General features: G+C 50.8%; 1 protein-coding gene across 2 annotated transcripts; it reads left to right on the top strand.

Annotated features, from left to right (window-relative positions):
- Positions 1-10141: 10141 nt before the first annotated feature.
- Positions 10142-35152, top strand: Trim29 (tripartite motif containing 29). 2 transcript variants are annotated; one of them, XM_075967816.1, is made up of 10 exons: positions 10142-10945; positions 18289-18384; positions 19292-19525; positions 20974-21172; positions 23609-23710; positions 24263-24265; positions 25876-25965; positions 28732-28827; positions 31709-31785; positions 34266-35152. In XM_075967816.1, the coding sequence occupies exons 1-10, from the start codon at positions 10142-10144 to the stop codon at positions 34326-34328; spliced, it is 1764 nt and encodes a 587-aa protein (XP_075823931.1). In that variant the 3' UTR covers positions 34329-35152. The 2 variants fall into 2 exon arrangements, with proteins under 2 accessions (XP_075823931.1, XP_075823930.1); XM_075967815.1 differs by lacking the exon at positions 24263-24265.
- Positions 35153-66891: the final 31739 nt, after the last annotated feature.

Raw genomic sequence — 66891 nt, 5'->3', positions numbered from 1 at the left:
AAAAAGAAGGAAAAGCCTAAATTAAGAAGCTGGCGAGGCTACAAAGCTGAATGTGTCCACACCACTGGTGGGAACGTCACACGGCATAGCCACTTCTGAGAAAGATTTGACTCCTCCTTCCTTGTCTACTTGTCATGTGTCGTGCATGCACACACACACAAACATTCACGAATGAGCAAGAACGGCTGTAGGAGCACCCACAAGTGCTACGGTGTTCATCTGGAGGGGAGAGGACAGCTTGCAGAAGTCCGTTTTCTTTTATCATGTAAGTCTCGGGGACCAAACTCAGGTTCTCGGGTTTAGCAGCAAGTGCCCCTTCCTGCTGAACCATCCGGCCAGTTTCTGATTGTTTCTTTTCAAGTTAAACATGCACCGTTTGATGCGGTGACTCCACTCCTGGGTGTTTACCCCGGAGAAATGAAAGCATGCCCACAAAGACAAATGTTCACAGGAGTCCTATACACAATAGTCATGCCCTGGAAACAACCCAAATGCTCCCCAGCAGACCTTGCAGATGAATCCCAATGTCCTCATTCGGAGGAAGACACTGTGGACACAAGATGGGTGAGTCACTAAGACGTGGTGCTCGGAAACAAAGCAAGCCTGTGAGAAAGCTTGCTGCGTAAGTCTACCTACTCCAGGATCTAGGGGAGGCAAAGCAAATCCATAGTTGTTGGAGATGGTATTAGCTTAGAGTAGAGATAGGCAGTGCGGTTGCTTGGGAAAGAACCAGAATTTTCCAGTAAGGTGGTGCCGTGCCGTGCTATGATGGAGATGTGGGGACTTGGATATAAACACTTAGCAGCACCACGCAGCTAATATTTGTATATTTTATGTATGTAAATTTCCCTCGAAAAGCGATGTCAAAAAAGAATAAGAATTGAGTGGGTGAAATTATAGCAACTTGAGAATGGCACAATGTGATGGCTGTTGAAGCCGGGTGATGGGCACACGGGGATTTCAATTAGACTATTATGTTTACTTTGTGTGTTTTTCAAGTTTTCAGTAATAAAAAGTGAAATAAAATAAAGGAGAAGAAAAGGATAATTGTACCGCGAGGGGCTGTTTGGAGTTCCTGCGAAGGTTGGGAAAGGTTCTGAAGTCTACACGCTCTGTTTGACTTGCCTTCCTCTCCTCCCCTTCTCGGGCTCTCGCTTTCTCCGTTGCCTTCTTCTTTATTCTTCCGGCTGAGTTCTTTTGTTTTCCCCATTTCTCTTTTTGTCCCTCCCATTTCTGTTTGTTTGTTTGTTTTGAGACAGGGTCTGACCATCTAGCTCAGACTGTCTTATACTCCAGATGTCCTCCTGCCTCAGCCACTGAGTGTTGAGATTACAGGTGTGACCACAATGCCTGACACTCTTTTCAGTACTTTCTAGAGGCCCAGCTCCTGCATTGAACCTTCACTGCCTTTTCCCTAGGGTCCTTTGTCCCCTAGGGTGACACTGTGGCAAAGGTGCTTATTTTTTAGGGGAAAAGGTGAGGGGTGGGGCTTGGGACCCCTCTGAGGCTCTTGCCTTCCTCCCTTTGCTCTCCACTCTGACCTAGTCGTTTGGCCTCTAGAAGAGACTGGCGCCGTTCCTACCTCATTGTCGGAAAGTCAAGCGCAGCTGTAACAGGATGGACAGGCTGTGTGGCTCACACTTGTCGTCTCTATCTGGCTTCCCCGAAAACTGTCAGATTAGGGGAAATTTGATTCTGGTTCCCAGCCCTAAAACCTGGCTCACCTCCCAGCCAAAGCCTTCCACCTCAACTTGGCTCCTGTTCAGACAGACTTGTACGACAGCCTCCCTTCTCTGCCAGCATCCCAGCCCTGGCACCCTGATTTTTCACGCCAGGCCTCAACATCTCATGAGATGCTGCATTCACTCCCTTTGTCTGTTAATCAGCCGTGAGCTCAGTGATCTTTAAAGAGCACCTGTTGATTGCTAGGCACTGCTACACCCTGTGGCCATAGAGCTAGTGAGGGAAGTGGGATAAAGCAGAGGGCTATGGTACAGTGCTGTCAGGCAGCTCCTGGGGTATTTGGAGAAGCTGTGGGGCACACAGAGAGGTCTCATATACAGCATGGATTGGGGTAGGCAGGTCATGCCATTCTAGACAAAACACCAATGACGCCAAGACTCAAAGTAGGCAAACAGGCCTGGACACAGCCTTGAGACAGCGGGGTGAGCTCTCCCGGGCTGGGCTCCCTGGGAGCCGTAGGTAGTGCAGGTGGCTCAGGCTGAGATGAAGCCTGGGGTACCCACAGCCTCCCTGCTAGCACTGAGCACGATCGTCCTTTCCCAGCTCAGCACCCAGTGCATGTGCTCACCCAGATCTGGCCTTTCCGGAAGTGGGTGAAGTAGACTTGGTGCCTAGCCCTCATCCATCTCCCATCTGGGTGCCCCTATCGTGCCACCCCCAACCCCCGCTCCTTATCTTCCCATCCCCCCCACTCCCTACCCTCCCACCCTCCAGCCCCTCCCACCGCACCCTATTCCACCAAACCTTGGGCTGGGCAATGCATGACTCAGGAGGCTCTGGCCTCAGTGTCTGACGTGTGACTCCCACCTCTGCCTCTGTGGCTCACCTGCTTGCTCGTCTGTTCTCTTTGTCTTCTGAAAAGTTCTGGGGCTCTGTCTCTGGATCTGGGTCATGCTTTTGGTTGTGGCTCTGATTCTGGCCCTGACCCTGGGTGCAGCAGTGTCCCCAGGTGAGCGCATACCCAGGGAGTCAGGCCTGGTTGAGGGTAGATGCTGCCCTCACAGACAACAGAGGAGGAGGAGGACAGTACATTCTTGAGCTGAGACAGAGGGGCACTGAGCAGCCGTGGGGTGGGTGGGGCACAGAGGCCTCCCACATTAAGGGGTTGGAGGAATGAAGAGGCATAGGAAGACTTGCTAGGCACTCCAGAGAGTAGCTCCTGGCATGGCCAAGGTGGAAGGAGAAATCACTAGCAGAGCTTAAGGGATTAAAGAGAAAGTTCTGGGGCTGAATTAGGTGCAGCTCAAACCCAGTTCTGCTAGATGTTAACCTAGTGACCTTGAGTCTGTTGCCTAACCTCTCTATTTCCTCGTATTTAAAATGAGGAAAACGAAAAAGCATCCACTTCTTATTAGGAGAGGATGGGTTGAAATGGGCACAGCTGAGGCTTAGCGTGGCACCTGGTATCTGGTAAACACTGCACATATAATGGTAATGCCATTTGTCGTGAGATTTCTAGTGATTCCTGTCACCTGCTGGAGGCCCTGCAGGGATTTTCCCTTCCACCTGTGGGAGAAATGTAAAAGCTTGGAGCCGGGCATCCTCGTCACCGAGTGAGGGCAATAGCTCAGCTTCTCACTCTTGACTTCCTCTTTGTAAGAGGGAGATACTGGTCACTCATGGTCAAGAGTAGAGTTCAGATGCCCTGGGTGAATGGCTCAAGACTGAGTCCTGGCTGCTGTGTGACTTTGGGAGGGTTTTTTTTTCTTTAATCTCTGGGCCCCTGATTCCTTACCCGTATTTTGTAGCAGGCAGTTATGCAATCATTGCTAGGTTGATATGAAGTTCTTGCCAGAGAGTACGCTCCAAACCCAAAGCAGCGTCTGGTTCTGTTTCTTCAAGAGCTCCAGTGATGAGGATGGAGGAGCTGAGTGGGGGTGGGGAGTGGAGGTGGGAACTGGGGGTAGGATGGGAATGGCTGAATGGCATGATCACAACAAAAATGTCCCCCTCCTCGGCCTTCCTTGGAAGTTTAACTTCTTGCACCTGGGCGGTTATTCCAGGAAGGAAGGACTAGAAGGTGCCTTGTGCACTCTGAGGAACCAGCAGGGACTCCATGCTCCTTTTTGCGGCCCCTGTGATCTCTAGGCCTCTCTGGGGCCATCCCATGGTTCCCTGGCTGCTGTTTCAACCTCTCCCCACCCCCTAATATCTGTTTAGTTTGTTCTTTCAAAAACTTTTATTCTCGTCTCTGTTATCATGCCTTTCTCACCTCCATGAACTCTCTCCCTTTCTTCCCGAAGGTTCTTCTCTTTCCTCCTCCTCCTCCTCTTCTTCCTCCTCCTCTCTCTCTCTCACAATCCTACAAAAACAAGGATTTAGAGTCCAGACGTTGAGGAGGAAATGCTGTCTCACCCATTACTGTCTGCCCCCGCCGGCACTCCTCTGGTGTGACCTCTCCGTGGCCAGGCCTTCACCTAGCTGTCTGCCTTCAGTCCCTCTAGTCTAGAGGGGGAGAGGGAAGCAGGCCCGGCCTTGGTTCAGAAGGGTATTATTATACCACTCCAACTCCAGGCTAAACAATCCCAGTACCTTTAACCCTTTCCTCTCAGGTCCTGTTTTCCAAGTCTCTAATTATTTTTGTTGCCCGTCTTTAAATTTCAGAACACAACCCTATAATCATAGAACTTTAGGGCTCCAAGCTACCTGGACGTACGCCGGGGGAGGGCCAGTAGCAGAGGTGACAAGCCTTGCCCTCCCCGGCCACTCCACAGCGGCAGGGAACGGGTCACTTGCTCTTTTCAGACCTTCCCCATGGCTTCTTCAGCAGAGGAGAACCTTGCCTGCTTCCCTTTGTAAGGAAATAGCAACCCGCTGTATGCAGGCCCCTGTCTATCTGTAGCCAGAGCTATCCTTAACCCTCAGCAGCCTTTCTAGGCAGCAAGGCTCAACCTCATTTTGTAGATAAGAAAGTTGCCTCAGAAGGGTTAAATCATTTGCCAAAACCTATCCACTGAAAAGTCTATCCCATGTCGGGCTTGGTGGAACAAGGCTGCAACCCAGAACTCAGGAGACCAAGGCAGGAGGATTGTCACAAGTTCAGGGTCAGCATAGGTTATATCATAAAATCAAGGGCAACCCGGGGTAAGAGACTCTGATTCAATAAAATAAAACAAAACAAATAAAATACAACAAAATTAAATGAGGCAAAATGTTAAGTCCCAGGTTCCTCCACCCAAACTCCCTCCCCACCCACTCCTATCACCTAGCCCCACCCCCAGTTCCTTGCTCTCACTTGGGCTCTGAGCACAGCCCTGGTCTCTGCAGAAAACAGCTCAGACCCAGGGAGAGGAGTCACGAACCCAAACCAACTCAGAACCAACAGCATAAACGTGAATTCATGGAGGGCCTCATCCGTACCAGTTGCCCAGTGGCTGTGGGGCCTGGCACTGTGGACACCTGGAAGGCAGGGTGATAAGGCAAGAGCTGTGCCTCAGCCTTGGGCTGGACCGCAGCCGTGGGCTGGACCGCATCTTCTTGGGAAGCTCCTGTCTTTAACACCTCCGGCCTTTCGACTCGTTAGAGGAGACATGTTACATCATCTAGGGTATGCTTTATTCAAAGTCAGCTGATTTCTGGGTCTGGTGACTCACACCTGGGATTCCAGCACTCAGGATGCTAAAGTGGGAGGACCCTGAGTTCTTAGACAGCCTGGGCTACAGACCGAGACCACCGTGTCTCAAAAACCAAAATAAAATAAAATAAAACATAAATGAAGATGAAACAGGACAAAAGGAAGCAGCGACAGCACAGACGCATTAAGACTGACCCAGACCCTTCTCTCACAGCCTTGACGGCCACTTAGCTCACAGTCAGGAGGACCAGAACTTGGGTCCTGCGTAGTAAGTACACCGTCCCTCGAGTGTATTGAAGCTAGACTCAGAGAAGAACTGCCTGAAGAAAGGTAGCCCCAGAGCTCGGAAAGAGCGGCCGGGGAAGGCTGCAAAGTGTTTTCCTCCCCTGTGTCTAAGGCTCTATCATCCTCCAAGAGACGCATATATCAAAGACTTCCTAGACAGTCTTGTCCAGAGGCAAGAGATTGGGCCCGCGGGCCACTCCCCTCCCATCCTGGGTTCCCAGAAAGGGAGAAGAGAAATTCCTTTTAAGGGGTTTCCTTCTTTCATGACGGAAGGATTAGTGGCCAAGTCAGATGCAGTCAGGTCACCAAAAGCGGGTGGAGGAGACTACTCCACCCACTGAATCAAGGCTTGCAGGAGGGAGACCACTTCAAGCTTCAGATTGAAAGGACTCTGGGAGGAGACCGGGGTCAGCTGCAGGTGGGCGTGGGAGTAGGCAGCTCTGTGGGGGCTGGCAGACAGGGCGGACTGGCTTTTGTCCTCAGGCAGCCAAGGGGAAGACAGGAATTGCCCCTGCTCCATGAGGAATCTGTGGACCCACAACGAGGCGATTAGCCCTGGCTTCTACTCTACTCCAGGCTTTGAGCTAGACCAGAAGGAGGACGGGCTAGGATGGGCTATACACAACTGAGGAGCAACCTCCTCTCACACACTCCCTCCTGCCACCCACCCCAGTGGTCCCTTTCCTTTCTTTCAAGACATTTTGAAACACCAAGGTTCATTTGCTTTGGTCCTTTGGGAACCTTTCACAGCTTGTGTGTGACACATTGGCTCCGAAGGCCACCAAGAAATGACTTATTCTAGGCTGCAGGAGGAAGATAGGTGCTTGGGTGTGGGCAAGCCCTCGGGTGGGTACAAATCTAGAACCAGAGTGAGAAGCCTGGGAGCCCCTCCTTCACCTCAGTGCTGGAGCTTCGCATAGCCCAGGCTAGCCTTGAACTCCCCAAGTAGCTGAGAAAGACCTTGAACTTCTGACCCTTCCTCTCCCACCTCCTGAGTGCTGGGATTGCAGGTATACAGCACCATGCCCACTTGATGCTGAGGATGGAAGCTGGGGTGTCATGTGTGCTAGGGAAGTAGCCTCCCTACTGAGTTACAGCTCCAGCTTTTCCTCCTTGGCTCATCTCTACTGATGTCTGCTAGGGAAACTGCTGAAGATTGCCTGGTGGGCAGGGAGCACGCTTTGAGCAGGACCCAGAACCTGCTCGACCTAGTAGGTCATTTTCGGGATAGCCTGGGCTCTCCTTCCTCTGGGCATCCCTAGCCCCCTTGTACTTTTTCTCTTATGAGCCATTCACCCCAAATTTAAATGGATTACTTATTCTTCTCCCATGATACTACATGCTTCCCAGTGTAGATCAAGAACTCATTCCTGTCTGAAGGAATCCCTGCAAAGGGTCCCTGCTCAATGCCAGGTACACAGTACGGCCCAGGAGCAGGTGGGGAATGAGTCAACACTAACCAACTTAGGCACATCTGTCTAGACGGCTCCTGCAGGAGAAGCAGGTGCTGGAGGCCTCAGTTGAGAGAGAACAGCATCTCTTCATCCCACGTCCTTTGACGCTCTTGAACCTGCTTCCCTCCCTTAAGACAACAGAGAATGGCTGACTCCAGGAGTTGCCATCTACCCACCTTCCTCCAGTCCATCTGTGTACCTCCATCATCCACGCACCAGCGCAAGGCCTGGGATGTGTTGGAGCAGGCCCCTGCTGGCCCAGGAGAGCACCAGGTGCTGCCGTCAGCACCTTGAGGGATGAGCTGGAGATTGACAGTTTAAGATAGAGGCAGCAGAGTGGGAGGAAGCAGCGAGCTCCACAGGCCAGGGCTTCCTCATGCAGGAACAATCAGGTGCTAAGCCCCCACTGGCAAACCTTTGCAAGTCATTCAATCACCTATAAACTGTCCGTATCTGCTCCTGCCTCCCTCCCTCCCTCCCTCTCTCCCTCCCTCCCTCCCTCCCCCTCTCTCCCTCCCCCCATCTCCCTTCATCTCCCCTACCCTCCTCTTTCCTCCTTTTCCAATTATTTTCTCAATTATTTATCTGTTGAGCAATCCATCTATCCTTCCATCCACCCATCCACCTATCCCTATTCATCTTTTGATGGCTTTTGTCCTTACCTACCCGCAGATGTTTTGTTTTGTTTGAATGGTGGGTTTGTTTTTTTTCTTTGTTTCTGTTTTCATGTTTTTGTTTTTTTCTCTTTGGTTTGGGCTTCTGTGTACCTGCTAATTTCTGAGGCTCGGAGTACTTCCTGGATCATGGGGAAGCAGGTGTATGAACTCTAAGGACCAGAAGCAGCCCTTGAGTTGTAGGGAACTCCTCCCCCTCATCTGGTCCCTTGGGATGGGGGAGACTCTCAGTGGGTGAGGAAGCCCAGGACAGCCTCAGCCTCTTCCTTCTCCCTGTCTGCTTCTCCTAGACCTTAGGTGGGAGTGCAGTGCAGTGACACTGGCCTGGTCTTCCCTCCTGTCCCATTCCCTTCCTCCCTGCCTCCCTTTTACTCCTCTTTGCCTCTCCATTTTTTCTCTTTTTATTTTCATTTTTATTTTGTTTTGTTGTGTGGGGGGCTGGAACTTGATATGTAGACTCAAACTTGTGGCAATCTTTCTGCCTCTCCCAAATGACTGAGATTACAACCCTGAGCCCTTACATAGACTCAGGTCTGGCTTTTTGAGAGTAGGTCCCCCAACCCAGGAATCCTCGTGATCTCTTAGGTAAGCCATCAGTGTGTTCAAATAAGAGGGGTTTCCATGAGGCCTCATGACAGGAACAAGCCAGTCCTACCACCTCCAACACACACACACACACACACACACACACACACACACACACACACACACTCCTCTTCTTAACTTCAGCTTCTTTGTGAGCCAAGTGTGTCTGCCCTGTTCCCAGGGCTATGATAACAAAGGATTAGCTGTCAGCCTCTTGATTCAAGGGGTGGGGCTCCCAAGGTTTAACCTGCATTAGAGGGGAAGGAAAGGAGACCCTTCCCCTGAACACACCCCAGAACCTTGTATCCCGGTTACACCCACAGTCTACCCAGTCCATACATCACTAAGGGGAATGGGGACTTTCCTGTACTCTGGGGCAGCTGTTTCCAGAGTCCTGTAAGAACTGAAGGCTCTGGTGCTTGACTAGGGATGGGGGGGGGAGTTGGCAGTTCTCACGTCTCTAGAGTTATCTGAGTCCCACACTGCACTGCCTCGTTTTGGAGGTTATTGCATATGGCCTGGTCTGGAGAAGGTGTGCAGGTTTTTCTGAGTCACACTGCAAACCTCCTTTAGTGTAGAAAAGGGGAAGTGTGAAGTATTTGGGCTCTGAGGACCCTCCGCCAGCTACCTGGCTGCTCAGATTTTTTTTATTGCCATATCGCTGGCCCAGGGGCCCCAAGCAGCTTCTGACCTGCTCTGAGGAGCTACCTAAGGCCAGTGTGAGTACTCTCTCAGGGCCATGGGCACAAGAAAACCCCCAGAAGCTATGTTCTAGTGAGATATGGAGGTGCCTCCAAGAAGCAGGGATAGAAGAGGAGACTGGACAATCTCAAAAGCCCCAGACTCCCTGTGATGGCCTGAAGCCAGTGTGTCCCTCTTAGTGACTACATTTCCTCTCTGTCAGAAGGCATGGCTGAGGGCTGGAAGCTGGCTCAGAGGGTAAAGTGTTTGCCTACAGGCAGGAGGATCCAGATTCAAGCCCTAGTACCAGGTAAAAGTTGGATGTCGTGTCGGTGTCTGTTGTCCTATTGCGAGGAAGGAAGCAGGCAGATCCAATGGCCAGGTCTGGGTTCAGGGAGAGCCTCTGCCTCAAAGAATGAGGTGATGGGCAATTGAGGAAGATGTTGGAAGAGCACGCACACACACACAGACACACAGACACACAGACACACACACACACACACCATGACTGTGGATTGTAGGAAGGCTTAAATAAACTCAGACATGTAAAGTACCTAAGACATAGGGCAAGTTGGTAAGAATCAGTCATGATCAAGTCCTAACGACCCATCCCTCAGCTTCCCTTAGGATGTGCTGTCCCAGGGTGGAGGCTTTCCTTTGGTTTCCAGCCTGCAAATTACAAGGCGATTTGGCTTGTGTGACCCAATTAAGAGCCTTCTGTCCCATGGACCTCTGTGGACACCTCACCTTCTGCCCCCAGGGACACTGGCCTTCTCAAAGTCCACCCACCTATGAGAACAGAGGCTCCACCTCTCTGCTAGAAGTACAACAGATGGAAGCAGCCTAACTGGTTGTCAGTGGTGGGAAGTAATAAAACTGGGAGAAAAAACACTTCTTTAAAATCCCAGGCTGGGCGTGAATGTGCAGGCATGGCCCAGGTAATTAGCCACTGTGCCCCGCCAGTCTCTGTGGGCCCGTTGTGTTAGGTTGCTCCTCCTATGGCTCCTCCTCCTGCTCCACCTTCTCCTCCCCACAGGTGTGTCCCTGGGCTCTGGTTGCCAGCCCCACTCCCTGCCTGAGACACCCGCTGAAGTCACCTACCACGAGACCCCAACCAGTAGCAACAGGCCAACAAGTGACCTGCCATGGAAGGTGCCGATGCCGCCAGGAGCAATGGGGCCAGCCCGGAAGCCAGGGACGCCCGCAGTCCACCGGGTACCAACGGCAGCCTGGAGAATGGCACTAAAGCAGACAGCAAGGATACCAAGACAACCAACGGGCACAGTGGGGAGGTGACAGAGGGCAAAACCCTGGGCAGTGCCCTGAAGTCAGGGGAGGGGAAGAGTGCCTTGTTTTCCAGCAATGAGTGGCGCAGGCCTATCATCCAGTTCGTGGAGTCGGTGGACGACAAAGGCTCCAACTACTTCAGCATGGACTCTGCGGAAGGCAGGAGGTCTCCTTATGCGGGGCTCCAGCTGGGGGCTTCCAAGAAGCCGCCCGTGTCCTTTACTGAGAAGGGGGAGCTGCGAAAGTCCATATTCTCTGAGCCCCGCAAACCCACGGTGACCATCGTGGAGCCAGGGGAAGTTCGCAGGAACAGCTATCCCAGGGCTGACTCCAGCCTTCTGCTGAGGTCTAAATCCGGCTCCGAGGAGGTGCTGTGTGACTCCTGCATCGGCAACAAACAGAAGGCCGTCAAGTCCTGCCTGGTATGCCAGGCTTCCTTCTGTGAGCTGCATCTGAAGCCCCACCTGGAGGGTGCCGCCTTCCGTGACCACCAGCTGCTCGAGCCCATCCGGGACTTCGAAGCCCGAAAGTGCCCCCTGCACGGCAAGACCATGGAGCTCTTCTGTCAGACCGACCAGACCTGCATCTGCTACCTCTGCATGTTCCAGGAGCATAAGAACCACAGCACTGTGACCGTGGAGGAGGCCAAGGCTGAGAAGGAGGTGACTTGCCAGGCCTCTCGCTGCTCCCCCCACCCCTCCCACCTTGACCCTTACTGGGGACTTAAGTCTTCTCTGCTGTGCTCTTCTCTTTTAGAAAACAAGTCTCTCTCCCTGCTGCACCTCCAGCCTGGGGGTCAGAGGTCTCTCTAACCGCCAAAGGTCTTGGGAGAGGGGCATCCCATAAGTGAGCGGATAGAAACTCCACAAAGATTAGAGCTGGACCAAGTTCACGAGATAATTCTAAGTCGGGTCAGAGTGTATTGAACTCTCTCCTGGGCTCTGCTCTCTCTCTCTCTCTCTCTCTCTCTCTCTCTCTCTCTCTCTCTCTCTCTCTCTCTCTCTCTCTCTCTCTCTCTCTCTCCATGGATAGAAAGCTCTTCCTTACCGAGCAGGACTGAACCTTAGGCAATGGGTCAAGAGTGAAGGAGATACAGAGGGGACTCCAGGGCTCCTGAAATACCCTTTCTGCTGCCTCCAGCCGGCTCCTTGCTCTGCCCTAACCTGGAAGCCACTCCCTTCTCACCCCCCACTTTGGTTCCCTTACTCTGCTCTCAGTTGGGCCCTGTGTGCTTTGTTTGTGTGACTTCAGCCGACAGGTCTGTGCCTGTGGGTGGACAGCATCGGAGCGAGAGCAGGCGTGGGTGGGTGGATGTAAATGTGTGTTTTATACGCATGCGGGTGTCTGCCCGTATCTGCGTGTGGGCTACGTAAGTGTGTTTGTGTGAATTCCCTGTGTGTGATTAGGCGGTACGTCCGTGGGGAGGAGCGGAGGCAAGTGCAGGCTTGCGGATGTGCCTGGGGAAGGTATGCTGGGCTGGGGCCACCGGCTTGTCCCTTGTTGAGCTCACTCACCCAGCTGCATGTGACCTCCCCAGAGACAAACCTTCCTGGTGGCCAGTGCAGGGGCTTTGCTTTCTCACTAGCTTTGGTACCCCAAGTTGTAGAGGGTCTCTCCTTACCCAGCTCTCTGGTCAGGCGCTTGCTGCTGGTCATTCCCACTCTGTGTCTCTGTCCCTACCCCTAGGCAGCAGGTACAGGAGTCACAGGTGGGAACTGACTCAGACACCTTCCCTTAGATGCTTCATTTGGTTTCCAAAGGTGTCTTCCGCTTCCCCTGACCACAGCATCCCCTGGCAGCCTGGCTCTTAGCTTCTTGATGGGAGGCAGAGGGCAGGAGCAGGAAGCCCATCCTTGGGGACTGTGCTTAGAATTCCCAACAGAATGATGGGCACTGGGAATGCAGCTGCGAGTCTCAGGTTGGCTGTTAGGAGGCTGTCAGTCACTCTGTGTGAAACTGAGGGGTGAACTAGACTGTTTGCACATTTCTCTGTGACACCCCAGAGTCCTTAGAAACATCTCTGAGGACTCTGGGATGGGAAGGGGACAAAGTGAACACAGGAAGCCAACACTGCAGGTCTTGCTTCCACTGAGAGCCAGGTGAACACACTGGCCTCTTTCCTATGTTAGCTTTGGCTCCAATGTGAGTGACTGCAGAGGAGCTGGGCAGCCTGGCCTGGAGACACCAAGAGCTCCAAGTTTGCTGTTCTCAGTCAGGGGCTGTAGGGCTCAGAGTCCTCGACTTTGAAGACTTGTGAGGTAGACAAGGAAGGAGAGGCTCAGAAAGACAAACAAGAAGAGACGCCCTCCCAGGTATACAGAAGTGTTTACGGAACTGCAGAAGGAGAATTCTAGGCCTAATGGAGCATTCACAGACTTCACAGATTGGGGGGACACACCCAAGGGAAGGAAGGAACCTGGCTAATATTCTGGAGAAAGATGTGTCTAGGTCTTCTTGCAGTATCTGAGGTCACCTTGGAAGGGAATGGGATCCTGGAGTGACTGCCACAGTGGGAACTTGGGTAGCTTGTGTGTGTGTGTGTGTATGTGTGTGCCATGCACTTGTTCTTGTGACACAAGGAAAGGTGAGAGGAGCGGAACAGAGCAGCCAGAAGACAGCGCCGGAGCAGTCTGTCTAAGGCCAGCTATTATGGGACTTGGAGACTTGATGGACTTTGACCCAGCACAGGGGGTGGGAGGGGCGGTTTGATGGACTGGTGTGAAGCAGAGTGTCAATTCTGGCATCCTCTGAAGGCACCTGAAACACTCAAACACCGGCTCCCACATGGCTTCGTGCAAGGAAGCAGGCAGAACCAGCTCCACAGGCCTGCAGGGGGGCTGGTGAGGTCACTGAGCAGTGTCTGGGATGGTTGCACAAAGCTGAAGGCGACACCCACGGCCACAGGCACTCATCCCTTAGACCTCAGTCTGTGTACAGACTTGGAGCACAGATAGTGCTGGGGAAAGGTCATGTGGTGTGTCATAGGGTGACCCCTTCCTCTAGTGGACCTCAGTGTTCCCCTCTCTACTCTCAATGTCCCAAGTGGTCCCAGAGGTGCACACTGGTCTAGCTTATCCCTCTGGATTTTCTCAGGTTATGTTAGGAGAAGAAACGAAGAGGGACACGAACATCCTATTTATTCATTTACTTCACCACTTATTCCAAGTCCCTCCTGCTACAGCTGCCTTTCTAGGTGGCCCCGTCTTAGGGCACATTTGACATGGTCTCTGGGTGGACAGGTGTGTGCTGATGACACTCAGACTGGAGTGCCGCCCTAAAGGGGCTCATGTTCAGCGATTTGTCCCCATTTTAGATGTCATCTTCTGGCTCAGTTCTCCTACTGTGCCACCATGGCTTGATTGCTCATCTTCTTGCCCAGTTCTTTGCACAAGGCTGAGCTGCTTGGTTACTAGGCCAATGCAGCCACTGGTCCTTAGGTTTCTTACTGTGCCGGTTTAGGGAGGAAAGCTCTTTGGGCTGATGATGGGGACTAGAATACAGAAAGAGGAGCCGGACTAAAAGCCAGGGTGCCTAGAATCTCTCTGGGCATTTTCAGGGAGAATGTCTGGTTAAGGTACGAGATAGAGGCATGATCAAGGAAGCTGAGGGGACTCAATCAAATGAGAGCTTTAGAGACAGGAAACAGGGAGGAAAGTGAGAACCAGGCAGGTGGGTGGTGATCCCGTCTCTGTGGAGCTCATGCGTGGGCCAGGGTTGGGCTTGGCATTTGCATAGTTGCAAATGCAGCAGCCCAGTGGGGTGGGTACCACACCAGGCTCAGGGATGCAGAGATTCACACAAAGGCCAGGGCAGAAGAGCAGAGAGGCTGGGATTTTTCTCTACCACTTCAAACCTCTTTTCCCAGCAGGATTGGAAGAGTCTTCTAGTGATCATCAAATCCAACAGCCTCCCAAACAACAGGTTACAGGCTGGGTTCACTCCATGATCCCCAGCCTTGCTCCAGGAGGTTCTGGTTCACATGGATTCTCATATATAGCTGGGCAGGGGAAGGTAGCCTATGAGGCTAAGAGATGGGAGGTGACATCTGCAGAGCTCATTGCTGGTCTGCAGATGCCAGGATGAAGCGTCTCATCCCTGTCATCACTTTCGTCCGACCTGAGGGCTGTGAGGAAGCAGAGGGAGTGAGAAGGTGACCTCAGTGACGTTGACGGACAGATACAGGGCTGTTTGACATGGGAGCATAGAAATAAGAAATCTATTCAGCATTTCAGATTCTTATCCAAGTAATTACCATGTGTCTGGGAGTACAAATTTGGCAATTAACTGGCTCATTTGGCAAATGTCACAGCCCAGGGCCCATGCAGTTAGTCCAGGCTGACGGAAGATCTTAGCGGGTCAGAGTCCTCTCCCGGGGGCCTTGCTGGTCCCCCTGTCTAGTTCTTGGTTATGTCTGCACTTGATGGCCAATCTAGGCTGAAGCAGCATGGCTTTGCCACCCCTCCCTCTATTCTCAGGGGACTTCTACTCACTCAAGGCCACAAGAATTTCAAGGCTGGGTGACCCACGCAAGGGCCATCCCCACCATCAGAGAGGAGAGGCCCCAGACAGTGTGGGAGAAAGGAACAAAGGAAGCATTTAGGGACAGGCCTGGGCAGGGTGAAGAGAAAGAAGCGAAGAGTGGGAGGAAGCCAGGAGGGAGGGGTGGGGAGGGGTGGAACACTGTTGAGCTGAAGCCTGTCAAACACCTGGGGCTGCCTCTACCTTCTGTGGGAGCAGAGAGAGTGGCAGGGAGGAAGCCGGAGCCCTTGTGGGTGGGGGAGGCAAAAGGAGGGGAGAATTGCTGAACTCTATCAGCTTCAAAAAGGTGGGGAAGCGGGTGAAGGACAAGGTCTCTATCTAGAGTGCTGCCCGAGCAGTGCCTCTGAGGGCCATGGAGAAAGAAATGGGCCCTGTGATGGCATCTTGGTTTTACACCTGTCTTTCTCACAGTGCACACTCAGGTCAGCTATATGGTCTCTCTAGGCCTCGGTGACCGCAACTTTGAAGGATGACTAGAACCACTGAACTTCACAGCGTCCTCGGCTTGTAGGAGATGCTCAGTGGCCCCAGTGACTTTCCTCCTGCGGCCGTGGTTTTCCGTACAGAAAAAAAAACCCAACAAGCACTAAGATTTGAGATTTGAGGCACACTCCTAGAGTTCTGACTCTAACTCCGCTCCTCAGTGGGGCAGGACCCCTCCTGGAGGGGAGAAGAGACCATTACTGTGGCACTACTCCCAGCCCCAGAACCTTCTGTGGCCTGCAGGTCTGGTCTTGCTGACTGTGGTGTGGGTCCTCCCCAGCCTGTGTCCAGCTTCCTTTGAGTCCTAGAGAAAAGGAGAGCCAGTCCCTCGTCCATCCTGACCCATTCCACCGCCCACTGCTGCAGACAACCTGTCTCCGCTTCTGATCCTGACTGCCCTTGCACGTGTCCGGGCTGGTCCCCTCCTCTTCACATAGGTGGCTGGCCAACACCTCCGCTCTTCTCTCCAGACCTCAGGTGACCCCTGACCTCCTCCTCCCTCCCTTTCATAGAGTCGACTCCCAGGAACTGATCTCTCTTCATCCTTGACTCAGATGCTTCATGACTTAAGCCGCATTGGACTCTATCCCTTGGACTCAGTACCTCTCTCTTTCCCTTGGCTGGCCAATCCCTTCTCTTAGGACGGACACTTTCCTCAGCTGTGGGCTAACCATACAGCCCCTGATAGGTGTCTCTTGGCGCTACTGCTCACCCCTAACTCTTATTTCTGGTTTTCACCTTCTCCCACTTCCCTCAGTGTCCCCCGCTTTCGAGTTTTCATGATCTCTTACATCTTAAGTCCGATGTCTCAGCCACTGTCCACCCCTCAGCCGGCCCTCCCTATCCTGACTGTGTCCCTACCACCTCTGGACCCCATCGGACCCCATGCACCAGACTCACCATCCAACACAGCGCAGCCACCTGGACATGGCTGTCACTGCCCTACTTGTTATGCCTACTGCTTTGCCCCTCCTGGGAGGTGCCATATAGACGTGGCCATGGGGACATTATTCAGTCAGCGCCTGCTCTGTGCCAGGTGCTTTCTGGGAGCTTTGCTTACAGATTCCCATCTCTCTTACACCCTCTGTTGTGGGTGTGGGAGCTTAGGTAACCTCCACAGCACAGAGGAGCTACTGAGGCCTAGAGAAGTTAAGGATCTTGTCAAACCCTACAGCCTGCCTGTGGGTGATGGTTAGGGGTCTCCATCTTGGATTCCTATCCATGAGCTCTGGGTGAGCCAATTCAAAGGCTCAGCTGCAGAAGATGGGAGGCCTCCTTCTGTACTTTGACCCTGGTCTCCCCCAGGAATCCTTTAGGGATGGGAAAGTTGCTGGGACAGACCCATTATCTTCCTTTTTCTATTCCTTAGGATGTAGATCCACATTAGGACCTGCATTAGGGTCCTCAGATCGTTAGCCTGGCTGGCCTTTGTTTCCTGGCCTCCCCGACTCTTCACACTCAAAGACCAGAGTTGGAGGGTGGGGGCTTATTCTCATTGTTCTCCTCCTTCCCACTACTGTGTCTTGTCCCAAGCCTGTTCCAGAGACCCCAAGGCCAAGTCCCAACCCTCATCCCTTCCTACGAGCTGGTCTTCCTCTCTGGTGATGACATTTTTTATGCTGTGGGGCTGTCAGATTGTGGAGGAGGAGTAGATGCTTACTGAGAACATCCAAGACTCTTCTTGCCGGGAGAGCCTGGGAGCATGGCAATGGTGGGCAGGCCATGGCAGCAGGACTTCCTATCGGGGGTCTTTGTGACCTCCGTGTCCCTATCTTTTCGACCTCTGGGCACCATTTCTCAAAGGCCAGTGGGAGCCCATCAGTAGATGCCTGCTCTGGGGTTTGCAGCAAGCATCCCAGGGCATCCCCTCAACTTTTGCTGCAGACACCCTACAGACACCCCTTAGTTTTGTGAGATGCTCAAAGGTCACTGGTGATGCTCACAGCTCCTTGCCAGGAGAGCTCATCATCCTAATGGTTTGTAATTTTTCTGCCTCAGCTGTTCTTGTGGGTTCCTCAGGGAGAAGGCTAGGAAAAGGAGAGTCTGTTTTTAAATGGCAGTGGTTGTGGGGAGCTCTGAGTCATGCAAGACCTCCTTGAATGATCACCCTCTTATCTTCCAAGCTTTAGACAGGGCTTTGGGAACTCCAGTAGGGCCCAGCAGAAAAGAAAAGGAGACATTCTTAACTCATTGAATAGCTTTGGCTTTAGCTTCATGCCCTCCAGGCTGCCTCAGTTACAGCTGGTTTTCAGAGAGGGACCTTCCCCCACATGGAAGCCAAGCATAGATGGAAGGCTGATGTCTCAGTGCCCTCCTGATAGAGCCTCTTCCCTGCTGTCCCAGGATCCAACAGTCAGAGTGCCTCTGAACATGGGTCTCTGGTCCTCTCCTCCCCTCCTAGCCTCACTCTGTATTCTTTCCTTCAGAGAGCCTGGGGAAGAGTCCGCATCTTGCCTACACTGCAGATACGTTCCCTTTCTTATAAACAGGTTTACAGCTGTGCCTGCCTGGACCGAGTCTGTGCCGGCGGCAACCCCAGCTCTTGCTTGCAAAACAAGGCCTGCGTCATGCCACAGAAACGTTGCATGGGGTTACTGCTACAAGCCACTCCCTGGGCAGGGCTGTGCGGAATTGGGTTGAGTCCAGATCCTCTCTTTCACCAATGGCCCCAGGCCCACTGGAAGGAACATTAGGTGGGAAGGATTTGGGAGGCTTAACCCCTGTAAAGACATGGCCAAGCTGTTTAGCTCTAGTGGTCTGAGAGTACGGAGGTACGGTACTTGATGTGTGGCTGGATCCTTGGCCACTAGCTCAGAGCCCAGCAGTTCTGGGGTGCTGATAACAATTGCTAAGTGAAAGGTTGCATGGATGAGTGTCGCATCTACCTGAGTTTGCTCGTGTGGTGAGTCACCAGCCTGGGTCTCTGGTTCTGTTCCTCTCTCTCCCTGCTCACGACAGCTTCAATCTCCACATTTCCCCACAGACCGAGCTGTCACTGCAGAAGGAGCAGCTGCAGCTGAAAATCATTGAGATTGAAGATGAGGCTGAGAAGTGGCAGAAGGAGAAGGACCGGATCAAGGTGAGTGGCCTCAGGCTCCCTTGCTATGGTGCCTTCACTTGCCTCTATTGCTTGGGAGAAGGCAGACCTCAGTGCTGCTCCAGGCTTTGGCCCACAGTGATACCCATAATTTCATATTTGGGATCCTCCCAGCCGCTTTGCCATTCCCACACACTTCCTTTCTCAGCCTACCTAGGTCAGGCATTTTGGTAGGATTTTGAAAAGATCCTAGACCCGTTCTTCAGTGAGCTTTCCAATGTCCTCTGATGTCTGATTTGCTCACCAGACTACCTAAACTACTAAGTACACCCCATTTCTTTTCTACTTGGGCCAGCATGGTAAGCAGTATGTCTGCTGTGGTTTGGATAATGGCAAATGAGTATAAAGTTATTGACTGTGGAGTCTGGCCTCAGGAACAGCCAACTGATTTACTCCCCAAATAAGGTTGGCTCGAGTCGAGGCAACTCAACTCAACTGAAGCGAGCATACCCCGACTTGAAGGAGATTGTCTGAGCCTCTGGAGAGTCATTTGAGCATGGAATAGTGGCTCATGTTGACACACCCAGGGGAAAGAGCCACAGTAGATAAGGAAGATTAGACAATAAGAAACACCTGCAGACAGATGTGGTGACACACACCTGTAATCCCAGCACTCAGTGTGTAGAGGGACCAGAAATTCTAAGCCTGGACTACATAGTAAGTCTAGGGCTTGCCTGTTTTACTTGAGATCCAGTCTCAAACAACTCAAATCAACAACCTGCACACTGGCGCGGTTATCAACTGGCCTCTCTCAGTGATGCCTTTGAAAGAGATTTGTGGTCAAGGAGGCTTGCAAAGTTAGGGCCCTGGGGGTTCTTTGAGTCTTTTGGAAAGCTAGGGTTTTTCCCTTAATGCAACTCTTCTTCATCCCCCTCCATTCTGGACCTAGAGCTTTACCACCAATGAGAAGGCCATCTTGGAGCAGAGCTTCAGGGACCTGGTGAGGGACCTGGAGAAGCAAAAGGAAGAAGTAAGAGCTGCGCTGGAGCAGCGGGAACAGGATGCTGTGGACCAAGTGAAAGTGATCGTAGATGCCCTGGATGAGAGGGCCAAGGTGCTGCATGAGGACAAGCAGACCCGAGAGCAGCTGCATAGCATCAGTGACTCGGTGCTGTTTCTGCAGGTACGGATGCCACCATTCAGAGCCTCAGTCCCTCACTCAAGTCATCCATCTCGCAGGCTCTCATTCCCTATCCATCCATGCCTGCCTTACCCATTTATCCACACATCTGTCCCCTGCTTACCCATTCACTACCTGTCTGCTACCCATCCGCCCACTATCAATCCATCCATGTATCTGCCCATTCACTACCCACCCACTCGCTTCTCATCTACTCATCATCCACCCATCAATCCACCCACCCATTACCTATATGCTCACTATCCATTCAGTCGTTCATCCCTCCATCCACACATCCAATACCCATAAGCTCACTATTCATCCACCTAGTATCCATCCATCCATCCATCCACCCACCCATCCATCCATCCATCCATTCATCCACCCATACAAACATACATACATCACCCCTTCAATCAGTACTAATCCACCCACCCATCTACTCATTGCCCACCTACCCACCCACCATCCATCCGTTCATTACCAACACTCACCTACTCCATACCCATCAATCCACCATTTACCCACCCACTCACTACTAATCCTTCCATCTATTTAATTTCCTTTCCAGTCTACTCTCTACTACTCTAAGGATGGCACACAAATGTCACCTTGTACCAAGTTCAATTGCTATGTACCAGTAGTGCTCTAGGCTTGATAAGAAAGGGTTCTGTGATTAATTAGTAATGCCTGCTTTGGGTAAGGGGGGAGTGGCATAAGAGTGTTGTGTATTTGTTATCTTTGATCTAGTCTGCTTGTGTATTCATGCATCCATCTTTCTGTCTGCTAGAATGTTTTGCTACTCCTGGGCGTGCAGGACTCTATCAGGTGCCGAGGCAAATAGAGAAGTCTAAGGCACAGTTTTTGCCCCCAAGCAGCTGCAATCCAGCTGGGAAGATAAGACATGTACAATTAGAGAACAATATGGAAAAGTGTGTAATTAAATGATAAAGCATGTGGCTCAGGAGATAAGTGCCTATGGAAATTCAGAGAAGGGCCGGCAGGCTAGAGCAATCTGAGGACAACTTTGTGGGGGAGGTGGAGTTTGAATAGGGTCTTGCCCGCTGCTTAGGACTGGAGAAGGAGGAGGGGTGTGCCAGAGACGGAAAAAGGGAGGTGTGGAGGCAGGAGGGAGTGAGACTGTGAAGATGGAAATACCCACACTGCTCTAGTATTCTCACGTACCCTTTCCCCCAAAGACCACAACTTCTGCGTGTACACATCAGTGGTGGGAGCTGTGGAGTCACTCATCTGAATGCTAGTTCAATCAAGACCGACTTTAGCTGACTCATATGTCCAACGAAGAAAAGCAAGGCTAGCTATCCTGCCCGTCCTAGAACTCTGGCTCTCAGCACAGAGTCCCCAGCTAACCAGAGAGCTCCCATGCAGACCAAGGTCCACATAGCTCCCAAAGAATGGCAAAGTTAATGGCTGCTTTTCTTTCTTGGTAGGAATTTGGTGCATTGATGAGCAATTACTCCCTCCCCCCACCTCTGCCCACCTACCATGTCCTGCTGGAAGGAGAGGGCCTGGGACAGTCACTTGGCAACTTCAAGGATGACTTGCTCAATGTGTGCATGCGCCATGTTGAAAAGATGTGCAAGGCCGACCTGAGCCGCAACTTCATTGAGAGGAACCATATGGAGAATGGTAGGTACTCCCTTGTTATCGGGGTTGAGGCTGGGGGTGTTTCTCAGTAAATTCCTGTTGTCTGATGTCGGCAGGAACCTGAGTGGTTGACTCCTCATGGTCTCCATTCCCTCATCCATGGGAGCGTGTTTAGACTAGGCTTCAGGGATTCTAGCATTCCTGTTGGACTGGCAGTTATTACAAGGGACCTAGGGAAGGGAGATTCTGGGAACTGCCGCGTAGGTGCCTCCTCTGCGGGCCATTCATTAGTGTCGAGGAGTGGTTTCATTCAGATCTCCATCCGACTGCCAGGTCTAATCCAGCAGTTGCATCCCTACTGCTGCTTGAACGGGCCACTTGCAGGCTTCAGAAGGAACCGAGAGTTACATCTGGACTTGGAGAGAGGCCCGTCACCATGGTTGTTCTGATTCGTGTTGAGCCCACAGGCTGAAACTGGCCTGGTTGGGGTTGGAGATGATGGGGCATTGGCGTGTCTCCCTGACTCACCTGCCCTGAAATCAGCTCCTTCTCTGAGTCACGCTCTCCCTGCAGAGGTCAACTGAATTATCTCCCAGAAAGCCTGCTAACCTGAGGAACTGCTCTGTTAAGCCCCATTCTACCCAATCCCAATCCCTTTAGGGCCCAAAGCCCGGGTACTTTCTCCAAGGCTACGCCCCAATGGCTCAGACCCAGGGCAAGGTGTTCAAAAACAGCCTGATTAAGGCCTCATAGCCATCAACACCCAACGGAAATGATTCTGTCTGGTCTCCAGGTCTCACATCACTCTTCCCCGAGGAGAGGGGCCTAGGAGAGTGGAGGGGACCACCCGTGTATGATACCATGCCGTGTCCCTGTGAAACACGGGGGACGTTCAATCATACCTAAGGACAGATAAAGCCATTTTAGCGAGACAATCATTTGACTTAAATTGGCACTCAGATCCTGACAGCCTTTTCCTAATGACGATCGCCGTGATCCTAATGGGGACTGCGACAGCTGAGGTGATTGAGGGCTCCCAGGATGTGGGCGTTATGCTGAGTTCCTTTCTTCCTTAGCCTTTCCCTGCTCCCTTGTGGGGAGTTAGCCCTTGCAGATGTCCAGGTACTCAGAGAAGCAGCCTTTCAAAGGGCCCCCAGCTGACCGGGAGAGCTTACTTTTGGGCTTCACACTCTGCTCGTACGGCTGCTAGGCTTTCTCTTCTTAAGCAAACCACTACCACTGCTAAGAGCAGCGGCAGTGGCTTGAAGAAGGATCATCTTCATCTCTGCGGTACAAACCTTGCAGGGGAGTCCTTGGGTATGGTTTGGGCAGATGCGAGAGGATGGTCCTAACTGGGGTGGGGAGACTGTGAACCTTGTAGGAATCACCCCAGCTTCCTGGTGGTTGTTCATTGCCCCGTTTCTAGGTCATGATGGTTCCTGCCACAGTCTCTGTGCGGGTGTGGCCCGGCGTCCTATGTAAGGTGTGTAGTGAGATGGCAGCCAGGAGCAAGGCTGGGTGTGCTGATTCAGCTGCCCTGCACTTGTGCTGCAAGCCCAGGGGAAGCCTTCTTTGCCTTTGTTTCTGTCGCTGTTGCCTAGTGGTTAGATGCTATCTGTTGTAGGAGATGGAGGATGGGTAGCTGATGAGCCAGGCCTTGGAGTGACCACCAACTGCTCCCTAACGATGGCTTGCCTCCCAGACCAGGGTTGCATCTCCAGCCCCACAGGCCCAGGGCACAGAGGCACCAGGTCACGTCCAGAGATTTTTTTTTTTGTTTAGTGGGACCAAGGCTGGACAAACGCCTTTAGTCTACTGTGTGCCAGGATCCTGTTGGTGATGGAGATGAGGATGAAGGATAGATCTGAGCCATTCACTCCTTACCTGAGAGAGAGCAAGAAAGATGGAGGCACTAGAAGTCAGGAAGCAGTAAGGGACAGGAGATGGTGGGCACAGCCTCTGCAGGGTCAGAGGCAGAGGTGGCTACTGAGAGATAGGTTAGTTGGGGCTTGCTGGCCTGCAGCTGTGTGCAGCTCACCCTACACAGCTGGCCACATCTCTGGACCACAGAGGCCAAGACAAGACCTCAGTCAACCACCCGATGCTGCTAGCAGTGGCTGGGGCTGAGGTATGAAGTCAGGGCCAGGAATCAAATCCCAACTCCTCCTTGACTGTCCTGTTAGCAGGGGCATCTCACTGCCCTCACCTCCCGAGCCTTGATTTCCCCTTCTGTCACATGGAGATGGTCATACCTGCCCAAGAGCTGATGTACAGATCAAATAAGAAATGGGTGCCCCAAATGGGTTTGTCCTTGTCATGCACACAGTTGCCCTCTCACGGAGGAGACTGTGTGCCTGGGCAGTGGCTCACTGGAGGAGCAGGGGCAATGTGGACCGTGTCGCCACATTCTCCGAGGCTGTGATAGTTTTCCTCTCCCTGTGAGCCTCCTGTTCCTCTGCTGACCTACCTCTCTTGCAGGTGGTGACCATCGTTACATGAACAGCTACACGAGCAGCTTCGGGAGCGAGTGGAACACGCCCGACACCATGAAGAGATATTCCATGTACCTCACACCCAAGGGTGAGGGAGAGCACGCTACCAACGGCCGAGGCCAAAGTCACTCTCAGATAGGCTCTTCCTGGGTAGAGTGGCCATAACTCAGTGTGTCTGGCCCCCGCTTCCTGCCCCTGCATGGTGGCGTCCAGTGCCTCCTTTCACTCTGCGGTGACACGTGTCCTGGTTTGGAGACAGGTTATCCAGCACTTGGCTCCTTAGATGCATTGGTCCCCCCTGCAGCCCGCCACTCCCGCCCTTCCTGTGGCCTCTGTCCTTCAGAGCATCTCACAGACTCTCCTCCGGCAGTCCAGAGCTGTGTGGTGGCACTTCTGCCAAAGCTGCTGCATGGACTGAGCCCTGGGTAGGGCTGCCACCTTCAAAGCCAGTCTGCTCCTCTGTGTGTTTCCCTCAAGTCACCTGCCTCCTTAGCCTACCCTATAGGGGGACAGCCTGGGCTCTCTAGGCCAGGCCCTGCCTGTCCCTGGATTAGAATAGTCTGAACATTCTTAGGCATTAGTGACGAACCACCACAGTGCTTGGTACATAAGGGTGGGGGTACCAGGTCACAGGGTAGAGGGGGTGTGCAGGTGCATGTGAGAGTTAAGGGGCCTGGAGAGGAGTGAGGGTGCTGGAGGGTGGGGTGGGAGGGGAAGGTCTGAGAAGGCGCTTAGCGGGAGGGAGGAGCCAGAGGTCCTGAGCAGTTACTGACAGATCACCGCTGCAGTGGGCAGGCCGAGGGACTGGGAGAAGTGAGCTCATCAGATAGGAAGCTCTGTACCCTGCCTTTCAAAACACCACTCAGACTTTTGGGAGGTTCTAGGCAGCAGAGGGGTACTGAGATTTCACCTCTGACATTTCAGACCCAGTCTCTGACATCAGTCCTGTTCCCTCTCTGCCCTGAGCTCTGCTCTTAGCCAGTTCCATGAAAGGACAAACTATGCTGGCTCGGTCCCCAGCAGCTCTCTGTTTTAAAGCCCGTGTCTGCCTAGCCTGGTCTCTCTGGCTCTCCCCCTGGTCCAGAACTAGCCAGATGGGGTGGTCCAAACCCCACTGTTCCGGCTTGATTCTCCCTGCATAAGGGAGAACCAGGGAGAGAGTGGCCCCGATGTAGGCCACCAGGTGTGGGAAGTGCTACCTGCCACAAGGGCTCCCTGAGAGTACCAGGGCTGAGTCAGCCTGAGGCTGGTCATTGTCCCCCCTGGCTTGGTCCCCGTGAGTCAGCTGTGACATCTGTAGGTAGAAGAAACAGGTTCCTCTGGTGTCCCTGCCCTGCAGGGATAGGGTGGGCAGGACACCTGCAGATCCCAGGCTCAGGGTAGAGGAGGGGCCTGGGAGGGGCTGCAGAGACATCGAGAGGATCAGGGAAACAAGGCCACTAAAGGCTACCAGGCCAAGCCTGGAGGTTTAGAGTCAGTGGGATTAGGCAGTGACAATGACTCCCTCCCTTGGAGAAGTAAGTTCCCAGGCTCGGGAAGGAGGGGCTCTCTGGCCAGTACAAGAGTGTGTGTGTGTGTGTGTGTGTGTGTGTGTGTGTGTGTGTGTGTGTGTGTGTGGCGGGGGGGGGGGGGTGTCGGGCAGGACTGTGAGGGAAAGGGGAAGGGCAGGCAGGTGCTGGGTTGGGCGAGCCAGCAGTGGGTGGGGTGTGTGGTGTCTGGACAAGAGAACTAGAGATACAGGACTGTGTGGGAACACAAGGCAGGAGGGCGGTGAGCAGTCACAGGCTATGCTGATACCTGGGACAAGTTTTCAGCAGGCTCATTAGTCTTCTGCAGGAGGCTAAGTCTGTGGGGTGAGGACCCAAAGCCTCTGCTCCCCCTGCCCCCACCACTGTGATGGCCTCCCCTTTCTCCTATTCCCCCAGATCCCAGGCTCTGCAGAACAGTTCAGACAGGCCCTGGCTCAGGAGCGGACTTGTCAGCCGCCTGCTCTCAAGGCTCCCAAGTAGAATGACCAAGCATCTTAGCATACTCAGAGCCATCCAGAATTCTAGTGCTCTGGGAACATCAGCCAATAGTGTCCCCTCTGCTCCCCAAAGGGTTCTCATTTGGGTGGTGAAAGCCCAGTTGGAGGGTCCAGTGGGCTCTCAGGGAGATGTACAGGGTTCTGTCTAGGATTCCCCTTAAGTCAGAGGCCACAGGCCTTCTATTGAGTCAAGCCCACCTTTTTGAAATGATGTTTCTGCCTCACAGGGGGCCGGACATCTTACCAGCCGTCATCGCCCAGCCGCCTCTCCAAGGAGACCAATCAGAAGAATTTCAACAATCTGTATGGCACAAAAGGTAGGAGGGGGTTCAGCTTAGGGTAGGCAGGAGGGAACATGGGGTGATGGTCCCAGGACTGGCTGAGCCATGGATTGAATTTGAATGTCTTGATTACCCAGTGTGAGATGAATATAGGGAACTGGGCAGGAGTAGGGGAAACAGGGTTAGTGTCTGGCTGTGGGGGCCTCTCCCAGCAAGCATGAGGACAGAAGGCCGACAGGCCCCAGTTGACTTTTGCCCTAAGTCATACAATGATTTATCTAAGGTGCAAATTTAAAGGAAGGCATGACTTGACACCGGTGTGCCTGGAAATCCCAGAGGCACCAGGACGACTCCTTATGACAAAAGTGTGGTGGGGGCTGGGATGGACCTGTCCCAAATACGGCTGTCAAATACAGGGTCTCCTGCTCTGTGTGCTAAGGGGACCATTGTGCTCCAGGTCAGGGCTGTGTGCTCCTGAAGCCTCTGTTTGGGGGGAGGGCCTCTGTTTGGGGGACCATGATTTTGTGCTGGACTTCTTGGGTAATGGGCCAGTTCGGCCAGGCACCCCCCACCTAGATCCAGCACTGGGGAGACTCTTCAATAGAGAATAGACACCTGGAAAGAGGAAGGTCACTGCCATCCGGAGGAGATGACAATGCCTGCACCTCTCTGCTGGTCATTAATATTCATAGCTGCAGAGGCCCGCGAAGCTAGCTCGATTGGTTAAGTATTTACCATGCAAACACAAGGACCTGAGTTTGATTCCCACCGCTCATGTGCAAAAACTGGGCATAGCTCCACGTCCCTGTAATCTCAGCGCTTGGAGCCAGGAAAATCCCGGAGTCATGCTGACTGGTCTGTCTAGCCAAATCAGCAAGTGCCAGGTTCAAAAGAGACCCTGTCCCCAAAACAATGTGGACAAGTGACTACAGGCACCTGATGTTGACCTTTGACCTCCACATATGTGTACATACATGCATGAACACCTGCCCACCTATCCTTCATTTCCCATACAAAACATTTACAGGTCTGACCAACCCAGAAAGTACCTATAGGAGAGAACAGCAGCAAGACAATTTATTTTAACCACTTCGTGGCTAGTTCATGACTCAGTGGAGGTATGCCTTGTATCCTGACTCTTACTTGGGGAGGACCCCAAATCCAGCTTCAGGGTGGCTGCCTGCCTCATTTCACCCGATTCATCCATTAGGACGAGAGGAGCACACGGGCTTGTGGGCACGGCTGCAGAGGGAGCTGCACCCAAGGCTTCCTGCTGCCAAGGAAGAGCTGGTGCCTTGTCAACGGGGACTCCAATATCACCTTGATGCCCTTGATGTTTCTCCCTTCTTCCTCTTTCTCCACATCACAGAAGCCTCCTTGCACAGAGCTGTCTGTTAGCTCGTTCATCCCCATGAACAGGATACCAGGCATTCTGTCAACTGTCTCTGTCCCCAAGCGATAGGATGTGTTTGTATTTATTTGTTCATTAGTTAGTACGTGCATCCATCAAACATGCAGTGAGTACCTTCTAGGAATAAGGCTCTGGCAGGCATCGGTTTGATGCTGGGCCAAACAAGCATGTCCCCAGCACCACAAGAGATGGACAATTAAACAGCCAACTGCAACCCAGGGCATGGGATGTGCAGGATAATAAGGGGCAGCGGGAAGAGGTACACAGGGTTCTGGGAGAGGTGACATGGAAACATGCTGTATGAATTTGCTGGGGATGGGGAGGAAGGGCGGATCCTAAGCAAAGGACCATTCTGGATCCAACACCAGAGACAAGAAAGAAGCTATTGTTGGAGGAAGAGAGGTCACAAGTTGGCTGGAATTCCAGGAAGTGGGGTGGGAATGAGCAGCTCACACAAGACCTGTACGTTGTGTCCAGGGATGCCCTTTAATCTGAGGAGTGGAGCTGACAAGATGGCTCAACGGGCAAAGGTGCTTGCTGTACAAGCTTGGGGACCCGAGTTTGACTCCTGGAACCCCATGTAAAGGGGATTAGAAAGAAACAGCACAAAGGTGTCTTCTTGATCTTTCATGTGGGCTGTAGCAACGGGCCACTCCGCACCCCATCATACACACTGCACAGCTCCTCTTGATCTTTCATGTGGGCTGTAGCAATGGGCCACTCCGCACCCCATCATACACACTGCACAGCCCAAACCCACGTCTTATTGCGAGGACAGTGGGCTGCAGGAACACACCTATCCTTTACACACCTTCCATAGCAGGGAAGGCTGAGGACATGTGATTCAGGCATAGTGGCGTCCTGACTTCAGAGGCAGCAAATGGACGAAGAGTCAAGGACTTGATCTTGTCCTGGTCCTTCCTTCCTTCTTCAGGCCAGTCTACCTGGGTCTGATATGCCTTTTTATTTTATTTTTTATTTATCTTTTTTTTTTTTTTTTTTTTTTTTTTTTTTTTTTTTTTTTTTTAGTTTTTGGTTTTTTGACACAGGGTTTCTCTGTTGCTTTGAAGCCTGTCCTGGAACTAGCTCTTGTAGACTAGGCTGGGCTCAAACTCAGAGATCCTCCTGCCTCTGTCTCCCAAGTGCTGGGATTAAAAGTGTGCGCCACCACTGCTAGGCTAAACTATGTTTTGATTTGAAAGGTACTCCCCCCCCCATACTTCTTCAAGACAGGGTTTTTCTGTTGCTTTGGAGCCTATCCTGGAACTAGCTCTTGTAGACCAGGCTGGCCTTGAACTCACAGAGGTCTTCCTGCCCCTGTCTCCTGAGTGCTGTGATTAAAGGTGTGCCCCACTACCGCCCAGCTTGATATGCCTTCTTTGTCCTGCCAGGTAACTATACCTCCAGGGTCTGGGAGTACTCGTCCACTGTTCAGAACTCTGAGGACATGCCCATTGTGCAGGGCAACTCCTCCTTCTCCTTGAAAGGTGAGCTCACCCCTACCCCTTGCTTTGCCTTGAGGCTGCCCTGCTTGAGTCTCTGTTCCCTATCTGGCTAGTTCTCCCCTCACCTTCTGGAAGTGAGGGCTCTGATCTAGATGGAAGCTGAGCCCGGGCCTTGGGTGCATCCCAAAGAAGGGAAAGGGGCCAGGCTATGGCAGTGTTTCTTGGGTGTGATATACATAATACATACTGACTCCTAAAGATGGGCTGGGATGACAGGCCTTGGTGACTGGAGAGGCATCGTTATCTGTGTGGCCTAAATGCTCCCTTGGGTTACTTTCCCAGCCTCTCTGCTATGGAGTTGATTGAACTCCTCAGTGCCTCCCAGCAGCTGGCTGGATCCCACTCTTCGTACAGCAGCTCCTCTGGGCAGGTGGGATCAGGCCTTTTGGGTCTGACATTCTTTTCCTATACTTGACCCCCACCTACTACTGTCTTCCTGTAGGTCTTGAGCTGGTTGAATGATCTGCACCTCCTACCCCGTGGGGTTGGGGTCATCCTGAGGATATAGGCTTGAAGCGGGGTGTCGTAGTGTACAGTGCAGCAGTGTGTGCTATTCCCTGTGTGTAGCAGGCTCAGGGCCTTAGAGGCAGCTCTGATGGGGATTTCACCTCTCCCTACACCCAAATGCCTGACCCAGGAGGATCAGCGGCTGGGATCCTTGGGACGAGAGAGAAAGGAACTGTCTGGAGCACCCCCCCCCCCACCAAACGCCCACAGCAAACAGAGTCCTCTGAAGTGGCTTTAGCACTTAGTGGTTCAAGTCCAGGCTAAGGCACAGTCTGTATGAAGGACAAGATTCCTGGACTACTACTAGCAAGATGAAGAAGGGAAGGAATAAGGGATTCTAGTCTTCAGGACCCAGGAGAAGTCCCGTCCCTGGGCCAGGCCTGGGACGCTCTGGGACTCGCCTTGGCATGCTGGCTCCCAGAAGATGCTTATCTGTTCCTTGATCAGGCCTAGCCTGAAGGTCACCTGGCACAGAGGGCAACAGCTCTTAGCCCTCAGACATTGCCCAGCAGACTGCAGAGACTCTCTGGCTAAGGCCTGCCCTGAAAGGACGTCCTGTCAGATACAGGGAATTCACCTCACCCTCACACAGAGTAACTCACCACGATGACTAGGAATGGCCTAGACAGGTTGCCCTGTATGTCAGAAGGATATCCTGGAGTCCTGAGACCCCCTGCTCCCCATACCGTCTACCAGATCCACAGGCAGACAGGGAACACCGGGGCTACCAAGTCGGCTCCAGTTCCCAGGTCTGAGCTAGGCTGTGGAGCACGGAGGAGCATCATGCCCCAGTGAGGTGTTAGAGTCTCAGCCTCCTGGATAGTAGGCGCATGCTGCTAACACCTCTCTCTCTCCCAGCAGGCACTGGGAAAGCCCCCTATCAATTCACAACCTTGGGACAGGCCACTGCAGAGTTTTCCAAGCCACTGGACCGCAGTGGGCTCTTTAAAAACAATCCCGGTACCCAACTTCTTCCCACCCCTTCCCTTCTTCTGCCATAGCAGGGCAGGTGGGCATCCTGGGGGAGATTTCTGCCACTTCTAGGGTGTCCTGGTCCCTATTCCTCAGAGCTCCCTAGAGAGACATGCATGTCCCGCACCCCTGCCATCCTAGCTCACTCTCTCTGGATTTCTGCCTGTTGCCGAGACTGTTCTCCTGGGCCACTCCTGTCCCCCCCTCCCCCTTAGCTCTTATGGCTGGTATGGGTTTTTCTTTCTGAAAACCAAGAGGTGAGGTCTCCATTCCCAGTCTTCATCGTCACTCAGGACCCATAGAATCTTCTCTTTCTCAGGCAGTTCCTGCCCTAGGTGCAGGGACAGACCCAGGGGTTCTTGCTCGTGCAGCAGGAATTCTGCAGGTGGTACGGCCCACCCCAAGCAGCCTCCCTTGACAGTGGCTGCCAAGGACAGACACTGTTAATCTCCCCAGCTTCTCATTCTTCAAGTCACAGGCCAGGTTCTTCCCAGCCGCTGCTGTTTGCCCTGCAGGCAGAGTGGTGTTTCCATCGAGCTGTGCAGTTATGTTCTTTATAGAAGTCCTAGGCTGAGAAGGAGAGCCAAGGAGGTGGCAGGCAGTTTCACCCCGGGCTAACACCTTCTCACCAAGTGCAGAGAGCCACCTGCTAGGACCTTGGACTTACTGTCCTAACCTTGAGTGACAATCACACTGGCAAATGGCTGCCCTTCTTTGGGTTCCTGGTCTGCTGCTGTGATACAACCAGAGCCAGGCAGCAGGAATAGGATTATGGATTTCGGAGTCTGGCAAGCCATGGTTTCCAATCCTGATAGCTGCTTGCTGCCATGTGACTCGGGTAAACTGCTGAGCTATAAGAAATGGGAGGACCGAGCAAGGGGAAGGCACTCACATGGTGCTTGGCACAAGTGGGGCTGGATAAATGAGAAACATCACCTCGACCCCTAGCACAGCATAGCAGGGCCTGGAGTCTTTTTTTCTGGGCAGTGTTGGCTGGGGCTGCTGACTGAAGAACTGTCCTGGACTCTGGGAAAGGGACAGGTCTTTGGTGGTAAGACCTTAGGGCGAGGGGTGGTGATCTTAGCAGCGTAGTGTAGACCTGGATGGGGAGCAACACTCTCCTGCTGCCCGTCCCCATCTACCTGGCTGGCTTCTTTTCCTTCCCTCTCTCTTGCTGCTTCCTTCCTTTGGCTAGCCTCCCAGGACTGCCAGCTGGTAACTGTGCCATCCCAGCTGCTGCACACCTCTGCAGGTGGCTGAACTTGCTCTTGGGCTGAATGATGCTTGGGCGTCACTCTGGGGCAGGCAGCTGAGCTGCTCCATCTGGGGGGAGTCCCTGAGCACCAGCCTGGGTCCTCTTGACTGGAGCAACTTGTCTTTCCAGGCTATCCCTCCCTTCTCCGGAGCCAGGCTCCCAAGGCCCAGCCTCAGACTTGGAAATCTGGCAAGCAGACTTTGCTGGTGAGTAAGGTGTACTGGGAGGGCTGCTGGGCACAGTCGTGTCCAGGGACTTGGCAGCTGGGCATGCTTTCAGGGTCTGTGGGAAGAGAAAACTTCTCTGGGTCATACTGTGAACATGGGAGATAGCAATAGCCCAAGCAAATAACCACATGTAGTAAATAGGGAGGGGAGGGGGAAGAGGGGTTAATATGCAGGAACCTGGGTAAAGACACACTGCCTTTGACCTCAGTTTAGAATCTGTAGCATGGACAGCCAGGGTAGGTATTTGCAAGTGATCACTGGGTGTCTATGGTGGCTTGGTCTCCAAGAGTTGTAAAATACTTAGTCCATTGGTTGCACAGACATCCTGGAGATGGGGCCCTCTCTTGGGACTACTTTCCAGCTTTGGTAGCATAGAGGCCATTAGGAGTGATGGTGTGTGTTTGGGGGAGCTGGAACATTAGAAAGGTATATTCAGGATTTACTCTTTAATAACTATAAGCTGAGCTTATTAAAGAGAAAGCAGCAATGGTGGTGGTGTGTGGCCAAGAATCCAGACCACCTGCTGGCACCTCTGCAATGATGAGATGAAGTGTCCCCCAATTCCCTGAAGTCCAGATGCATCGTATCCTTGCCTGGGAATGGCAGTAATCAGAGGCTGTCACTTTGAAGCCTTCATCTCCCTCCATGTTTTCCTCCTAGGGTTTGTGCTAGGTCCCGAGAGGGCTAACCAGGTGCCATGCAGGTAGCGTCAGGGTTTTGTTGAGATGGGACCAGAGCTCTTGGCTTCCACTGCTTTTGCATTTTGAGGTCAGAGCACAAGGTTCGCCCTCTTCTACAGAGATCAGCTGGGGCTAGTTTAATTGGAAAAAACTCTTTAATTTGTGGACGAGAGGAGCTAAGTGATTGTGTGTGTAATGTGGAGCTGGGCCCAGGGGCATCGAAGCAGCAGGACTGTGGGAAGCAGACAATGAAAGAGTCATTCTCTTCCTATCATATACATTCCTGTCCCCCAGACCCGAGTCCCCACAGAGGAGGCCACAGAGGGCTCCAGCAGGACAAGGCTGTGCTGTCCGACCAGCACCTAGACTGGGACGATGGAAACCAGTGTAGTGTGCAGAGAGGCCAGCCTAAGACGCAGGCTGGGACCCAGCCATCTATCGCCAGCTTGCTTTGTGGTCATGTATGAGTTGCTCTTCCATTTCTTACTTGAATTCCTCAGCCTGGGGATCTCACAGCCCTCCTAACTCTCACCTACTGCGATCTTAATTGGGAGGGCGGTGGGAATCAGCCTCCTGCTCACCTTCTGCCCCAGCCTCTCAGACTGCGGCCATGTTCATTGGTCTGCAATCCATATGCTATCCACCCAGCTGTTCTGAAAGAAGAATCCCTTCTACCCTGTGCCCCTCTTTGAGATCCCGGAATGGACCCGAGGGCCAGAGAACCTGGATTCAGGTCTTGCTTCGCTAGAGCAGCCTCATGACTTTGTCTATGCTTAATTTTCCTCCTTGGGCTTTCATTTCTTCCTTTGGGAATGGATCATTTGGTCCAGGTCTGGGCTGCAAACCCTCCTGCTCTGGCACTGCCTAGGTTGGACTCCTGCTCTGTAGGAGTCACAGACCAGGAGTGTCCGGGAGGCACAGAGCAGCTCCATATCTGACCCGAGACCCAGGGACAGCTCCACTTTGCTCTTCCATCCCAGCCTGGGGGATCTGACTCCTCAGAGCCCGGAGGGAGGGATTAGGAGGGCGAAAGGAATAGGTAGGGCTTGATTTCCCTGAAATTGTCATGTGACATGACCCAGCGAGGAGGCTGGGAGAGTTGTTCATGTCTCTGACCAGAGAGGCTTGTGCTCCACGATTATGGAGGGTGGGTGGGAAGCACAGTGGTCTGGGGCCATGGTCCATTCATCCTGTCTGGTAGGGAGAATCATGTGGAGAACCTAAGCCGACACGCAAAATGCTTAAGATAGAAGAATGATAGCAAGAATTGGGGTGAGGCTTGGGATGATCGGATTTGGAGTCCAACCTCTCATCCTGTTCCTCCTGTTCATTACCTGGGTGGCTTGGGCAAGTTGCCTAGCCTCTCTGTGCATTGGTCTGCTTGCTTATAAAGCGGCCATGGTCACAGCAGCCCGTTTAATTGGATGGTTGTAAAACCTAATTGAGTCTGTCGACGGAAAGCCCTTGGCACGGTGATGCGTAGTTTCAGAGAATACACAGCGCTATGCACGTAGCTGCGGCGGCACTAGGAAGACACTGTGGGCTGCGGATGCAATCCAAGCTCGTAGATTAAGTGGCGGGAATGGACTCTAGTTAGAATTTGGACCTAGAAGTTCTGATGCTGTCAGGGGCCACCTCCTGAAAGCAAGATGGGTAGGTAGCTCTTGCAGGTCAGGCCACAGGGCACAGAAGGTTGTAGGTTCCAGGAGGTCTAGGTTGGGCTGGCTGTGGGGTTCTGCTACCACCTGGCTACCCTAATCATTCCTGTTTCCCCCACAGTCTCACTACCGGCCATTCTACGTCAACAAAGGCAATGGGATGGGGTCCAATGAGGCCCCCTGAGTCCAACGAGGAGCTCCACAACCCTGTTCTCCCGTCGCCCCTGCTTTCCAAGATGCTGCGTTCTTGGGGGGCAGGAGTCTGACCCCACTCTGCCCTCTTACAGCCTCTGACAGCCTCCCTCCCCAGGTTATGCTGGCTTCCTCTGCTCCCCTATGGGTTTCTTTTCTGCTTGGTGACATACGGCCACTGTGATTTCTGTGTGTGAGGCCAAGTTACCAATCACAGGGTGAGAGACAGTTGGGTTCATTTCTTGTAACTCTCTCCTGAAGCTGGCCACCAGGCCCACACGGTGCCAGTCTCTTTCCAATGCCCAGGCTCTGCCTTGTCCAGGCTTGGTGACCATTTCCCTCCACTGTGGACAGTAGGTGCCCAGTTAAGGCAACCTCTCTGTGTCTATCCCTTGGGCTTATGTTTTATCAGCAGCACGAGTCTGTCAGGAGGAAACAGGCCCTGTGTGTCCTCTCGGATCCTGCTTACTAAAGCCTGGCTGGCCTGGCCACACCTTAGAGGATGCTCTCAGCATCTTGGCTTTGTCCTGGTCCAGTTGTGAGGCTCTGCCATGTCCACTCTGAGGCTGCAAAGCCGGAGAATGGGCTCTCCTGCCTGGCAAGAGGATCGTAGCCTGGATATTTCTCCACCATGGCTAGAGGAGCTGTTCCCCTGATGTGCCACAATGCACTCATGAAAATTTGCTCGTAGACTTTCACTCATATGGAATTTGGGTCTCTTCACAGCAGTAGATGGCAGGTGAGCTGCTAAGAATGTGTTGTTTGTGAGGTACCACATGTCTTAGGGGTGTCAGGCTCCATCCATGTCTCATGTCACTAGGCTTTGAGAGGGCAAAATTAGCAGCAGCATTGGGTGTTTGGGGACTTGTCCCCAACTCTGGGCCTATGGGGCTGCACAGGTCAGCTTGCAGGCGTGGGGAGGGGTACTTTTGGCTTGGGCTTCCCCCTCCCTGAATAAACCATTTGTCTCTTTACTTCTCTGGTCTGAATGGGTGGTGGTCCCTCAGGGTCACAGGGAGCTGGTGTCCAGTCATCCTCCCTCCTACTTCTTTTATTTGGAGACAGAGTTTCCCTACGTAGTCCTGGCTGGCCTCGAACTCACAGAGATTCGCCTGCCTCTGCCTCCCAAGTGCTGGGATTAAAGATGTGCGCCACCACTGCCGGGCTTCCTCTTATATCTTGAAGACATGGTTTCTGAGAGACAGAAACCTGGAACTTTCTGAGGCACACTTTCATTAACCCTGAACACAAAAGGCAGAGACCAAGGAGTCCTTGAGTAGCCCGAGAGCCACTGAGAGTGGTCAGATCCTCTAGCCACCATGCCCTAGAGTCTTCTGTAGGTCCTTTGAGCTTGTGACTTGAGCTTTGTGGTAAAGATGGAGCAGAGACATGGCCCAAGGACATTCTCCGTGGAGGGGCCCTGGGTGGTGAAAGTCACAACAGAGACTGCATTCCAAGGATGGCACCATCTTGGACTTGGGGTGCAGAGGAAGGAAATGACACCCCCCAAATCCCTGGACCCCAGAGAGGCCTAAGGGACAGTCATGGAGGGCTTCCTGGAAGAGATGATCAAACCAGCCAGAAGCATGATGTAACAGAGAGATTACAAACTTGACCCGCTTTCTCCTGGTGGGGCCAGAGCATCATGTGTCTCTGCTCTAATGGTCCTTACTCTCACCCCAGGCTGTCAAAATGGTGATGGAGAGGGGAGGGGCAGCTACTACACCACACATGCCACGCTGTGAAAGGTACCTAAATCAGATCCAGCTGGGCTGTCGGGACAGCAATATTCCTTGTCCTTCCCTGGCCCTCTGCCTATGGGGTCGGTAGCTTTCGGACCTCAACAGTCAGGCTTCCCATGAGGGGCCCCTGGGAAGCAGAAGAAAGGGGAGCTAGAAAGGAGAAAGGGGAAGGGGGAGGGGTAGAGGGCTCAGGCCTCTGGGGAGAGTCCTCGACATTGCTAAGGGACCTGCTATCATGCTCTGACCACCTTGGCAGTCAGTCTCCCATGAGAGCAGAGAAGAGAATTTTCCCACACTTGGCTGATGCTCCCTAAGCCCCAATCTTGCAGCGGGGTTTCCTAAGTAACTGTCCCCAAGGAGTGAGTGCCAGCAGGTCACCTGTGTGCTTACTGCTATGAAGTCCATTGGCCTTCTCCAGGACCTATGCTTTGGGACTGAGATACAGTGTAGGTTCCAGAGTTGCCCAGGTTCTGAGAACAGAGCTGGCCCAAGTGGTTCCCAGTCCTGGGGCCTGTCCCCACTGCCCATTGCAGAGGATGGAATGAGAGCCAGAGTCCTCCAGGAAAAAGTCACGGAGGGTGGCCGAGCCACTGCCTGGCCTTAGGAGATCTGCCACCTACAGAGTAGCACCGAGGCAAGGAAAGGTAGGAAGATAGCAGGGTCTGGAGGCCCTGGGCCCTCTATCCGGACCTGGGTGGTAACATCACTGAGTGTACCCCCTCTCATCAATCCACCACTGTCTCTAGAGCTGTGATTATAAAGCAACCAGGAACCCTCACCTCTCAGTCCCCAGACCACCTCCCTCTGAGAGAAAATGACAGACTGGTCCCAGGTCCCAGGGCAAACGGGAAGTGTCTCTCCCAGAAGCAGGGCATTTGTCACCCAGGGTTCATGTCACACCCTCCGGGTTGTGGCAGTTCTGGGTACACGGGGTGCCCATGAGACAGGGAAGATGGGGTTGCACTGGGGTATGGTAGGAAGCTCTGCCTGGGCACAGCTTCTCACAGCTTGTCTTGGTACCTGGGAAGCCGGTTACCCTCTCTGGATCCAGCCTTTCCCAGTGGTTTCACTGGGTCATTGTTGGGGTCCATTCTTTGCTGTCTCAGTGAAGAGGATTGGGAAGGACTGGGGAATGTGCTTGGTCACAGGCAGGAACTGGGATGGAGGCTGGGCTGGAACCCGGGCAGCTGATTTCCATCCCCAGGGCTCTCTTTCCCAGCCCAATTGACTGTCCCAGACTCAGACCTCAAGTCCTTGGCCCAGGAGAAACCTTTCCATTTAGAAGAAAAGGCTGTGTGCTCTGTTCTGGGCCTCCAGGACTTAGGATCCGGAGGGGCAGTGCCATTATGTCCTGGAACAGTGGGGCTCAGAAATAGTCCCCTGAGTGAGGCAGTGAGATCCTGGACTGGGATCCTGGCTCCTCCATATAGCAATTGCTTGACCTTGGGCAAATTGTCCCACTTCTATGGAAGAAGAACGTCTAACAGATGTCCAAACCTCGCTTGCAAACCTTGGGGAGAGATTAATAATAGAAAGACTTTAACTTCGTTATAATCATCAAAGCAACAACAGTGAACAATGACAGCATCCCAGCCTGGCAGGAAGTGCGAGTCTACCATCACGGTTGTTGTTATTATTTTATATTCTTTCATAATTTCATATATTCTTGTCTCTCATATCACTTTTTATTTTTGGAGACTCTCTGGAAGCCCAATCTAACCTCAAACTCACTGTGTATCCAAGAACGATATTCCTGTCACATGTTGGAATTACAGGTCTGTGCTGCCTCACTTGGCTCTTTTTTTTTTTTTTTTTTGCTTTTGCATTTGGTGATGAGGAACCCGTCTCTTAGCTCCAGCTCTCCCAGACATTGGCTCCTGGAGTTCTAGAACTGACCAGCAGGTGTCAGCATTTCACCATGGTTAATAGGCACAGAGCCGCGTGCGCTCCTCTGCCTAGGCTGGCCGGGTCTGGGTTGCTCAGCCAGCTCTTCCACAAAGGGAGCCAGCCGGCTTCTCCCACTCCCTCACCATTAGCTAATCAGACCTCTTCCTGGACTATGGGATGCATACTGTCGGAAGGCAAACCCCCAGCCCGAGCAGGAGGGAAGGACTTGCCCCGTGTCCCACTAGGGCACGTCATAGCTGGCTCATAGAAAGCAGGTTGGTCAGAGGATGCCCCATCTCTGGGGGCTCTGCCATGGGGCCTGAGCAGGGGCTGTGGACTCACCAGGCTCCTCTCTGCAGCCCTCCGCCCATCCTTGTTTTCCCATCATGTCTTCATGCCATTTTCCAAGAGTGACCAAGGCGGTTTTGTCTTTCTGAGCATTGACTATCACGTTGAAAATGAGCCGTTGTTCAGCCACATAAACACAGGAGTTAAACAATCATTATCTGGTGGATGGTGCCAACTTCTAGTTCAGAATCCTTCACTTTGCCAAAGCTGGGGCCCAGAGGAGGCTAAGGGAGAGAAGAGGGGAGTGTGAGCTGGCCCCTTTGGGCTGGGGAGATGAGGATTCTACAGGGGTAGAGGAGCTCAACTCTTCCCCAGGTGATGAGAATACTTCCAGGGTCCCTGAGATTCACTAGGATGGACAGGGCTCTCGGGGACGGAGGGAGGCAGAGAGGGAGGAGAGAAGAACATTTGCTGTGCTCGAGGTTGTCAATAAATTAATATCAATCAGACATATCCCATTATTGACAGTGACTTCGCTGCAGGGGGCTGATCCAGAAATGGGAGGCCTGGTTAGGGGTGCCTTTGCTCACAAGAACTCTGATGGCTTTGGGGGTGGGGTCGTGTCACCAACTACTAAGAGGTGTGGGCTGATGGGTTTATTTCCTAGGCCCAAGTGAGACACATAGACAGGGGTCTCACTGAGCGGACAGGATTGGGGACAGACATGAGACCCATGAATAAAACTCCATTCATTCATAGTCAGAGCCTGCCCCTCCATGCTGTCTGTAGCTGAGATTCTGGATCGGCAGATTAAAAATGTTATGGGGGGTGGGAATTGCACCTGTATAGAACACTGAGCCTTTTTCCCCTTGTCATTATTCTCTAAACAATACACTTATTTACATAGCATTTACATCATATCAGATATAGGGAATTGGGAAGATTTGAATGTGCAGGAGGATGTGCGTGGGTTAGATTCAAATTCCACAGCACTCTGCACAAGAAGCTGTGCATCTGTGGATCCTGGGGGCTGGTACTGTCATCAGCCCTTGTCAGACACCAAGGGGTGACTTTATTGGAGCCATGGCAAGAGGTAGGCACAGGCCTTGCAGGGGGACTGCAGGGTGGTGGGGACCTGAATCTAGCTTTCCCTCGCGGGGGGGGGTGGGGTGAGATGAAAGAGTGTGCCCATCAGAAAGTTCAATCCAGGGTGTGGAAGGTGAGCTCTCTGAAGAGGGCACAGTCCTGCGGAGACTCATGGCAGGAAGCTTTGGAGGGACCAGTCAGGCCTGGCATGCAGCTGAGTTCCCTGTGTGAGGAGGGCAGTGACCAGCCCATCAGGAATCAAGGTTCCATTACAACCCCACACAGAGCTGGGCTCAGAGCAAGTGCCGTGGCTGTCTCCACAGGAGGAGCTTCAAGGGGAGGATTCAGCACACACAGCGAGCGAGCAGAGGGCCTCAGGAGCCGCACAGTTGTAGAGACATCATCCAGGAGCCCCACTGTGGAGGTGGACAGAGAAGCTGACCCACGCTGAGCAGGAAGCAGCTGGAGGCAGGGGACTGAGTAGCAAGTGGGGGAGCAGGTCCCAGCTGCAGAGGAGCTGGTGAGGGGTGCTGTGCCTGGACTGCCAGGGGCTAAGGAGGATAAAATTCCAGAGATCACCCCTCACTTGTGCCTGCATGGAAAGAAGCATGTTGGGTCAATAGAACAAGATACTTTTTTTCTTTCTGATCTTCAGTTTTCTTGTCTGCAGAATGGGGCTAATACTAGTTAGGCTAATGTGCCTAAGCATGAGGATTAAATCAAAGCAAGCACTGGTCCACCAAGTGCCTTAGTCTTTGTTGTCAGGGCTAGACAGGTGCTCATGAACGAATGAATGAGACAAGGGTGGCCCTGTCTCTCCTTTTCCTTGCCTGTGGTTTCTGCCCACTGCTTTTATGGTGATGGCTTCATGTTGCTTGGCTGCACATGCTGTGGCTGGGCTGAGCCTGGCCCTTCCTTTCCCCATGGGCATGTAGCCACAGGTCCCCTGAGCCTCATCTGACAGGGGAACAACCGTGGGAAGGACAGAGGCCAGGCTTCTTCCAGAGTGTAGGGCCAGCCACTACATGCACGGGTGGCCGGGGTAATTAATTTACACATTTTTATCCTGCTTAGACTAATAAGCTGCTTCATCCACCTTCCCTGAGCCTGAACCTTCTAGCTGAGCATGTGTGACGTCATCTCCATTCTAGAGGAGGCCCACGCTTCCTGCTGGTGCCCTTGTCTCAGTCCAAGACTTGGGGCCCTGGGTCTGCATTTTCAAGACTGTTTATTTTTGCTGCCCAAAGCCTGCTGGTCCAGGAATACCACAGAGGCTATCAAAAGATGCCAATCAACCTTGGTGCAGCCGGCTGGCTGGATCTGCAGAATCTGTACCAGTGCATCTAAGCAACTGGGGAAGAAAATTACTTGAAAAAAATGGCATCTATATTAAACATGTATAAGCACTTTTATCTTGTCATTAGTCCCCAGACAATACCATCTGACACCTATTTTTATAGCATTGGCATCATCTGAGGTGTTGTAAGTCATCTAGGTGCTGTGTACAGTGGATAGGAGGCTCTGCATAGGTGGCGTGAAAGGACATGCTCTTTTAGACACAGGACAAGTTTATCCATGGAATTTGGTATCCGCTACATCCTGGTGCCAGACCGTCTTGAGTTCTGGGGAACCCCTGTGCACCAACTCTAGGAAAAGTAAGGCCCTGGAGAGTCCATCCTTGCAGGTCTTGGCTACTGCTCACATCCCCTCTGAGCAGAACCCGTCTTAGAAATAAGCAGAAACACGAGGCTGTCCTATGCGTAGTGACAAGGTCCCGCCTCTGCACAAGGTTCCAAAGTGAAGACAGTGGGGATGAACAGTGTGGGCTGGATCCTGCTGTTCTGCCAAGGAAGCGGAAAAGCAGAGATACAATGGCTCGGCTGAGGAGAGTGACCCTGGACAGGCACGCAGGATCACAGTTGTCACGGGCAGCAGTGGGACTTCCTCCTGGGGTCCTTTGCTGCAAATGTATCATGTATTAAAGGTGCACTGGCTGATGGAAGGGAACTTCACATCAGCTGGAGATGCCATTTGTGCCATGTGTGGACGTCGGGCACCGCTTTGCACCTGGGGAAGGGGTGTGGGAGAGTAACCTTTCCTGAGGGTGGGGGAGGGAGAAGTAAGGTCTAGGAGAACTGGTGGGGAATGCAATGTCAGGGGGATCCTGGGATCCTCCAGCTCACATAGGAATCCAAGGAGGCGCTTGAGGTGTTTTGAAGGTAGCATAAGAGTTGGCTGAAGGGAGGGGTGGGCAGTGGAGAAATTTCCAGAGGCCTCAGTTCCATCAGTTTTCCACTCAAGCCCGCTCAGGGAGCACATGAGAAAAGTCCCTCTAACCCTGGCATTTGTGTGATGACCGCATCCTCCAGACCTGTCTGTATGAGTGGACGCTTTGGGACTTAGTTCTACGCCAGCTGCTCTGCCACAGCAAGAAGGCTCCTCATTAGCCGAGGACAGCAGGGCCAGCTCCTTCCGGCTGCTTCCTTCTACTTATGGATTCCATTTGTATGCTCCGAATCCAAATCCTGCAGGATTTAATATCCACTCTGTAATCTACTGGCACCAATAGGCATTATCTAACTAAACCTTAAATTGGAAATGCTAGGCTTCCATTTTCCCCACGCCGTCGGGAGGAGCCGGGGCTCTGTTCGTCCGATGTAATTTACTCTTGCACTAATTAAAGTGCATCGCTCGGCCGTCCTCATCCTTGCAGGCACACACACACACACACACACACACACACACACACACACACACACACCCCACTCCCAGTGCTGGATGCGGGAGGCAAGGCGAGAACCTGGCCTGGCTCATCCAGGCGGGAGAGCGCTGCTGGCTGAGTTCCAGACTCCTTTTACTTTAGACCCACTTCATTCCCTCGGAGATCAACAGGTCACTCATTCATTCATTCATTCATTCATTCCCTTCCACATTTATTACGCACTCATAGTAGGCACAGAAGTAGAAGGTATTAAACCTATGGTCAGGCTCTTCCTACCTGGCCTCTCTCCTCATTTGCCAGGATGGTTTTATTGGACACAAATTCCCAGGACACTTTATCTTGTCAAGGAGTCCTTGGGGAATAGGTAGTGTTGTCATAGATTGGTGTTCTCTACTTGACATGTTTCAGCAACTCTATTTTTTTTAGCATTAAACATTGTATTTTGAGATAACTTACAGCTGTCAAACCACAGGTCTGCATCGGAAACCGTGGAGATCCAGGGTGCCCTTCATGTCTGTTCCCCAATATTAACATCTTGCAAAGCATCACAAGATCACGTTCAGGGTGTGGATGTTGATACAACCGAAACACAGGGCAACTTTCTCACCAAAGGTTCTTGCCAAAAAAGGATGACTTTTTCACTGGCCCATTGGGTTAGTCAGCTTTTCATTGCTGTGGCAAAACCCCCAGAGAAACCAAATGAAAAGGGAAAGGGGTATTTTGGCCCATTAGTCCCTGGTTGCTTGGAGAGGGATGGAGGTGTGGGTGTGGCAGCACACTGTTTATATGTGGGGGTGGGGGATGAGCTGTTCATCTCATAACAGCTAGAAGGAAGGGGCAGGGTCAAATGACCTTCTTCCTCCAACAGGGCACCGCCTCCTAAAGATCCCACCCCTTCCCAACTGTGTTACTCTGTCAATCCCAAAATGGATTAACACACCTTTGGGGGCAACCCTCAGAATCCAGTCACCTCCCCAAGGTCCTACTCTGACACCGCTGCTTGGGTACCAGCCCCCAGTGCCTAAAATTTAGGGGATGTTCATGATCCAAACCAGGGGTTGCAGAGATGACGCAGAATGCTTTTGTTCTTCTGCAGACACCCTGAGTGTGGTTCTCAGCACCCATGTCAGATGGCTTACAACAGCCTGCAGCTCCAGTTCTGGGGGACCTGGCGCCCTCTTCTGTCCACCAAGAGCACATGCACTCATGTGCATGTACCCTCCCTGCCAACCCATATATGCATGTAATTAAAAATTGGAATAAAAATGAGTATTTTAAAAAAATCCACGCCACAATGCCCCCTCTCCCCCTCCTTCTCTGGCCATTCATCATCTATTGTCTGTCTCTGCAATTTTGGGTTTTTCATGGATAGACTCAATAGTCTGTAAACTTTGGTTGGAGACCAACTTGAAAAACCCGTAGATCCTTATGCCTTGGGGAGCAAGGCACGGGTCTCTAACCCATTTCACAGCAATGCAGGTAGAAGCCCAGTGATAAAGTTCCTTGAAAGAGGCTGGATCCCAGTGAGGGCCATCCTGACTGTCTTCCAAGCCCAGGCTCGCAGACGTGACGTGGACTTGGTTTTTCCCAAAGCAAAGGGAACTCAGGCCTGGTCTGCCCTGCCCTGCTGCCCATTTAATCCTGGGAGTGTCAGTGTCTGCGTGCTCTTTGAGCCTGAATTCTCAAGGACTGGAGAGGAGCCCCCATGCAGGAGTGATCTTGCAGAGATGAAAATGAGGCTGCTGGTGTCTAAAGGGTGGGTCTAGGGCTTGGGGGGGTCTCCCTTGCTTTGGGTATGTGTGGGAGGGAACTTAGGCATTGAGCAACTCCTCACTGTTTGCTCTAAGACCAACCTGACCTCATAGACTGGGATGAGGGGTTGTATGTTCTTCAAAGCCACAATGGGTTGGCCCCAAAGTGGTGTAACTCAAAAAACTAAGCAAGCATAGGACCACTATGTGATCAACATGAGCAAGTCCCAGTGAGTGACCTCCCCTGCCCACCGCCTACCTCCTGCCACCTTGTCCCCTGCCCTCCCCAACTCCCTGCATCAGCCATGAGCTCTACTACTTCAGGCTTCGGCCCTGTTCCTGGTAATTGTACTGGCAGCTGCCAGGTTTACAGAGCTACATCATCACTAACCAGAGTCTCATCTCCTGTTGAAGGCCGCATTCGTGTCTCTCGCTCTCTCTGCACACAGAGGGCGTCCTAGGGAGGTTATGGGAAGTAGCACTCCCCAGACTCAGCCTGGTTTCACAAGCTACTGCCTTGTGAGTGAGTAGGAGGAGAGAAGAATCAGCCATGCTCAACCTCCCAGCTACCTGGTATCCTCTAGAAGGCTGACCAGGGCCAACGGGAGGAGGCGATGATAAGGTACAGACGGTCTCTGCTCAACAGCCAAAAATTTCATGGTGACTGGAGGGGTCCTACAGGAGAGCAGACAAATTGTGAGTAGTGGGGGTTCCATCGGGGAAGGGGCTCACTTCCTCATTCACCGTTCAACCATCCCGAGCAAGTTCTCCGTGCCTCGGGGTTCTTACCTGCAAAGCAGGAGTAATGGGGTTCCTCATCTACCTCAGTGGAAGAGAGGTGCCAGGACTGGCGCACAAATAAACTCACAGAGACTGTGACAGCACACAGGACCTTCACCGGTTCAAACCAGACCAAGTTACAGTGCCGAGGAGGAGGATCCAGTGCCACCACTGAAAAGGGGGCCCTTTGCAGTTGAAGCCTCCTAGGAAAGGGAAAACCAGTTTGCTTCAATGCAGTGATACTGGGCATATTAACGGCCCTCCAGGACAGGCTCTATGCCCAGGCATTCTTGGCTAACACAAAATGGATTCCGTGGTGTTTTTGTATGTGAACTTTTTGCTTCATTTTGATATTTTTTTGTCTTAATGGGTTTTTTTTTTGGTCTTTTTTTTTTGATTTTCATTTTGTTTTTGTTTTGTTTTGAGAGAGCAGAAAGAACATGAAACTGGGTGGGTATGGAGAATCTGGGAGGAGCTGAGGGAGGTGAAAATAAATTGTATAAAAAAATAAAAAGAAAAGAAAGAAATGGCCCAGCACCAAGTATGCACAGGAGCCTTGTATATGCTGCTTGCTATGTGTGATTCCTTCTACTCCGTAGATGGGTCCATCATAAACACCCCAGTGTTCAGCTTCTCAAGGAAAATTTGAGCCCAAGTCATTCTAAGCAAGAACTGTGATTGTCCTCCTGAACCACAGGACTGGGCTCGGCTAGACATTCGAATCTGCACCAAGGGGCTTGCAATCCAAAAATGGGAGGAACACAGCTCGCTAGCAAATGGCAAATGCCCAATTATAATACTGACAAAAGCTCTGGATGTCTATCTTGCTAAGGAAGATACAAACAGCCAAAACACAACCAGAAAACAAGTCTCGGGGATCTGCTACCTCAGTGCTGGCATTATAGGCATGAGCCACCATTCCTGGCATTTTAAATGTGGCTTCTGGATGTGTGAGCATCCGTTTTACTGTCAGCAAGCATTTTACTGACTGAGCCATCTCCCAGGCTGGAACTACACATTGTAAATGAGTGAACTGTGTGGCATTTAAATTCTATATCAAGAAAGCTAACGAAAGGAGAGATAAAGCCGGATTAGAACTTGAGGGCAAGATGTGGAGGCTGGGGAGCAGTGGAGGCTGGGGAGCGGTAGAGGCTGGGGAGCAGTGGAGGCTGGGGAGCGGTGGAGGCTGGGGAGCCGTGGAGGCTGGGGAGCGGTGGAGGATGGGTAGCGGTGGAGGATGGGGAGCCGTGGAGGCTGGGGAGCGGTGGAGGCTGGGGAGCGGTGGAGGATGGGGAGCATGGAGGATGGGTAGTGGTGGAGGTCGGGGAGCGGTGGAGGCTGGGTAGTTGTGACTTTGTTCACAGGAATTTTGGGTGGAGTTTAAATGGAACTTGGAACTGTCTTCTGGGAAGAGGTGCCTCTGAGTTCACCCAGGAAGAGTGGAGTTAAGTGTTGAACCCAGACCTACTGATAATACTCATAGTCTTCATCAGGAAGGTATCCCTCCGTGGTGGGGTGTTTGCTGCTGATGGGGTCCCCTCCACTGAGTACTTTCTCTCGTCAATTGTAGTGGAGGGCAGCATCTGTTCCACCCACTGCCTCTCTGGAGAGGCTCTCACGCTATTACGACCCTGCGCAGATGGCCATAAACGACCTTGAGTTCTCCTCGAGACTGACCACGTGTGTGTCAATGACGTGAAGGCAGCGGCACTAAGTCTGGCCTTGGATGACTGCTGACCCTCTGACCTCAATCTTCCCACCAGGTGTCTGAGGCTGCCAGTCCCCTCCCCCACACGGTGGGTATAATGCGCATGGCAGTCGGCATGGTGGAGGAGGACACCTATCATCCCAGCACAGCAAGGGCAGGAGCTGCTGCAATTTCAGGCTAGCCTGGTCTACATGGCAAAATCCTGTCCCCCACAAAAGACTTAAGCTGGAGTGCTTGCCCATTGAGCACAAAGTTCTGTGTTAGATCCCAGCACTCCCTAAACCAGGCATGGTGATGAGTATCTATGATCCCAGAGCTTGAGAGGTAGAGACAGATCAAGGCCATCCTTGTCTATATACCAAGTTTGAAGTCAGTGCAAAATGACAGACAATACCAACTTTGTTGGCCTCTGAATGGGTGAGGGGCAGATTATCCCAGTTTACAGATGAGGAAGCGAGGGGTCATTTGCTCTGGCACCTTCCCAGAGGACGTGCTGTCAAGAGGGACCAGACCATTGCAAATGTGTGTCACCAGGCTATCCCCACTGCTGGCCCCTGGTAACGCTGCAGAGCTGGATGCCTCCAAGAACACCTCAACGACCTCTTTCACCCACAGGGCACACCTGTGTAAGTGGACAGATGTTACCAGCTCCTCCACGGAAGGATGGCAGGGTTCCCTCAGCCCCTCTCAGGCCCAGGAGTCTCTTAGAGGTGATAACAATGCGGTTCTGGGCAGGAGCAGATGAGGGGAACAGAGGAGGGTAGTGGGTGAGCAGGCCTGCGGGTGTGTAGGGCAGAGTCGGGGGCCCAGCCGTCTCCCCATGGCCGGGGAGAGTCGAGGAGACTGGCACTCTGCAGTGCTCCACAGTGCTCAGGAAGGAGGCCGCATATCAAGCGGAATCGCACAAGCACTCTTGATAAACAGCGGTAGCCCTGCTTCTGCCAGCTAACAGGATTAATCTAAATGCACACAGGCACAGCTGGGTGAAATCAAAACACAGGACCCGGGCAACATGACACTCCTTAGCAGTGGAACCCTCCTGGTCTTGAGCCTAAGCCTATCAGCCTGCCCTGTGTGTGCCAGCATGTGCTGAGTTTGGTTTCTGAGGGCTTCATGGTGTCCATATGCGTCAGGAGTTCAGGAGACACTGGGGAAGGGTCAAGGTACAAGGCAGTGGCACAAGGAGGAAGTTGAACATATGGACAGTCATTGAATGGAAAAGGGTGATGTCTGAAGTTTGGGAGCCATAGACACTTGTTTTGGAGGTTAAGAGAGGCCTCCGAATGCTCCTGTTAGCACCCCACCACCCTGCCACCCCTCTGTCCTGCCCGCTAGGAAGATTCACCCTGGTAACTGGAACTCGAAGGACAATCCCATGGCACCTGGCACTTCCTCTGCAAAGGGAGGAAGGCGTGCTTACACAGATGGCCACATTCTGTCCCATCTAGTCTTAGCCACCTGTAACCCTGCCGCGCTGCTGATGAAACCAAGGCAGAGTGGGACGTCCGTCAGATCATGTCCTCCACACAGGCCATGCTTCCTCCCAAATCACGTCTCTGGGGGAAGGTGCATCCCGGGTCAGCTCCAAGGCCAAGGCCAGAATGGAAATCCCTGCTTCACAGGGTGCAAGCTCTGCCTCCAGCATCAGAGCAGGTCAGCCCCCACCTGGGGTGGAGTCCCCAGCACCCCACCCCCAAGGGAACTCCAGGTGATGGGGGGAGGTCCGAGGGGATCTGGGACAGGGAGGAGCAATCACTTCTGATCTGAGAATCATGGTGGGATGGTGTCGCTATATCCACCTCCTGCCCCTGGGATGACAGGCAAGCCATAGGGCGCCACACTCTTCCTGGAACATATGGAATAATAAACTGATATTCTCTGTGCTGGATGCTTAGTCAGCGTTTTGAACTCCTCCTTCTAATGTCCCCTCGCAGCTCTTGAAGTGGCTGTTGGCTGTCCTGTGAGGCCACTGTCCAGGGGAGCTGAGGCCACACTGCTGGAGACTTACTACAAACCCCAGTTCCCACCTGTCTGCCTTCCCAGGACCCATCCGATTCTCAGTTTCTTTGAGCAGGTAGGGAGACGAGAAAGGGGGATCTGGAAATACAGCTCCGTGTCAAGGTCTTATTCCCTCACTACCTGGTTCTGTGGCCCTGGGAGACCTTTCACCTCCCTCAACCTGCAATTCCTGGTTTATAAAACAAACTAGAGGAAAATGCTGCCTACCTACGCTGCTTTGTTGAGGGAATCAAATGAGAAAAATATATATGTGCGTGGTCTCCATGCTGAGAGGCGTCACGGAGCATTAGCTAGTCTACCACACCCCGGGGGCAGGCATGTTCCCCAGCTCCACGCAAGCTTTTCTATTAATACTGTTCAGAACGGTAATGACTTAGTAATGAGCTCGTGGCAGCTCTTCACACCCCCGCGTGGGGGAGGGTTGGGGGACCCCGGTGGTCCCTGCACTGAGACACCACGAGGCTCTGTACGGGACCAAGGGAAGGAACACTGCTCCTCTCGGCTTTTTAAAAGTGTGTGTGTGTGTGTGTGCAATGTTCATTGGTGTTTTGTCTGCATGCGTGTCTGTATGAGTGTGTTGAGTTCCCTGGAACTGGAGTTACAGACAGTTGTGAGCCACCATGTGGGTGCCCGGAATCAAACCTGTGTCCTCTGGAAGAGCAGCCAGTATTCTTAACCACTGAGTCATCTTTCCAGTCCCCACTTTTTCTTTAGAAGAACAAAGAGCTGCTGAGATCCTGACTCTCCAGAGAGCATTCTGGGCTTGGAATCTGGGTCCCAAGGCTCCTGTGGCCACGAGGGTGAGATACAGCAGACATTTCAAATTGGGCTCTGTTCAACTTCAGTTGTCCGGCTTCACCTGCCGTTCTTCTTCTTCTCTCAGGGCTTCGCTCATTCCACCAGCGTCTCTACCCCGGGCCCAAGACTGAGCTGAGTTGAATTTCAATTCCTTGCTTCTTGGGAAAGAGATATCCCACTGGCCTGCTTGTGGCCTAGAGAAACTGTGGGCCACTTACTCAGTGGCAGAATCATCATTTGAGCTTAGGTCTATTACAAATCTATTATTTCCTTGATTGGTATGTGATTGGCATGCCATTGGCAGCTAATTTGTTGATAACCACACCCATAAGACCTAGTGAAGTGCTTTTTCAGGTAGACTTCCATGAAGATCCACTAGGATCTGAAAGGAGGGATTGCAGTGCGGTGTGGGGGTGGAGGTGTAGCACCCCATATCCAGGAGGTGCTGTCAGATCCTCACTGGTCCCAAGTGTCCCTTCCCGTAGCAGTCACGTCTTGAGCCCATCCCTGCACTTCAGGATGCAGTTGCTTGGCAACTCATCTTGCCCCAGACCTCTGGTTTCTTCATTCTTGCAAGTAGTAACTTCCTGACTAAGTTAGGAGGATGGGAGATTCTATACATACCATAATACTGAGCTGGTTTCTGCATGGTCATGAGAGACAAGTGTAAAACTTCCAGTGATTTTGAGAGCTAGTTTTCAGCACAGCTACCACTAAAAACTAAATTATATAAACTACAATTAAACAAATTGTATTAAACACAAAGGCAATAAATACTCAGATCTCATTACTTCCTAATTATTTGACTACATTTTACTATTTTCTATACTCTTGGGTTTATCTGTATGTACTGTGTCTGCCTGGTGGAACTTCTATATAAGGGCACACAGTGATGCGTGGATTCCCAAGCCCACGTTCGGTAGCGTCTGCTCAGTGGCTCACAATTGGCCAGGGTGGGAACAGTCACAACACAAAAGTGGCGAATGCTTTATTGTTTCATTATTCGTCAAGATTTGAGTAAGCCATGGAGGAAAATATTAATGATGTACCCTAAACGTTTGCCATATCCATAGCTATTGCATCGTATGCAGCATGCACACACATGCATACATGTGCACACACAAATGAGGGAATATTCTTGCAGGAAGTGAGGGCCATTACCTGAAACAGCAGAGAGGATGCTCAAGCCCCTGATGCATGAGAGAAGGGCCAAAAAATATTTTTGTTGTTTCGCTTTCTTTTCCACCCTGTAATACAAATGAAAATATCAGCCGATGTTCAGTTGCAGTCATGGGCTGGTGACAGTGTCATTTGTTCTGGAGAAACCATCTAGAATGTTCTGTGGGAACCTGTTGCTTGCATGACCCTGCACAGTAAAGGGTGTTGCATATTTGATTAGTGCTTGTAAAATATATGGTGCGCATCTTTTTCCGAGTGAAATTACAATACACAGCTGAGGGTACCCGCAGGGGAGGCTAATTGCTTCTCCTTTCTGTCCCCTGGCACCACCTCTGTATTTGTGTGATGCCCCCAGTTCTTAGTAGCTCTGCCAGCCTAGTGTGGTAAGATACACATTGGTAATCCCAGCGCTCTGGAGGCTAAGGAAGCCGAGGGAGTTTATGGCCAGTTTAGACTACATAGCAAGAACAAACCAGGGAGCTGGAGAAATGGCTCAGTGCTTAAGAGTTCTTACTGCTCCTGTAGAGCACCCAGGCTTGCTCCCAGCACCCATATGGTGGCTCACAGACACTTGTGAGCCTGATTATGGAGGTTCATTCAATATCTTTGACCTCTGAGGACGCTTGCATATGTGTGGTGCACAACTTCACACAAACATATAAATGTACACACAATATATTTTAATAAATAAGAGAAAGAGAAGGAGGCCAGGCAGAGACTGGGGGTCCTGGAAGCAGTCACCAAGCTGTTGGATGTCTCCATCCTCCATCTGTGGCCCTGCCCATCTGAAGGGACCTCTGTGAAGAATAGGGTGGTCAGTGTCTGCCGTGTCTGTGGGAACTGTGTGCGGTCCAGGGACAAATGCAAGACCCAAACCCACCATTACTGCCTGCCAGTGTTTGAGCATTCTGACACCTTGTGAGTCAAGGGTCAGAGATGAGAAGGAGCTCTCCCCAAACTACGTCTCTCTTCTCTCCACCTAGTCCCTAGCATAGACAAAGTTCAGGGAGAAACTTAGCCCAACCTATTGCCAAGACACCAGTCCTCTGCTGCCCTTCTCCAACAGCTGTTTGGCAAGGTGAAATAGAGATGCCTTTACCATGACACTGGGGCCAGAAGCACACGATGCTCCCAACCCAGGGTCCCACAAAGCAGAGAGATGGCTGGTGGGAGCCCAGTGATTGGATGTGTCAGCAGCAGGTGTGGGCACACCTTGTCCTCTGGGAGTGCCACGCCCTGATACTCAGCCCAGCTCCCCTCTGCTCTGGGGCCACAGCACAAGTGATTTCAGTTGGTTGCTCTCAGGGCTGAGCTATCCACTCAATGGCTATTTATTGGTACCTATGCCATGCTTCTGGAATTAAGGAACAAACAAAAGAGATGAGGTCCCTTCTGACCCCAGAGCGAATGTTCTAATTGGGGAGATAATGGTCTACACATACGCATGTGTATAGAGGAGGAAAGGACACTGATTGTCTGTGCCTGGGATTTGTCCCTTCCTAGCTGTGTGGTCTCAGACAAATTACTGAACCTCTCTGAGTCTTGGTTTCCCCACGTGCACCACACCCAGACAATGATATTTGGCTCTTTAGTTTCTACAATGGAAAAAGAATATCCTTCCCCTGACATGACTAGGAGCTCACTGGCCATGAGCAGAAGCAAGCTGTCCTAATGATTAAGATTACACCAATTACAGGGGCTGGAGAGATGGCTCAGCGGTTAAGAGCACTGGTTGCTCTTCCAGAGCACCCAGGTTCAATTCCCAGCATTCACATGGCAGTTCACACCTGTCTGTATGAACTCCAGTTTTGAGGGATTGGCATCCTCACACAGACATATGTGTAGGCAAAACACCAACGCACATTAAAAAAAATTCCACCAATTTCAAAGGATTGTTTGAAAGGATGTAAAATTTGCACAGAACACTCGGCTTCTGGCGTGCACGCCCCTCCGCACATGTGCTCGTGTTATATTAATACCTCATGTTCAGAAGTGGAAATGAAGAGATCAAAATGCTGTTTTCTTCCAGCAATGAATGCCCAAGAGGTCAAAGGTTGTATCCATACAGCTTCACAAATTTTACTTGGGAAAACATCAATTTGGCCAAATCCTTGAATGTTTGGTCAACAAAGATTCCAACAACTGACATTTTCCCCTCACTGGTGGGATCAGGTGGAGTTTGAATTGGATGAACCAATTGATTGTTCTAATTGAATGAATCAATTCTTTGTTCTGATATCATGGTGACCCTGTCTAAGATTGGCTGTGATTTTTTCCAAGGCCCTGGATGTGTTCTCTTTCACAATGAGCCTTTTGGCCTGGTTCCACCTTCATCTTACAATCATTAAAAACAATCGACTGAGCGTGAGAACTCACACGTGTGCCTGCATACCCAGGCACACACGCACATACTCACAGCGGGCATGTCAACTCACGACTGTCCCTGCTGAGTCGGGGCCAAGAGAACCCAAACTCCATACTTTTGACAACCACTTCTTCAACCAGTTTTCTTTTTTCTTTTCTTTCTTTTTTCCTTTTTTTTTCAGTGCAGAAGCTAAAGAGCCAAATGGCCTTGTCTGAGTGTGGTCACTTTCCTGCCAGCCCTTGGGTAGGCTCAGGCTGTTGGCATCCTATTCTGCCCATGGTGAGAAGCATGAGCTCCACCTGGCATGGAAAATGGTGGGTTGGCATTGCCAACCTGTGGTGTTTGTGGGGAGGGAAAGGATGTTGGTTACTGGCAGGCAGACCTGTTGCCACTCCAACTTGGCATGTTTGGGCGGCCTCAGTGGTCCAGACAGAGAGAGCAGCGAGGAGGATTCTCAGCACAGCCTGGGTCTGGTTCCCTGTCCTCCCCATCAGAGGATCTAAGTTTTTCATAGCTGAGAGCTTGGTGCATTGGGCCACATCTGTCTGTAGTGGGGTGAGTCTACCCATAGTCCTAGGCTAGCTCTGTTTCTACCACCTAGGAGAAGTTCCCCACTATGTGGGAACTTAGATTAAAAAACAATTCCCATAGGGTAATAAATGCCAGTTCTGAGTTCCCAGAAGTTGGGGTGCTGATGACATCTTAAGAATTGACTCTTTCCTCCTCTGGGGGCCGTCCATTCTCACTGTCAATCTAAACCCTTGCCTGGAGCTGCGCTTTCCTCGCCTATAAGGCAGGCTGCTTAAGCCAGCCCATCTCCGTGAGCTGACATCAACAGTTCTGCACACAGAGCCAGAATTCTGGGGCCGTGGGCGCAGACAAACTGCTTCTCTGCCTTGAGCCTCAGTTTCCCGCAGTCCTATCTCTCATGACAAAGATGGAATAAAGCAATGCTGGTGGAAGTGGCTGCAGAGTGACGAGCTTTCAACAACCCGAGAGATGTTACTCCAGACACACAGCCTTTCCAAGGTTAGCCACCTTGAGCATCTTCTGAGCTCAGTTAGAAAGCTGCAGGGCTGGTTAGATAAAACCCCCAGGAGAAGCGGGATGTACATTCCAGGGGACCCCCACTTCCTCCTGGCCGGCCAGCCAGATTACTTCATTTCTCTCCTTCTCTGTTCTCAGACTTCTGCAGAACAAGTCCCTGGGCAAGCACAGACTTGGAGAGCAGGAAGTGTGGCAAGAGCCATAGACAAAGAAGATTAGGGATTCTCTTTCCGCTGCCTTCTCGCTCTCCTGTTCTGAGATGGGTGAGCAGTCCAATTTACTTTTTGACGAACGTATCTGCATTATGAATGATACCGGGGATGGAATTGTTACATTAAATCAAAGTTAATTTTCGACTTCTGTTCAGGGCGCCATAAATAATCAACTCCAGGGATAAGGTTATGGACTGAAGTCGCCCAAATTATGCTAATGAGGATGATTAAACTTTTGAATTCTAAGTTTCTGTAAGAATAACAATCAGTTAGCATTTGCATTTCCACCATGCCCCAGGATCTGTGGCTTTTCAGGGAGTTGCTATTAAATATAAATAACGACACCATTTTTAAAGCCAACTTGAACCCTTTGGGGCATATTGTATTCTCTTTCCTGGTGCTCAGCTTCTGCAGAGGTGTCTGAGGCAACCAGAGACAGAGGGGCAGGAGGAGCTGAGGCAGCAGACGCTCTGCCTTAGAACTGCAAAGACGTTTTCATGTTCTCACAGAGACAATAATTAAATCTTGCCATGGTCCATTTGGTAAGGAATGCTGGGGAGCCCTGTTGAGCCTTAGAAGTGCTACCCACAGCCAGTGAGCCATGATCTCCAAGGGATCTTGTACTTAGGATGGGAGAGCCGTTCTTGGCTTTCCTGATGTGCTGTGTGGCTCTGGGTCTAGTGTGTTAACTTTCTATGGTTTCTTGTCTGTTCCCGCACGGGCTCTGGGGAGCTTCTTTAGAGGAGTCGGATCCGTTCCTTAGTCTAGCCTAAGAAGGGGCGAAAAGACCTAGTTGATTCCTGACTGTGTGTTTAGCCACTCACATCAAAGCCCTCTCCAGGGGATGCTCAGCTGCCCATGTCTGCACAGGCCCAGTGGCTGCTATCAAAATGACAGGTCAGCCCAGAGGCTAGGCTGCTGGCTGAGTAGCTATTGTTTATCCCAGTTTCAATTTCATCGTCATGACAACCCACACAAGTCATTGTCCCAGCCGATGCGGCTGTGTGAAGGTGTGCGAGGAATGAGCTTTGTCCTGGCGCGCTCCACTGACTGGCGAGGACCTGACTCTGCACTCGGGTGGCTGCTCCTTTCTTTCCTCTGTGCGTCCAGAGTGTTCTTATTTTCCCCACCACTTACCCAGAAATTGTTTTCTGAAAAGCATCTCATTTCAGCTGAGTTTGGTCCAGAGTGGTAGGAGTATCTTCGGCCAGGGCTTTCTGTGTCTCCTTGGCATTCTGGCAAGCCTGCCTCCTGCCTCTCTCTGGTGGCTTCCAGAACTGTGGGGACCATGGGATGCTGCAGGTGGGATTCTGTCTGTAGATCCTTCTCAGTCCCCCGGGGAAGGGAGACAAATACTCTCTTACAACCTGATGTAAACACCAGCCTTCTGGGTTTTCCTCCCTGGAAATCGCCACAGGGTTGGCTGGTCTCTGGTTGTCGCTTTTTGCTCAGTTTCTCTGAGAACTCCAGGAGGCTGTGGGGGTTGTTAAGATACCAGCTCTGGATGTTGACAGTGAGGAGTCTCAAAAGAACAGGGCACATGTCCCATGAAACTTCTCTTCTGGGTCCTTCTACGCTTTAGGATTAGATACATAACTAGACAGTTGAAGGGACAGGCTCCATCTCTCTCTTGCCTTGATTCTGGTATGATGCTGAGTTGTTGGAAGAAAGAAGACATAGATCCTGGCCGTATATATGGGTGGGTCTAACCCAAGAAGATACTCTGAGGGGTCCAACCAGCCTCCTCCAGGAAATGGCTTCCCTATGGGTAAAGGGTCACCTGCTGTGGTGGAAAGGCTAGCTGACCTGCATGGACAGAATCAAAGGGGAAGTTTTCTTTCTTTTCTTTCTTAAGATATTGGAATTGTTTTTGCCTGAAACAAGGGGACTAGGGGCTGCAAGCCCACCATGCGTCTGCAGATTTAGAAAGCTGTTTTGGAGCTAAGTGCCTTTGCCTCTGAGGAAAAGGCTGGGGTTAGGTTCACATGTTTGGTGTCTTGTGGTCATAAGCAGGGACAGAGCTGAATCAGAAAACAGCAGGGGGCAGAAAGCAGCAAGGAAGCCAGGAGCAGAGCCAAGCAAATCTGGAGGCAGAGCCTTAATAGGTGGTGGTCGCGTCTGAGGCTTGTTGGCCAAGCTACGAGATGGGGGTTACCACGCTCTTTACCCTCCTTCATTCAACACATGTGCCTAGAACCACGTGCTTACTTCTCCTCTCGGTCCTCATACCTGTGATGACTGCAACCCCACCAGACTAACAAAATTCTGCTAGGATTTTTTCTATGAAATGGTTGTACTGACCACTCTGCTGCATGGACCCTTGTTTAGGGCTGCTGTACCCCATTCTTTAGCAGCCTTATTGAGCCTCCTGAGGTTTTCCCTAGCCCTAGGACTTCATAGGGCCTTGATTAAAGCTCCCTCTGTGCTGAGGGATCTGCATAGAAACCCCTGCATGTAACTAGATCTACCAAACTCTGGCACTTTAGCTCCTGACTTTGCACTAACCACTAGGCATCCTTGGAGCATCTCAACCCAAGAGACTAATAGCAAGCCACTCCCCTGGTTATCTTGGTTTAGGAAGGTGCCTGGCACATAGGACATACACATCACAGTTAAGAGGGCTTCTCCCATGCTCTCCAATAAGAAGTGTTGATGACATGCCCCAAGGGCACATTACCATGTCCAGCCTTTTGCCCTGTATGGAGAAAAGTCCTTGGCCAGCAACCTAGGAGAGAATGCTGCAATTGCCGTCAGTGGTCCAGCAGACTGGTGATGTGGGTCATCATATAGTGCTGGGGGCTGGGCCTGTCTGACCTCATCAGTCACTTCTGACCCTATCCTATCTGATCTTTACTGTGTTTACATGTCGCTTGTTGGTGCCCAACCCATGGGGACTCACTCCTCTGCTAGGCTTGCCTGTGTCTTCAGGGACACTTCTAACTGAGTTTCCTCCACACTACTGACAAGGCTTTGTGAGTTACTGACTGCAGAGACATCTGAGCTGGCAAAAATCAGAAGAAACTAGTTCAGGAAAGGATCCAATGACATTGAGGGACATCATCCTGCTGTCCCAAACAGTCAAACATTCCCCCTTTGGATGGAATAGTCTTGCTATTAAAAACACATTAAAAAAACGAAATCGAAAACAAATCCTTTCAAATAAGATTTCGGCCTTTTCTCAAATCCAGGGGTTTATTTAGAAGTTCCGCATCTCACCCTGAGTAGAGCCACACAGGAGCAAGCTCAACCCTCGGTCCTGGAACATGCTAAATCAAAGAGGGAGACCTTGGTCAGGGTCCCTGAAGCAGGTGCCTGACAAAAGAATGCCCCTCTCAGAAATGTGTGTGGTCTGAGTTGCTCACACCGGGAGCTGGTTGACTCAACCATACTGTCTGTCACTCCACAGAAACTCTCAAATCCCTGAAGGGAAGACCCTCGACACAAGAGGATCGCTGTTTCAATAGTAGCATCCTGTTTCCCCCTCAGACATCTCCCCGTCCCACCTCCTAACTTGGCTCCACTTGCTTTCTGTTTTTTGGCCAGGTGGCCCCCCCTCCCCGCCGTGCTGCGTTCAGCAGGAACCCCTTGTTGGCCACAAGAGGAATCCATGCTGCTCCCTGGGACGTGTGGGCTTCTCTGGAAGGATGGGAAGGAGCGTGGGAGGCTCTGTCAGCCAGGTCAGTGTTCATGTTAATGCTCCTTAATTCTCGCTCCGTGATAAAAAGGCTCACTCAGAGACTTGATTGAGGTGAGTGTAGGTCAAATGAGGGGGTTTCATCCAGCCAGGCAGTCACTTATTCATCTGACATTCATAGGGGATGAGGCAGAGGCCTACTTATTTCTTGCCCTCAGGCTGACCAACAGGAAGAGGAAGTCAGCTCCTAGGTGCAACTTCCCAGCTGGGCTGGGGGAGGTACCACAGAGGACCTGCTGTTACTCTGTAGCAGAGACACAGAGGCAAGGAGAGGAGACGAGGGAGACATGAGGTGGGTTTCAAAGGCATGAGATGGATGACCACAGGACTGGCTAGTGCACAGGATATCCTGGGAGGAAGCCCACACTGGGAGCGGGAGGGACAGTTTCTCGCTCCTGTTGCTGTGACGGGACCCTGAGCAAGCCAGATTCTCTGTGTCTTCACTCCCTTGTCTGTCAAATGGGAAACATTGTAACAATGACTGCCCTGCTTGTCTGTCTCCAGGAGCTGCTGAGAGGACAGCAAGGGTCCAACCACGGGAACATGGCAGGAGAGGGACAAGCATGAAGCACTCGTAAGCATTTTACTAGGACATAATGTCCAACTTCTAAAATGATAGAGCTGGAAATAATACAAAGTATATCTCTTTATTTTTATTTGTATTTATTCCATTTATTATTTATCCTGATATTCTCCACTCCTGAACACTGGACACATAGTTACATATCTATATATGTACACTCAGTTTTTTCTGAGTGTTTTCGGTACACGATGTGTTAGGGCTCTTTACCCTGGATTCTTCACTGTGCAGTTTCCAAGACTAAGTCTAGTCTCTTACATATCTCAGTAAAGCTAGTGATTTTATAGATTTAGCTAGGTAAGGTGGCACATATCTTTAATGTCAGTGCTCAGATGGCAGAGGCAGACAGATATCTGTGAGTTCTGCCTGCTTGGTCTATAGTGTTAGATCTATGTTAGATTTATATTGATACACTACTTTCAGCTAGTCTGCCATCCATGTTACAGGTTTTTTTTGGTCCTTCCTCCCTCCCTTTCCTTCTCTTCCCTTCCCTTCCCTTCCCTTCCCTTCCCTTCCCTTCCCTTCCCTTCCCTTCCCTTCCCTTCCCTTCCCTTCCCTTTCCCTTCCCTTCCCTTCCTTCCTTCCTTCCTTCCTTCCTTCCTTCCTTCCTTCCTTCCTTCCTTCCTTCCTCCTCCTCCTCCTCCTTCTTTTTGCTTTTTTTTTTGTGTTTGCTTGATCTGATAATGCCCTCTGTAGTGTTTCTCCCTGCAGTGCAGTTAAGGGGCAGATACTGCATTTGTTTCCCATGTCTTTTAGCCTCCTTTAATCTGAAATGTCCCCATAGCCTTTTTTTAAATCTTGTATACTAGTAATCATTCTGAAGAATACAATGCTGGCACTCACCGTTATTAACTGAACAGATTACAAGATTCCCATATTAGATACATCAGTTCATCTTTTAACAAGCCTGGCAATATGGTGCTCTCTGTTGCCAGCATCTCCACCTCTACAAAATGGTTTGTCTTTTCCTTTATTCCACCTTGTGGAGAGAAGATCATTGAAAGCTCACAGGAAGTTAATCACTTCCTTGAAGCACTTTCTGGTACTCTAGAGCATGTGGGTCATTCCTCCTGGCAGATGATGGCATACTTAACCCCACCCGCTTCCATTTAACAATCAGAGGGTCATCTGTCAGAGCAATTTGCTTCTGTAGGTTATGGTTCCTTTAGTTACTTCAGGCTCAGATCCTCCATGTAATACAAAGTTCCCCAGTCCTCAGCATGGCAACTGGGCCATGTGGAGCTTAATAAAAGATTTACTGAAGCTCTGGTGATGGTGGTGGGGGGGGGAATTAACACCTTGTGGACCTTCTGGTTTACACCACTCATATCTCCGATTCTGGTGGCAAATGCCAAGCTGCATTCTATAGCGTACACATTGCTAGTTTTCCCTCACTGTCTTGGCCATCTGAATCCCAGTTCTGTACACCTGCTGGTATTTCTCCTGATGGTGCTGAACATCTCCAGGTGATGTGGGATTCCCCTCTGTGTGCTGTGAATACCATTGGTTAATAAAGAAGCTGTTTTGGACCTGTGATAGGGCAGAGCAGAGCTAGGTGGGGAAAATTAAATTGAATGCTGGGAAAAAGAAGGTGGAGTCAGGAGAAGCCATGTAGCCCTGCCAGAGGCAGGAGGCAGATGCCAGAACTTTACCTGCAGCCTCGTGGTGATACACAGATTAATGGAGATGGGTTAAATTAATATTCAAGAGCTAGCCAAAAGGAAGCTAGACCTAATAGACCAAGCAGTGATTTAATAAATACAGTTTCTGTGTGGTTATTTCCGGTCTGAGCTTCTGGGCAGCCGGGAAACAAACAAGCAGCCCTCCTCCTACACACAAGTGAGCATCTTCTTGCCTTTTCACCTATAGCTTCACTGTTTGGTGTTCTATCCTCAGCTCTGTGATGCCTCTGGCTTTCCCCTAAGGGTCTCTAGTCTGCTCTCCTCTGCTTCTGGTTCCACTAGGAAAAGAGGAAGATGGGGCAGGGGCCGCACACTCCTCAGCTTTTACCAGCAAGTTTCCCCTTTTGTGTTTTTCTGAGGTGTCTTTATGATTTATCCTCTGTTAGGTATTCTTGGTGACAATATGGCACAGGTGGTACTGAGTTCTTGGGCTATCATATCTGGAGGCATGGTGGTCATCTGTTCCTCCTAGATGATCTTAGTTTTGGTTATCTAATGGGGGTTATCTGATGCTTTCTTTACTGTTTATTACTGTTTCCCCCTTGTCAGCTGTCAGCAGGAAGAGACCACTGGACATTTCTCATCCCAATATCACCTATATTAATGTCCATTAATGACCGTCCCAGTCATGATGCTTGCAAAAACCACAGTTCCAACACAAACTCTACATTGGCCAGTCTTTATTGGCCCTTGTATTCTACTGTAAGAAACTGTCTATTCATCCTTCCATCCATCCATCCATCCATCCATCCATCCATCCATCTCCATCCATCATTGTGATGGCCAGCTTTCATTGTCAACTTGACACAACCTAGACTCATCTGGTAGGAATCTCAGGAGGAATTGTCTAGACCAGGTTAGCCTGTAAGGATGTCTGTGGAAAATTGTTTTGATTACCTTAAATGATGAAGGAAAACCCAGCCCTCTGGGTGGCACCATTCCCTAGGCTTGGGGTCCAGGCCAGCTGAGCATAAGCAAGCAAGTGAGGAAGCGGGCATGCATCTATTTCTCCCTGTTCCTGACTATGGATGTGACACAACCAGCTATTTTAAGCTCCTGCCTTAACTTCCCTGCTGTGATAGACTAGAAACCCAAATTGCAAGCTAAAATAACTCTTTTCTTTTTATCAGGATATTTTATCACAGCAAGAAAAATAAAACTAAGATTATCTATCTATCTATCTATCTATCTATCTATCTATCTATCTATCTATCTATCTCTGGTACCTATCATCTCCAGTCATCTATCTGTTATGGATCTATTATTGATATGGTCTCAAAAATTTATTGATATGTTTTTAGGAGTTCATGTTTATAGTTAATTATTTTGTTGCTCAAACTTTCCTGGCTTTGGTCAGTGGCATCCTTTAAATATGGCTCCTCCCACTGTGTGACACATCTTTCAGAGGAGCATGTCCTTTCTTAACACACAGTAAGAAGGGGAGGCTTGTTCTCTTTCAATTTTACCCCAGTCCTAGAACAAGCTATTTCTTTAAGGAGTTCTGGTTCCTTTTAGTAGACACCAGGACCAGGCCATTGAGCATGCTCATTGGCTGGGGCTCTGGGCTTCCTGGTGCCATTAGTGATTGGAACCTGGAAACATATGTGTATGCATACAAGTATTCACACAATAAGCACATAACTGTGTGCACAGGCATGTGAATGGGTTTACTTAGGTAAGCTTTCATATGCGCACACATCAGGAAGCGTGAATTCGCACCAATACTCAACCTCAGGTACGCGCCTCAGGACTCTCCTTGCTGTCTGCCATCCATTCTGTATTCACACGACCTTTGTCCCGGCTAGTTTATTGTCAACTTGACATAAGTTAGAGTTTCCTGGGAAGAGGAAGCTGAAATGAGAAAATGCCTCCATCAAATTTCCTGTAGGCAAGTCTGTAGGGTGTTTTTGGATGAATGATTGACGTGGAAAGGCCCATCCCAATGTGGGTGGTGCTATCCTTGGGATGTGGTCCTCAGTGGTATTAGAAAGTACACTTAGCACACCAGGAGGAACAAGCCAGGAACACAGCATCTCTCTGTGGCTTCTACTTCAGTCCCCCCAGGTTCCTGCCTTCAGTTCCTGCCTTGGCTTCCCTGAAGGGACTGTGACCCAGGATATGGAAGCCAAATAAACCCCTTTCTCCCCAAATTGCTTTTGGTTGGTGTTTGGTCACAGCAGTAGAAACTTAACAAATGCATCCTTTCTTGTCAGTGAGAACGCTGAAGTTCATTCCTCTATAGGAAACAACTCTTCTGTGAAGGATTCTGTGTTTGTTTGCATTTTGTTTCTTTCTTCACTGCGGTGTACACACAGCCCATCCCACCCCACATCCAATGAATGTGGCCAAATAGTATCGTCATGAACCACTTGAACCAGCACCTGGATAAGTTCTTTCTCTTTTTTCCCACTTGATTGTATGATTTCCCACTTACTATGTATGATTATAATCAGAGAGGCAGGGGAGAGAGGAGAGAATATATCAGAGCTGAGGAGACTTGTACACAGGCAGGGTCAGTTAGCTGTGTTTGGGGTATAAACCGGGGTCAGGAGGAGTGGGTCACTGGAACCACTCCATCTGTCTTGGACCATGAATGCTTTGACAGGGCCACTGAGGCTGAGAATCTTTGGGACCACCTTCATGTGACCAGTCCAGGGGAGTAGGTGACCCTAGCATGGCAAGTCAAGAATAGTGTGGAAGATTTGTTTGAGTAGCTGGGTGAGATTGTTTGGTACCAGTCTTGAGCTGCTCTCTGTGATGTGAGCATTTCCTCTTTGACTTTACAAGGGAGGTACCGTAGTCACAGTGTGGGACCCTTCATGGATACCTCGTGGGTTCCTAAACCTGTAGATGCTTGTGCTTGAGTCTTATGAAAAAAAAAAAGCACAATATTGGTATGTAACCTGTTCCTGCAATTTAGATAACTTTGAAATAAATGCTCATAATACCTCATACAACATGAACACTATGTTAATCATTGTTTTCCTCTGTTATTTAGGGAAAAATAATAATATGTCTGTACATGTTCAGTACAGAAGAAATATTTCATTTAATTTTGTATGTGTGTGTGTGTGTGTGTGTGTGTGTGTGTGTGTGTATGTTTTGAATAGGGTCTTACTCTGAGGAGACTAGGGTGGAATTTGCTATATCCTCCTTCCTTGGTCTCATAAATTTTGCTGCAGCTACAGGCATGTGCCATCATGCCAGCTTGGGGACACTCGCTCTCAGCTATTGCTTGACTCTATGGGTAAGGAACCTGAGGCTTCAGATGGCTGGCTGCACAGGGGTGCAGCTGCCCCAGTGGTGACAGTATATCTGTTCACTGATTGGTCACTGGTGTGCTAGTGGGACTTACTGCTAATAGGATGGAATTCAAGGAGGGCAGCTTACGGTGCTGTTGGTCCTGGGATTTGAGTGGCAGTAGAAATGAAGGTGATGGTGGGCCTATACCCACCTGGGATTTACCTGAAGAGTCTCAGGGATTCATGAGAGCAGTGACCCTCAACTCCAACCTCAGCAAAGCTTGCACTTGCAGCCAACAGAGCTGAAGGCTTAGAGCATTGAGATTCAGGCACGAAGGCTGAATAGAAGCTTATGACATTCAGGTTGCTCTTGTATAGAGAATCACTGTAGAGATCACTGAGCCCCGTCCCTCTGCCAAATGCAGCTGTCCCTTGCAGCCAGCCCGACAGATGGTCAGTTTGCATCATACTAATTGCCATTTGTTCCTCTCCTTACGGTGTGAACGACTTATGCACGCCCTCTGTAGATGGAGACTGCTCGTTCGTTTTCCAGCCTCCCAGACCCGAAATAATCACACAGAAACTACATTATTACAACATTGTTCCGTCAATAGCTTAGGTGTATTCCTACCTAGATCTTATTATCTTAAATTAACCCATTCTGTTAATCTGTGTATTACCTCGAGGCTGTGGCTTACCAGTAAAGGTTCTGGGTGTTTTTCTCCTTCAGCAGCTACATGGTGTCTCTTTGACTCCATCTACTTTCTCTCTCTATCTCTTCTGATTTTCCACATGGCTTTACTCCACTAAGCCATTGGCCCATATAGCTTCATTCCTCAATCAATAAAAGCAACACACATACAGAAGGACATCCCACATCACCCCTCTGAAGAAAGTGCTCATCAACTTTTTGCCTTGCTTGTCTCCCCACAAAGTCACCTCTGATCTTGGGAAGCAACTAGGCTCCAGGTCCTACAGATGTACCATTTTGCCCATTGTCTTTGTAACTGGAACTCAGATCAGGTTGAGGATTCAGTTTTCAATATGTTCCATACCTGTGTGTTCTTTTGTTTACTGCCTTTGCCATTGGAGTTGAGCTCTACCAGGGGGGTGGATTTTTCTCTCACCATCACATGTTGTCAATGGCCAGAATGGAGCTGAACGCAGGTCATCACTCAGCACTTTGTGTTGCTGGATAAGATGCAGCTACCACTTGGTGCCAATGGGGACTGGTCCTTGACACCTTTCATACTCTCTTAGTCTAGAATGTGGATGCTCAGGCCCTCGACTTCAGTCTTCAGAAAATCTACTCAAAGATTCTTGTCATCTTCTGCCCACATGGATGGGATTCCCTTGCAGTCATGACTCCATGAAGGAGGAGGCTGCAGAGAGGCTCGTAGCTACGTATTGGCATGTGACTGCATAGATGCCTGTGATTGACAGACCTATGACTGCAAAGAAGTCTGTGGCTGCAGGGAGGCCCATGGCTGCATAGAAACCTGTGGCTCCTAGGCCTGTGTTTCATACAGCTCTACAATTCCAGACTTCACACCAGGGTTCTTGGGAAAGAAGATTCACAGTCATTTCCTCACTGGACAACCTGCTCCTTTGGGTCTAGGTGTGCTCTGCTTCTGAGGACAGCCCAGGCGATCAGCACAGTCAGGGCATGTACGGGGCAGGAAGAGCAAGCAGAAAACCCTAAAGGAGTGCCCCCCTCCCAACTCCAGCCATGTTTCTCTTTTCATTTTCCCAACAGCTTAGTAGACTGGACTACGTGGCACATTTCAGGCCAACCCTGGTTATGCATTTTAACATCCTTGGTGATACAATTAGCTTCTGCTCATTGTATTGGAAACTTTGCCATGCCTTTGTGCTAAGGAAGGGTCTGCATCCTTAGAAGACCTTGGCTCATTATAATGTCATTTGCATTGTGATTGTAGCCTCCCCTAGCCCCTTTGTAGACTCTTCAGAGGATCATAGGAAGAAATACTCTAAAAGGGAGAACTGGTCTACCGCGATTTGGGAGGCAAAAAGGGTCACCTTATCTTCATGAATATGCCAGCCGTCTCATAAATATTCATAAAACCCTTTTAAAAAAATCTACAGTGGAGGGTGCAGTGGGCTAACATCTCCTCCCCTAGTCAGGTCAGCCAGCTCCAGTCTCTCCAGGGTCTACTATCCTTTTTGCTTTGCTTTGTTAAATAAACTTCTGCTTAAACTGTATCTCTCAGCTGAGTTTTTTCCTCCTGGAAGACAAGAGGAAACCTTCACCTGCGGCACTGAGACGGGAAATATAGCAGAAGGAACAAGCTTGGAGCTCTAGCTTGCCTTCCCTGGGAAGATAAGCAGCTGGGCATGCAGGGAGGGAGACATAGGAGCAATCCCAGCGTGGGGTGGGGGTGGGAAGGTTGAGGAAGGGGGATTTTAAGGCAGGCAACTTGAGCTATATATAGCTCATTTCAGGCCAGCTTAGACTTCATAGTGAAATGTTGATCAAAACAACCCACAGATATCGAAACCAAAACTAACAAACCGAAAACTAAAGCCATCAAGAACTGGGGATATATTTCAGTGGCATAGTGCTTGCTTAAGATTCAAGACTCCAGCATTAAAAAAGAAAAAAAAAATCAATCAACCAATAATAAATAAATGTGTGTCTGTGAGTGTGTGTGTGTCTTGAGTTGCTTCAGTTTTGCCTTTCTATGGGACTTGAATTTTTACCTGTAATTGAAAAACAGAAAATAAAAACCATGAGGTATGATTTTACTAAATGGAGATTTTTAGTTCATATGTAAAATAGTTTGCTTAACTTTGATATCTTTAAAATAATACCTTCATTATTTCTTTATATTATCTTTATAATCTCTTTAAAATTAAAATTCATTATTCTTGTAAAAGTATTAAGGGCTGATTGTTGAAAGGTAAAGAATGAACCCCAAAATAAGATAAAATACTATGTCATTGGCACAATTCAATATTTGCATAAAGGGAGCCATTTGCAAATATTTGGGTTTTATTAAAATTCACTTATTAATTGCTAGACAATTATTTACCTAAATATTATTTTTAAGAATTCTTTTATTGGAATGATTATATATATATATGTGAGATTCAATAAGAAGATTTTTTGCTGTTTCTTTTCTGGCTATTACTATCATTTGTTTCACTTCACTGTTGTCACTGAAGATAATTTTATTGAGTAAAGGAAAGGATTTATAAACAATCCCCTCCAAATATGGACTATGTGTGTGAGCCCATTGACTATGGAAGGTGTCCCTGCTTCTGGTGTCCTCCCCTCTCAGGGACAAGGACTGCTCAGGTGACTGGGAGGAGCTACAGAACTCTCTACGGAGTTGGGCTTGGCTATAAAGTAGGTGGTCATAGTAAACACACTGACATTAAGACACAAATTTGACTGAATCAGCACTATGGTGAACTCCAAGATGATAATGGTCTTTACAAAATAAGAATTGCATTTCTCTCTCCTGCTCCAAGGCAGCGTTATGGCTCAGAAGTCTAGATCTCATCTACCATCTGTTCTCATACCTGGTGTATGTAGAGTTGCCCTATTCATGTGGCCCAGTGTGGCTGTCACAGAGTATGCATTCCACCCAGTAGGAAGAATGCCCATGGGAGACACGTGTGCTTCCCATAAGCTCTGTCTATAACCTGGCATTGCTTTTACTCACGTTCCGTAGTCTTAGTTTAGTCAAATGGCCCTATCTGAAAGGGATGTTGGGGACTTTTTAGAAAAGTTTTATTTTTTTTATTTA

Source organism: Microtus pennsylvanicus, chromosome 3, assembly GCF_037038515.1.
Source record: "Microtus pennsylvanicus isolate mMicPen1 chromosome 3, mMicPen1.hap1, whole genome shotgun sequence".
NCBI lineage: Eukaryota > Metazoa > Chordata > Mammalia > Rodentia > Cricetidae > Microtus > Microtus pennsylvanicus.
Note: the sequence above shows the minus strand (reverse complement) of the source record. Positions and strands in the feature narration are given on the sequence as shown.

Coding starts and splice junctions, on each gene's coding strand:
- Trim29 (XM_075967816.1), top strand. CDS start 10,142: ATGGAAGGTGCCGATGCCGCCAGGAGCAATGGGGCCAGCCCGGAAGCC. Junction 21,173..23,608: donor GAGGAACCATATGGAGAATG/GTAGGTACTCCC, acceptor CCTCTCTTGCAG/GTGGTGACCATCGTTACATG. Junction 25,966..28,731: donor CAATCTGTATGGCACAAAAG/GTAGGAGGGGGT, acceptor TTGTCCTGCCAG/GTAACTATACCTCCAGGGTC.